Source organism: Narcine bancroftii, chromosome 12 (genome assembly GCF_036971445.1).
Source record: "Narcine bancroftii isolate sNarBan1 chromosome 12, sNarBan1.hap1, whole genome shotgun sequence".
Classification (NCBI taxonomy): domain Eukaryota; kingdom Metazoa; phylum Chordata; class Chondrichthyes; order Torpediniformes; family Narcinidae; genus Narcine; species Narcine bancroftii.
Genome location: NC_091480.1, coordinates 7035402 through 7107490, shown reverse-complemented (window position 1 = coordinate 7107490; position 72089 = coordinate 7035402). Strand labels below are relative to the sequence as shown.

General features: G+C 44.2%; 3 protein-coding genes across 4 annotated transcripts in view; all 3 read left to right on the top strand.

Moving 5' to 3' along the window:
• Positions 1–9741, top strand: part of LOC138746429 (parvalbumin, thymic-like) — a 12613-nt gene extending 2872 nt beyond the window's left edge. For both annotated transcript variants that reach the window (XM_069904606.1, XM_069904607.1), the window contains exons 4-5: positions 6870–6979; positions 9480–9741. In XM_069904606.1, the coding sequence (XP_069760707.1) occupies positions 6870–6979; positions 9480–9505 (136 nt within the window). In that variant the 3' untranslated portion in view covers positions 9506–9741. The remainder of the gene's footprint in view (positions 1–6869; positions 6980–9479) is intronic.
• A 25732-nt stretch (positions 9742–35473) lies between these two features.
• On the top strand, positions 35474–43770 carry LOC138746482 (parvalbumin, thymic-like). Its single transcript, XM_069904679.1, has 5 exons — positions 35474–35575; positions 38878–38971; positions 40007–40133; positions 42931–43040; positions 43566–43770. The coding sequence occupies exons 2-5, from the start codon at positions 38911–38913 to the stop codon at positions 43619–43621; spliced, it is 354 nt and encodes a 117-aa protein (XP_069760780.1). The 5' UTR covers positions 35474–35575; positions 38878–38910; the 3' UTR covers positions 43622–43770.
• Positions 43771–53116: 9346 nt separating this feature from the next.
• LOC138746438 (parvalbumin, thymic CPV3-like) lies at positions 53117–60977 on the top strand. Its single transcript, XM_069904616.1, has 5 exons — positions 53117–53301; positions 55066–55133; positions 55215–55347; positions 59178–59287; positions 60715–60977. Exons 2-5 carry the CDS (start codon positions 55073–55075, stop codon positions 60738–60740), a joined length of 330 nt encoding a protein of 109 aa, XP_069760717.1. The 5' UTR covers positions 53117–53301; positions 55066–55072; the 3' UTR covers positions 60741–60977.
• Positions 60978–72089: the final 11112 nt, after the last annotated feature.

Sequence of the window (72089 nt, the reverse complement as noted above, 5' to 3'; positions counted from 1 at the left end):
CAACCACATATTTATGTTATGTGAGGTGAAAAGAAAACAAGACTTTTACTTAGATGTGCTTTGGCCACTCCCCTGTTGAGAATGGCTGCTTTAGAACAAAAAAGCCCAAGGGTACATATACAGGGTTCCATGGAAGCGGTGACACAGGGAGACAGGGAGATTAAGAAGGCATTTTGAAAACCCATCTTCATTGGTCAGGGTGTTGAGCAGGGGTGCAATGCTAATTTTTTAGGTGCCAGAGCTCACCAAAAATGGCGACAAGGAGGTCTCGGGAGACCTGGCCTTGGTGGCCACCATGTTGTATTTCGTGTTGTATAATTGCAAGTGAATGGTAGGACGAGGAAGGAGGGTGAATGTACCAGTCATGGAAGAAACAGTTTCCTTCTATGTCCAGAATAGTGCTCAGCACCGGGGGTGGTGAGAGGGTAGCCAGAACGGCCCCATGAGGTACTGGAGCGGAGCTCCCCTAATGTTGAGTCCTGGTTCAAGGACATCAGGTTGTAGCTGTACAGATTGCATTTGGAGTATTGTGTGCAGTCTTGGTTATCCAGCTGGAGTAAATACATTCATGAAACTGGAAAGGGTGCAAGAAAAATTCAAAAGAATGTTTCTGGGACTGGAGGGCTTGAATTATAAGGAGAGATGGATAGGGTGAATTTTGCTCCATGGAGCTTAGGTCCTTATAGAGGAGTTTTATAAAATTGTGAGAGGCACAGATAAATAGTTGCAGACTCTTTCCCAGGGTAGGGGTGTCTAAAATTAGATTTACAGTTGAGAGGGGAAGATTTAAACACTGGACTTGAGAGTTTCCTTCTTCACACAGACGGTGGTGTGCATGTAAAATGAGTTAAGTGGTTCTCGCAGTGGACTTGAAATGTTGGTAGTACTGTATATCTTTGCCTGCTATGGATTCTGCCAGACCTGCTGACTTCCTTCAGCATTCCACGTGGAATGAGGTTCTCTTAAAAAAAGATAAAGGTTAAAAATTCCATTATTGTCACAGAAACTTGCAGCACCTGGTGTTCCTAGGCAGTCTCCCCTCCAAGTACTGACCAGGTCTGAGCCTGCTTAGGTTCCGAGATTAGACAATCCCAGATGTATTTAGACTACCAGGAGCTGGTGTGCCAGAGGAATTGGTAGAAGTGGGGACTTAAAATCATATATAGAAATTAAAAACAGACTATTCGAACCTTTGAATGCCTCTGTTATTCAGTATGGTTATGGTTGATACTTTATCCATGTTTACACTCTCTCCCTATTCCTTTTGAAGGAAATAAGTAATTCAAGATTTAAGATTCCTTTATTGTCTTGAAATAGTTCAGAGCATGTAATATTACACAAAATTGCCTTCTGCCTGCTGTAAGGCAAGCAAAGAGTCTGCATTAGCATTGCCCAGTGCCCCTTATAGGAAGAGAAACAAAAGAGAGTCCCATCAGAGTCACTGAGTGTCTGTAGATTCGCCTCCAATGCTCACACAGCCTCTGCAGCTGTTCAGTCCATAGGGATCCTGAGCTCCAAATCCAAACCTCTAACACAATCAGGAGGCGTTCAGTGCATGATGTCTTTTGGGAGCCCCTCTTGCCCTCAGCAACCTCTTGAATCCCAGATTCAATACCTGGTTGCTATGAGCCAGTCTCCAGCAGGCCACAGCCTGCGCAGGTCCCCGAATGCGTTGCCCACAACCTAAGTGGGTCCTTTGGCCGCTGAGCCTCTGATTGGTTCACTGCTGTGTTCACCGTCCTGAAGGGTCATCTCTTCTGCTTTACCTTCTCAACAGGGGGTGTTCTTCCTGTTTCTGGTTCTCTGCACCCCAGAGTATTCAATCCCTTCTGGCCGCTGCCGAACTTGGGTCCCATCTTGGGCAAAGGCCTCTGCAGTTGCAGGATTTTAAAATAAAACAGCATCAGCTCCTTTAACCATAGAACGATACAACACAGAAAACAGGCCATTTTGTCATTCTAGTCTGTGCCAAACATTATTCTGCTAGCCCCATTGACCTGCTCCCATTCCATAACCCTCCAGACCTCTCCCATCCATGTATCTATTCAATTTATTCTTAAAACACAAGATCGAGCCTGCATTCACCACATTAGATGGCAGCTCATTCCACATTCTCACCACTCTCTGAGTGAAGGACTTTTCCCTTTCATCTTAAAACTATGACCCCTTGTATTTATCTCACCTAGTCTAAATGGGGAAAAAAGACAACTCGCAACCACTCTGTCTATACCTCTCATAATTTTGTAAACCTCTGTCAAATCTCCCCTCATTCTTCTTCGCTCCAAGGAATAAAGTCCTAACTTGTTTAATCTTTCCCTGTAACTCAACTCCTGAAGACCCGGAAACATCCTAGTAAATCTTCTCTGCACTCTTTCAATCTTATTGATATCCTTCCTGTAGTTAGGTGACCAGAAACGCACATGATATTCCAAATTTGTCCACACCAATGTCTTAACCAACTTCAACATAACATCCCAACTCCTATTCTTAATACTTTGATTTGTAAAAGCTAAGATGCCAAAATCTTTCTTTACAACCCTATCCACCTATGACACCACCTTCAGGGAACAATTTATCTGTATTCCCAGATCTCTTTGCTTCTCTGCACTCCTCAGTGCCCTACCATTTACTGTGTATGTCCTACCTTGGTTTGCCCTTCCAAAATGCATCACCTCACACTTGTCTGCATTAAACTCCATCTGCTATTTTTTGGTCCATTGTCTCAGTTGGTCCAGATCCCTCTGCAAACTTGCTGTCCACAATGCTTCCTATCTTTGTGTCATCAGTGAACTTGCTGATCCAATTTACCACATTATCATCCAGATCACTGATGGAGACAAAAAAACAACAATGGTCCCAACACGGATCCCTGAGGCACACCAGTAGTCACAGGCCTCCAGTCTGAGAAGCAACCATCCACTACCACTCTGTTTTCTACCACACAGCCAATTTCAAATCCAGTTTACTTCACCATGGATACCTTGTGTCTTAACCTTTTTAACTAACTTCCCATGTGGGACCCTGTCAAAGGCTTTACTAAAGTCCAAGTAGACAACATCCACAGCCTTTCTTTCATTTACCTTCTTGCTAACCTCCTTGAAAAACTCTGCAAGATATGTAAAACATGACAAGTTATGCCGACTGTCCTTAATCAGTACATGTCTGTCCAAATACCTATATAACCTATCTCTCAGAACTCCCTCCAATAATTTACCTACCACTAACATCAAGTTCACTGGCCTATAATTACCTGGTTTATTTTTGGAGCCTTTTTTAAACAACAGGACAACATGAGCTATCCTCCAATCCTCAGGCACCTCGCCCATGACTAAGGATAGTTTGAATATATCAGCCAGGAACCAGCTTTCTGCACTAGTCTCCCTCAAGGTCCAAGGGAATATCAAATCCACCCCAGGGGATTTATCTATCATTATTCACTGTAAGGTAACAAGCACCTCCTCCTCCTTAATCTCCATGACCCTTCTGTTTGTTTCCCTTCCTTCCTTATACCCTATGCCAGTTTCCTGAGTAAATACTGATGCAAACAAAACCGTTTAAGATCTTCCCCATTGCTTGAGGCTCCACACATAGTTGACCACTCTGATCCTCTAGGGGACCAATTTTGTCCCTTACTATCCTTTTATTATTTATATACTTGTATAAACCCTTCGGGTTTACCTTCACATTATCTCGTCTCTTTTTGCCTTCCTGATTTCTTTCTTGAGTAATTTCTTGCATTTTCTGTACTCTTCAAGTACCTCATTAGCTCCATGTTGTGTTGCCAATACTTGCTATACATCTCCCTTTTTTTCTTAACCAGATCGCTAATATTCCTTGAAAACCACGGTTCCCTATGCCTGATAACTTTGCCTTTAAACCAGGTAATTATAGGCCAGTGAACTTGATGTTAGTGGTAGGAACATGCAAACTGCACTCTCAAGATTTCACCTTTGAAGGCCATCCACTTACTTAACACACCCTTACCAGAAAATGACATATCCCAATCCTCTATTCGTAGATCTTTTCTCATTCTACAAAATTTGCCTTCCTCCAATTTAGAATCCCAGCATGAGGACCAGAGCTATCCTTTTTCATAATTAACGAAGCTAATGTCATTATGGTCACTGGACTCAAAATGTTCATCTGAACATACATCTGTCACCTGATCTGTCTTGTTTCCTAATTGGAGATCAAATTCTGCATCCTCTCTCATTGGTACCTCTATATATTGATTTAGAAAACTTTCTTGAACACATTTCACAAATTCTAAACCATCCAGCCTTTCACAGTATGGGAGTCCCAGTCAAAGTTAAAATCTCCTACTATCACAACTTTTTGCTTGTTACTTCAGTCTGCTATCTCTACAGATTTTCTCCTCCAATTCTCTCTTGAGCATTCTATAATACAACCCTATCAATGTGGTCACACCTTTTCCGTTCCTCAACTCCACCCATATGGCCTCTGTAGACAAATCCTGGTGGCTGTCCTGACTTCGTATAGCTGAGATATTTTCCCTGACTAGCAATGCCACTCCTCCCCCTTTCATTCCTCCCCCTCTATCACATCTGAAGCAACGGAACTCTGGCCAGGTGATGACACAAAGATAGGAAGCATTGTGGCCTGTACAGGCCATTTAAAGCCTCGACATTAGCATTAAGACTGGATGGTCATACCCTTCAGAACAGCGCTTTGTCTCCAATCTTCCTCTTCCAGGTCCGCACTAGTGGCAGTGCTGTCTTTACAGCAGCTCCAACGGAGATTATTATCATATACACGAGTACGATGTACAGTCGCACTGAAATTCTTACTTGCTTCAGCCACACAAGTACATAAGATTCACCAACTACAATGGTGTACGTTAAATTACTGCAATATTCTAGGACAGAAAAAGAAGTAATAAATATTAAAGGAAAGATAAATAAATATTCATTGTTCCAGTTGGTGCAAGGAAAAAAATATTTTAGTAATGCAAGTCGATCTTTTGATGGTCTTAGAGTAGTTTATGGTTAGGGTTAGAAGAGTACAGGGAGATTCAAGAGCCTAAAAGTTGTTGGATTAAAAACTGTTCTTGAATCTAAAGTGGCTGAACTTCAGGCTTCTGTACCTTTTGCCTGAAATGAGCAGAGAGAAGAGGTTGTGACCGTGGACTATGATATTGGCTGCCTTCTTGAGCCAGCACCTCACTCAGATGTCTTCAGTGGGTGGGTGGTTGGTGTCCGTGATGAACTTTTCTTCATTTGCTAAATTCTGCAGACTTCTGTGTTCCTGGGTACTTGAGTTTCCAAACCAGGCCTGTGTTGCAACCAGTCAGTGTACTTTCCGCAGTGCACCTGTAGAAGTTTTTGAGGGCATGTCAAATCTTAATTGAAATTAATAATTACTATGTACATAATAATGAGCAGAATCTGCAACATGGCCCCAGAGCCTGATCCACCTTCCCGTAAGATATTGCACCTCACCCATTTTCCGACCCGGTCTTCATTTCCCTTTCATCCTTTTCCCCCTTTGGTGGGCAGCTACTGAAGCCACGGAAACCTGACTCACCAGGATGGTGACCGACGACACAGAGCGGCTGCTTGTTCCGGATTCCCACCCGTCCATGAGGACTGAGCAGCTGCTGCGGCGGCGGGAAACTGCCGCGAATGAGCCTGGTTGGCCTGCTGCGCTGAAATGCTACAGACCCAGTTTGACCTTCGTCGCGATTGACCTTGCCACGTTTTTGAATCCAAAATGGCACTAGAGAGTGGCGACTATTTTGGAATGCCTGGATACCACGCAAAACTAAGCTTTCCTGGTGCTTGAGAGGCATAGATAAAGTGAACGACCAGAACCTTTTTCTGAGGGTGGCGATGACCAATACTAGAGGACATCTGTTTAAGGCAAGGGGTGGAAAGTTCTTGGGGAGATGTCAAAGGTAAGTTTTTCACACAGAGAATAGCAATACTGGGGGTGATGGTGGAGGCTGGTACAATGGGGACATTTAAAAGACTCTTAGACAGGCACATAGATGTAAGAAAAATACAGTAAAAGACCAAAAATCTGAATGCCAGGAAACCGGACTACCTGAGAATCCGAACTCTCAAACTTTTTCTATTTAGTGGGCTTTTGTGTGCATGCGTGTGTAAGAGCCACAGATGCAGAGTGGCAACAACCGACCATTCATAACACAGGTCATTTTTATCACAAAGAATTCATTTCTATTCTTTTACTATATTCATTTTTACACACAATTTCAAGCATCTTGTGCTCTTTTTTACATGAAAAAAATGCTGTTTATATTTTTGTCAAGTGTTGACTTACTTTATTTTTCTTTAAAACTGCACGTCTTGATAAATGAAGTGCGCTGTATTTGCTAATGAATAAACTGTCAACATTTACCTGTTCACCTCTTCTTTATTCCTCCTTAAATTTGTATTTTAAAAGTGCTGCCCGAGAATCTGGAAAATGTGAAAATCCGGACCAACCCAATCCCTGAGCAGTCCAGATTTGAGGATTTTTACTGTGGAAGATTCTGGGTGTGAGGGAGGGAAAAATTAGATTGTTATGCAGGAGGTTTCCATTTGAAGGATTCGTACTGTGCTGTAATGTTTAAGGTTCTATATCGGGCAATAAACAAAACTGGGAACTGGCAACAACTGCCCTTCATTGACTCCAGTCAGAGTCTTCATCTCTATCTTAAATAGTCTATGGCTCTACTGCTTCTATCAACTCCGGGTTCCCCAGCCTTGGTCCTGGTGTCTGAATTTTGGTAGCCTGCGCACGATCATCTCTTTTTCTTCCAGCTGCTCCCATGACCCCACTCAGTTCTCCAGTGTTTTTGTGTGCGCGTTGATGCCCACAACTGATTTATTGGCTTTCCTTGGTTTCAGGCGGTTCCTACAGAACTTCTCACCCAATGCCCGGGTACTGAGCGATCAGGAGACAACCGCTCTCCTTCAAGCAGGAGACACAGATCATGATGGCAAGATTGGGGTTGATGGTGCGTTAAATACTTGTTTATCTGCATTGTGGTCAGTATTGCATGGCATGTGGAGGACTAATTACATACAATCATAGAAATAGGGCGCATGAGAAGGCACGTCAGACCTTAGTGCCTGCTGCACCATCCAGTACGGTCATGGCTCATCATATGATTTCAATACACTATTCCTGCTTTCTCTCTATCTCTCTTGATTCCTTCAGCCATAAAGACCACATCTAACACCCTTCTGAATACAGCAAACCCCCTGATCCCTGGCACCTATGGGGATCGGTAGATGCCTGCTAAGTTAATTTTCTGTTTGCTTGAGATTGCACGTGGTGCGGATTGGTGAATTAATGGCAAGATGCACCAATTTTAAATGTCCCTATTTCTTTTCTGCGATTTTTTTTCTCCCCTGGTTGCTTGAGGCTGCTGGTTGCTTAAATTTCAGATAACAGGGGTTTTACTGTATATCCAACAAGTGAGTAAAAATCTATATACTCTTTTTTTCATACATTTCAGTCCACTTTAGGTGAGCTGTGATGAATCTTTACTCCTTTCAGTTATGTTACAATTGTAATACCCTCCTTGTTCCTGCCTGGACCAGTTGCCAAACTTGAAATGAGCCAGTTTTTCTAGAATACTGGAGTAGATCAGGGAGTGAGTGAATCCCTCCAGATTGACAAGACCATAAGATCTAGGAGCAGAAGTAGACCATTCGGCCTGTTGAGTCCATCACGAGCTGATCCATTCTCCCATTTAGCCCCACTCCCCTGCCTTCTCCCCATAACCTTTGATACCTTGACTATCCAGATACCTATCAATCTCTGTCTTAAATACACCTAATGACCTGGACTCCACAGCTGCCTATGGCAGCAAATTCCAAAGGTTTACCACCCTCCGCATAAGTGGGCGCCCTTCAATCCCGAAGTTGTGCCCCCTTGTCCTAGACTCTCCTACCACGGGAAACAACTTTGCCACATCCACTCAGTCCAGGTTTTTCAACATTTTAAATACTTCTATGAGATCCTTCTCATTCTGCTGACCTCCAAGGAGTACAGTCCAAGAGCCTCAAACATTCCTCATATGCTAATCCCTACATTTCAGGAATCATTTCTGAACCCTCTCCAATGTCAGCCCATCCTTTCTTAAATAAGGAGCCCAAAACTGTATCCTAAATGAAACTTCACTCAGTCTCAACATCACAACCCTGCTCTTATATTCTATTCCTCTAGATCTGAATGCCAACATTGCATTTGCCTTCTTCACCACCGACTCAACCTGGAGGTTAATCTTTCAGATATCCTGCACGAAGACTTCCGTTTCTGAATGTTCTCCCTCTCCAAATAATAGTCTGCCCTTCTATTCCTTCTACTAAAGTTCATGGCTGTACATTTCTCAGTCCATTCTCCTCATCTATCCAAATCTCTCTGCAGCCTCTCCATTTCTTCATCACTACCTGCCCCTCCACCTATCTCTGTATCATCTATCCAGACAAGGACTGGTCCCAATTCAGCTAGCAAGGATACGATGGGCCAAATAATCTCCTTCAGTGCCATAAAGTTCCAGAATCAGAACTAGGTCTCTGATCATGAACATATGTCAATATATTTATTGTTTTGTACCGTGCAGGACAAGGTGCAAAAATGATTATAAATTACAATTCCGTAAGTACAACATTTTATAAAAAAAACTAGTGCAAAAAAAGAGAAAAATTAAGTAGTGTCCATAGGTTCATTGCACTTTCAGAAATCTGGTGATGGAAGGGAAGAGGCTGTTTTAGTAATGTCGTACCTGCCGCACCTCCTTCCAGATGATAGCAGTGGGAAAAGGGCATGGCCTGGGTGGTCAGGGTCCTTGATGGTAGAAGGTGAGACACCTTCTCGAGACACCGCCTCATGTAGATCTCCTTAATGGTGAAGACTGGTGCCTGTGATGACTCTGGCCGAGTTTACAACCCTCTGTAGCCTGTTCCTGTCCTGTGCATTGGCACCTCCATACCAGACAGTGATGCAACCAGTTAGAATGCTCTCCACCTGTAGAAATTTGCAAGTTTCCATGGATCTGATGGAAAGACATTCACAGTCATGGAATAGTTGTAGCAAACGGCAGAGGAAGTATATACAATGTGAAGGGAGGGAAGTTTTGGGGAGACATTAGGGGTGGTTTTTTTATGCAGAGAGTCATGGGGGCCTGGAATACCTTACCAGGGATGGTGGTGGAGGCTGGAACATTGGGGTATTTAAGAGACTTAGACAGGCACATAGATGGAAGGAAAATAGAGGGTTACGAGGTATGAAGAAAGGTTTCATTTTCTTTGGTAGGAATATACGGGTCAGCACAACATCGTGGGCTGAAGGGCCTGTACTGTGCTGTAGTCTTCTATGTTCTCATATAACTTATGGCAATCTAGTGTCAGCTTGAACCAATACAAAGGCAGGCATTTTAAGTGTACTTTCTTTTGACAATAGCGCTCGTTTTCACTCGTGTTCATATGTACCCCTTTCTTGCATTGCAGAGTTCAGGACAATGGTCAAAGCATAAACAGACTGAAAAAGGACACTCTCCCACTTCTGAGCAGTTCCATCACTTTTACTAACATCTCATAAAGCAAACACATTTTTATTTATACATTTTGTTACAGTGAATGGCATTAATAAATGTCAAAGTGTCGCTTCCTTTATTGAAACTTTTTAAATGGACATTTTCCGTGCACATAAATTAATATTTATTGTTTGATGTCTTCACAAAATAATAAAGAACACCACTGTTGAAAATAATTTCCTTGGCTGGATTCCTTTCTCGACTATTTTATTTCTCCTCGATTGTTTTTGAAAATAAATAAATATAACTTAAAGAGAAATAGTCAAGGAAATTAAAAATGCAAGGAAATATTAATGGAGTAAAACTCGAAACTCGACAGATACACAAAATCCAGTCAAAGACAACATTTGTATTGAAACCAAACAAGTTAAGAACATCAAGTTTATTATCATCTGATTTTAGAGACACAAGCCGATGAAACAGCCTCTCTCCAGACCATGGTGCATGCTCGAAAACACACAATACTCAGTATATCAAAATCACATAAATAATTAAAATAAATACATCTAAATATTTGGGATGTTTGACTACAGGTCAATTCTGATTCTGATATGTTTCTAACACATCAAGATCTATAGTCCTTTGATGTAGAGAATTATAAAGATTCACAACTCTTTCAAAAAATAGAAAAATAGGATGATGTAGTTGGAGCTCCAGGTTAAAAATTGGCCATTCCTCCCTCTTTGCTGATTTAAAGCCATGAGACTGGACTTGCAGTGACGCTGGACCAGATGAATCACTGCATTATCATCTTCTCAAGGCTTCAAAGCCTCCACAGTTAAAACTGGGCTGCTCTAGTTGGCAGTTTTAAATTTAGACATAGAGCACAGTAACAGGCCATTTCGGCCCACAAGTCTGTGCTGCCCAATTTACACCCCATTAACTACACCCCCAGTACGTTTTGAACAGTGGAAGGAAAATAAAGCCCCTGGGGAAAACTCACGCAGACATGGGGAGAACGTAAAGTTCTTACGGACAGCGAGGGATTTGAACCTCAGTCCCGATCGCTGGTGCTGTGAAGAACGGTCAGATTTAGGGTTTAGGATTTAGTCACCTGCGCTGGCAGTTCAGAGAATGTGCTGGATCAACTCTGCCAGTCAAGTGAACGGTGGCCTACTTTCTTATTTCTGGACACCAAGATCTCTCACTGCCGTTGATGTCTGCTGAAGAATGTCACAGAACACTTCCACCCTAACGTTGATGTTTAAAAACACCAATGATTGCCTGAACCCCAGAAATGAAAAGGAAGGCAATTACTGTACCAACATTTCTTATTTGGAAATGTACAGCACGATATCAGGCCCTTCCGGCCTATGAAACTCATGCCCCCTAATTACATCCAATTAAACTACAGAACCCCATATGTTTTTGGAGGGTGGGAGAAAACCAGAGCACCCAGAGGAAACTCACACAGACACAGGGAGAATGTACAAACTCCTTACAGTCAGCACTGGATTTGAACCCATGTCGCTGGTGCTGTAAGATGTGAAATTTCTGACAAATGTAGTGACCCATGTGTTCTCTGCACCCCTTTTTTAAATCAGATCTCTTGTCATATTACTCACAAGTAATCTGGGGGCTTCAGTGCAAATAGTAACATTGTAACCAACACTATGTCTCACCTCTTAACTTGACTACAAAGAGGACTGTATATTGTCTGGGTCACAAAGGAAGTGCAGAACGCTGTGGGCCAAGAGAGTAAGTCCCACCCAGTACATTCTAACAAAGCCAACTCTCTCTCCAACCCTTCTGATGTACAATCTAACAACATCAACGATACAACAATGAACAGGCCCTTCAGCCCAACTCATCAATGCTGACCAATTTGGCATTCTGGGCTCATCTCATTTGCCTACATTTGGTCCATATCCTTCTGAATCCTTCTTCTCCGTACAACTATCCAACATTGTTAGTGCACCCGCTTCTACGATTTTCTCTGGGACTTGTTCTAGTATGGACCATCCTCGGAATGAAAAAAGATTGCCCCTCAGATCCTTCTTAAATCTTTCCAATATTACCTTAAACCCTTGGCCTCTAATTCTAGAATCATCTTCCTTGGGAAATAGACTATGAGAATTCACTCATGATCTTATAAGGTCCCCCCTCAATCTCCTCTGCTCTGGGGAATAAGGGTCCACCCACTCCAACCTCTCCCAATAACTCAGCCTTCTTGTCCTGACAACACCCTGATGAATCTCTTCTTACTTCCAACTTTTTGATATCCTTCCTCTAGCTGGGGACTGAGTGAGTCCTCACCAATGCCTTATACAGAACAGCCCTATCATGATGTCCCAACGTTTATACTCATGAGACAATTCTTTTTTGCAGTTCCAATTTCTGGGCCCATAATGTTCATTCTGATGATTCCGCTTGAAGCACTAATTCACTCAACTTCAATGTAACACCTGCTTAGAAATTCATGGGATACATTAACGAAACTCATTACTAAAGGGCGTTCTTCAAATGTGATCATCAGCTGCTAAACCTTGTACTAGTGATTCCAAACAAGGTAATGATTTGGAATTGACAATCCATCCATCTAGAGTATCAGTGTTGACCTGACAAGTGCTCATTGATAATTAAGCTTGTTGCACGTTATATTGTCCTGTACTACACCAGCCCAATCAACACTCATTTTCTGACTCTTTCTCCAATTTCTCATTAATCGAGACCTTCCTTGTCTGTGATTAACCCTGCCTTGCCTAGAGATTCTCTCCATTGAGTCAATCAACCTGCTACCTGTCAGGTGACCTCAAGGGGCCGAGGAGGGAGTTTCGGGCTCCTTGAAGCTTGGGATCACCACTGGACCAGACAGGAGGTGGAGGTGATGGGGAGGGCTGGAGGCGGGTGCATGGGAGGAGGTGGCGGGACGCTCCTTGCTCACATTCTTTAGCAGACATCAAGGGAGTGCACTGCTTGAGTCTTCGTACTGTTCCCCCGAGTCTCCAAAGAGATTCTCTTTTGCTTCTCTTTTTCATCTTGACGAGGACACTGGATTAGTGGTGCCCCTTTGCGTGTCTCTACGGGGCAAACAGAGAAGAAAGACTTTTGTACATCTTGTGCACATGACAATGAATAGAAGCTTGATTTTATCCACAAAATTAAAAATCTTGCACTCCATTTAAAAAAAACCACAAAGGATGAAAAACATTATAAATTGAAATAGAGAATACCATTATTATTTCTTAATGTAACTTTCACCAATTAAATATGGCTGCTTTATTACAATCCTGACCATTTAGTCAAAGTTCAGATTTATTGTCAGAGAATATACATGACATCACATACAACCCTGAGATTCTTTTTATCCTGCGGGTCAGGCAGAATTTCTACTTATTGGTCGAGAAAAACACTGTATTCAAGAAAAGAGAGAAATTTAAAGGAAGAAAGAAAGGTTAACAAAATGACTGTCCAATACAGAAAAATATTCAATAATAAATAATGTGCAAAATAAGAGTCCTTAAATGAGTCCCTGATTGAGTTTGTTGTTGATGAGTTTGTTGGTGGTGGGGGAGCAGCTGTTCCCTGAACCTGGTGGTGCGAGTCTTGTGGCACTGAAACCTCTTTCCTGATGGCAGCAGTGAGAATAGAGCCAAGTGCTGGGTGGTAGGGATCCTTGAGGATTGCTGGTGCTCTCTGATGGCAGCGTTCCCTGTAGATGTTCTTGATGGTGGGGAGGGATTTGCCTGTGATGACCTGAGCTGTGTCCATTACCTTTTGCAGGACTTTCCCCCCAGAGGTATTGGTGTCCCCATACCAGGCCATGATGCAGCAGGCCACTGCTCGTCTGTTGAAGTTTGTCAAGGTTTTTGATGTCATACCAAAATTCGGAAAGCTCCTAAGGAAGTAGGGATGCTGATGTGTTTTCTTCACAAAGGAAAGGTTCTCCGATGTAGTGACCCCCAAGAACTTAAAATTTCTCACTCTCTCCACCTTTGATCCCTTAATGATCTCTGGATCATATACCTCTCACTTTCCCCTCCTAAAGTCCACAATCATCTCCTTTAAAAACGGTCATAGCGTCATACTGTTACATAAATTAGCCTTCACACCATCACGTGTAGGTCAGCAGATCTCATTTGCCCTACATTACAGCACATGTTGCGATATCACGGTCTAGTTTGGGGACACCAATAGCCCTGAGCATAAAGCCCTGCAAAAGGTAGTGGACATAGCCCAGGACATCACAGGCAAAACCCTCCCCACCATCAAGAGCATCTACAGGGAAAGCTGCCGTCGGACTTAATCAAAGAACAGTTAAAATCCCTGGTATTGGGATTGGTAGATGTCGGATGAGTGAACTTTCTGGTTGCTTGAGACAGCGTGTGGTGTGATTGTCGAACTGACCGCAAAGGGGTGGCAATTTTAAACATTCGTATTTTTTACCTGTTTATTTTCCATGCTTTTGTTGCCAAATGCTTGAGGCTCCGGTTAATTGAATTCCGGATAATGGGGGATTTGACTAAACATTGTGCTAGAAATGGTGCAGAAATGATTCACGAATATGTTGCTGGGTGTGCAGGGAATGAGTGATAAGGAGAGGCTTGGACTATTTTTCCAGAGGCTGACAGGTGCCCTGAGAGGTTTATCAAATCTTGAGGAGAGATGGGCATAAATCTTTCCCAAGGGTTCTTTTCCAATAGGAGGAGGGAGAAGAGAATGTGTCCGAGGTGTGATGAGCCCTTCAGTATATGCTGGCTGTCTTTCCGGGGCAGTGGTGGAGTCCATGGTGTGATGTCCAGAACAATATTCTCCACCTCTGCACAGTTTCAGAACTCCAAAGGAAATGGGTCAATGACAATTTTTCTCAAGCAAAATATTTCAGTAACAATTGGGTCCAGAGCAGTGATTCTCAACCTTCCCTTCCCACTCACATCCCACTTTAAGCAATCCCTTACTAATCACAGAGCACCGATGGTAGAGGGATTAGTAAAAGTGAGATATGCGTGGAAAGAAAAAGGTTGAGAACCACTGCTTTATCCACAAGACACCCCCCCCCCCCACCACCTAGGCCATGCACCCTTCTCTCTCTGCTACCATCGGGAAGGAGGTGCAGGAGCCTGAAGACGAACACCCAACATTACAAAATCAGCTTCTTCCCCTCGGCCATCAGATTTCTGAACAGACAATGAACCACAGACACCACCTCACTTTTTATTCCCTTTTGCACTCCTTCTTTAATTTTTAAAAAATCTTCTAATTACGGAAATGTGATTTCTGGTAGTTTTGCCCCTTGTTCTCCACAACACTGCCGCCACAAAACAACAAATTTCATGACACATGTTCATGACAATAAACCTGATTTGGATTCTATTGTAAGTTGCCTTGGTAGAGACACTACACAGGGCACTAAATGTCAGATGTAGGCACCTGTGGCTGGCGGGTGGCTTTGGTAAGAGCAGAGGTTTTCCTTTGAATAGGAAAAACAACTGCCTTTATGATCATCACCCCCCCACTGCCCACTCCTCAGAAAGCTGTCAGCAAGTCAGCATTTGCAACTTGCCTGAAACCCCTTGGTTTCCTGGCTAACAACACTGTATGTAAATCACTGAACCATAGAACATTACACACAGAAAACAGGCCCTTCTAGTCTGTGCAAAGCTATAATTCATCCTAGTCCCACTGACCTGCACCCAGTCCATATCCCATCCATGTACCTGTCCAAATTTTTCTTAAATGCTAAAATTGAGCCTGCACTCATTACTTCAGCGAGCAGCTCGTTCCACACTCCCACCACACTCTGCATGAAGAAACTACCCCCAAACTTCTCTTCTCAATACTCTTCATGGCGAATGACCCAGAGCTAATGTTTCAGGTTAATGTCCTTTCAGCAGAACTGTAACAACTCAGCGATAACAAAGGCTGAATACCGTAGTCTTCCTCCAAGCAAGCAGGCCATTTGGCCCAACTCTCCATGATGGACCAGTGATTAATATGGTAAAACCCCGTAATCTGGAATTCAAGAAACCAACAAAAATATTGCAGAAAATACAGTAAAAAGGTAAAAAATGCAAATTTTAAATTGGCGCTCTTCACTATTAGTTCGCCAATCACACAACACAATCTCAAGCAACTGGAAAATTCATTTATCTGGGATCTTCCAGTCCCCAGGGTGGTGGATACCAGTGTTTTTTTTTAACTTTACCAGCACTTGGATTATGGCCCTTTATACCTTAGCTGTTAAACTGCACAAATAGTTTGGGTCAGTGACCTGGCTTCAACCGGCCTCTGCCTGATGAAACCCTTCCCCTCCACGTCCCGTTCTCAATCTCAGCGATAAGGAGTGGAGAAGTCAGATGATGGGCTGGAGGGTAAGAGAGGCAGCTAAGCTCAAGGTACAAATAAACCTTGGTGAGGGAGGATCCCAAGGGGCAACCTTTTCCCTCAGAGGGTGGTCTGACCTGGCAGAGGAAACGGTAGAAACAGGAGCCATGATGACATTCACAAGACATTTCAAAGTTCAAAGAAGTTCAAAGTTCAGATTTGTTGTCAGAGAACATACATGACATCACATACAATCCTGAGATTCTTTTTCCTGTGGGCCTAATTGGTAGTGCGAAATACTGTACTCAAAAAGATGCGTATACATGTAAACCAATAAAGAAATGTAAACTGACTGTGCAATATAGAGAGATAAAAGATAAATGAAGGGCAAAAAGTACGAGTCCTTAAATGAGTCCCTGATGGAGTTTGTCGTTGAGGAGTCTGAAGGTGGAGGGGGAGCAGCTGTTCCCAAACCTAGTGGTGCGAGTCTTGTGACCTCTTTCCTGATGGCAGCAGCGAAAACAGAGCGTGTGCTGGGTAGTGTGGATCCTTGACGATTCCTGCTGCTCTCTGACAGCAATGTTCTCTGCAGATGTGGGGAGGGTTTTACCTGTGATGTCCTAAGCTGTGTCCATAACCTTTTACTGGGCTTTATGCTCAGGGATATTGGTATCCCCATTTGGGCAGCTCTATGAATAGACTGCAGACACTGTGACTGTAGTAAAAACACAGAAATGCTGGAGGGAACTCAGCAGATCTTTCAGCGTTCACAGAATGTAAAGATAGAAAATCGATGATTTGGGCCTGAGCCCTTCTTCAAGGTAGGAAAAGGGCTTGTCTGAAATGTTAGTTATATATCTTAACCACCAGTGGACACTGTCAGATCTGCTGAGTTCCCCCAGTTTTTAGATGTAGGAAGGGTTTAGAACACACATGTCAAACTCTGGCCCGCTTTTGGCCCGCGATATAATTATATTTGGCCCACAAGATCATATCAAAAATGTATTAGAGGTGGCCCGCTGGCCGCTGTGCCAGTATAGTGCATACACAGTAACCGCTGTGTCCCAGGGTGAGAGAGAGAGAGAGAAAAATCCTGGTCCTTGAAAAGTAGTGGTGGGTGGTTTTATAAACACGCTGTCATGTCCCCCTGCCCACCCCCCCACCGCAGCGCGGCCTGGCCGGTGTCAGGGGAAGCCAAGGCCGCTTCCCAGCGCCCGGAACCCCAGTGGCACAGCGTTTCTTGGAGCTGCAGATGGAGTCGGGACGCGAGAGGGAAGATTGGGGCTCCCCGCCGGGCGATGGGGGTGCCAGCCGCCGGCCGCCCTGCGCCTTCCCACCGGACCAGCGGCGGGTGCCCGGAGTACACGTGGAGAGCGAGGCTGGTCGGGCAGGTAGGGTGGAACCCCCCCGCCAATCTCGGGAGTGGCGTGGGCTGGATCGGGATTAGCCGCGCTCACCTGCTCCTCCACCGCTGACCGGGATCCCAGTGCGGTCCTGAGCGCGGAGACTGCCCTGGAAAGGTCCTGGGACACCGGCACGGAAAGAAGAGCAGGGTCCGTAGAACATTACAGATCAGAAACAGGCCCTTCGGCCCTTTGACTCTACCTCGTGAAAACCCAACACTGGAGAAACTCAGCGGGTTAAACCGTATCCTTTATCCAGCAGCGGCCTTGGCTTCCCCTGACACCGGCCAGGCCGCGCTGCGGTGGGGGGGTGGGCAGGGGGACATGACAGCGTGTTTATAAAACCACCCACCTGACAATGTTTGGCCCTTGATCCCCCTCATCAATGTATGAACGAAAGTCTGTGGTTCTCGTAAAAACACCAGAAGGGAGAAACTCAGCAGGTCAAAGGGGGTCCGACAGAAACTCAGGGGGGGCCTGACCTCGCCAGGACCATTGCCCACTCCCCCTCCCTGCCACAGGCCGACCCGCGACTCACGGTGACGGGGCCGCTGATCCGCCAAGATGCCGCCCTGCAGCGAGAGCCGATGCCCCCGCACTGTCGTTGTCCAACCCGATCGCCCGCAAACCCCGCCCTCCCGCACACAGGCCTGAGTAAGGATTATGAACTTTAATCTCAGGATAAAACGATCTTCCAATAGTTTCATGTCACAGTGATAAATATATTCCTGGTTAAAAATGGTCCTGCACCTGGATACAAGCTCATTAGGCATAAAACTTGAAAAGTGTGTCAATCAAAGGATATCTGTACCAATGGAAAAAGGGCATGGCAAATAACCCTGCAAGAGTTCATGCCCACAATCAGTCACCCATTTGATTGTTTCAGGAATCATGTTATTCTCCCACATCTCAATAGCCCTCAGATTTTACTATTCGACAGCACACTAGCAACATTTGACAAATCCTCTATAGAGAAATATTATTTATTGAATATTTTATTTCTCATTTGTTAATGCTTCTGGAAAGAGTTTATCCAAAACTATTATTAAACCTTTATTTTAATAAGAAAAAGTTTAACATTACATATGTTGAAAGAAGAGAAAACATGCAGATGTTGTTGAAAATTTTCAATAAATATTTAGTTCGGCCCTCGACTTAGTCCAAGTTTTTAATTTTGGCCCTCGGTGAATTTGAGTTTGACACCCCTGGTTCAGAGGGGATATGGGTCGAACACAGGCAAATAGGTAGATATGGACTAGTCGGGTGAAGGTCGGTACTGTAGAATCCGATGACCTCTTGCTCCACCTGTTGGTGGGCAGTGAAATGGCCTCTCAGATGCCTCAGAACCCATAGAACTGGAGTGGGTTCAGGTCACTGCTACTGATATCTGTTCCAGTGCTGCCATCTGGTGGCATTTACCTTCCACTCACCTCTGTGGCGGTGTTCAGACTGTATTCAGATCAGATCAGATCAGATACTATTTATTGTCATGTAATAAAATGTAATATTAAACAAAACTGTCTTTACTCTGCCATAAAACAGACAAAAATTTGCAATTAGCATTAGTATTGCCTGGTGACCTTTACAGTCAGAAAAAGAGAAACAAAAGAGTCACTGAGTGTCTGTGGATTCGCCCTCAATGTTCCCGCAGACTCTGCAGCCACACAAGTCTCCTGTTCAGTTCAAGCCATCGGCAACCTGAGCCTAGGTCCAAACCCCCAATGCGATGAGGAAGCCTTCAGCGCCCAGGGCCCTTCAGGAGCCCTCCTTGCCCTCAGCACCCTCTCGAACCTTGGTTCCGATATCTGGTTCTCATGAACCGATTACCCCGCAGCCCCAGTGGGAGCCCTTCGAACTCAAGTTGCCAGCAGCCTACAGCCTGTGTGAGTTCCTTATCCGCAAGATGCCAGCAGGTCGCCACCTGTGCATGTCCTTTAGCCACAGAGCCCCTTGCTGGTCCACCACCGTGGTCACTGTCCTTGGGATCATCTCCTCCGATTCTCCTTCTCAACAGGGTGGGGGGGGGGTATTCTCCCCATTACTGGTGCTCCCCCAGAGTCTGCAACCCCACAATGCTGCTGGTGAACACAGACAATGCCATCTTTTCCATTGCTACATACAGTACAACAAACCACCAGATGGGAGGGTGGGGGAGGTTCTGATGAGCTCAAACCCCCTTCTAGATCCACCAATGCAAGTTTTTTGAAAATGTTTTTGAAGGTTTTTTTGTAGTCCAACTTAAAACTTTATTTTACATTACTTGTTGATTATTTCAGCAATATTTGTCTCTGTCACGGACCACCAATAACAAACCCATTGAGCACCAGTGGTGCACGGACCCCAGGTTGAGAAATCATGACCTGGAACATTAAGACTCCTTGCGAAATCAGCAACATTGTTATAGAGGAGTAATTCGTATAAAAATATAAGTAAATTAAAAAAATTTTTAAATTTAAATTTAAAATTTTATTTTATTTTTAAAATTCAGACATACAGTACAGTAACATGCCATTTCGGCCCATGAGTCCGTGCCACCCAATTTACACCCCATTAACCTACATCCCCGATATGTTTTCAAGGGTGGGAGGAAACTGGAGCCCCTGGGAAAATCCCACGCAGACATGGGTAGAACGTACAAACTCCTTACAGACAGTCTGATCCTGATCAATGGCGCTGTAAAGACGTTGCACTAACTGCTACACCAACCACGCCATCCTAAAATGTAGATAGTTTCATAACCATTGTCTCTGTGAATTTGTAATGTTTTAAATGCTAAAAATCGAGCTGCTGGAGGGTCAGGGAATAAATTAGCAGGACATGGGAAATAACTTCATTAAGCCTTCTCTGAAATAATGTTTGCATCTATCCTACTTCAGAGAACATTTCAAAGTTCAAAATTCAGATTTATTGTCAGAGCACATATGTGACATCACATACAACCCTGAGATTCTTTTTCCTGTGGGCCAGGCAGAACTTCTACTTATTGGCAGTGCAAAAAAACGATACTCAAGAAAAAAAGATATGTACTAAGATGAAAAATTACAATCGGAAAACAGAGCAGTTGGAAAGGGAGATAGTAAGTACAGAAAAGGAATTAGTAAAAAGGGATGATATAATGAAAAGGAGAGAATTGGTGGGCAACAAAAATAAAATACAAAACATTACAAACATATAAGGTGGAGAAGAACATAATGAAAACAAAGCAAAAGTATTACGAACTGGGAGAAAAAAAACATAAAATATTAGCCTGGCAACTTAAAACAGAACAAGCTAAAAGAACGATACTGGCATCAAGGAAAAAGGACAAACAAATTACATATAATCCAACAGAGATTAATGAAAATTTTAAGGAATTTTATGAACAATTGTACCAAACTAAGAACGAGGGGAAAGATGATAAAATAGAGGAATTTTTAGCAAAAATTGAACTGCTGGAATTGCTCGAAGAAGAACAAAACAAATTAATAAAACCATTTGAAATAAAGGAAGTACAAGATATATTAAAAAAGCTGCCCAACAATAAAACACCAGGAAAGGATGGATTCGCAATAGAATTCTATAAAACATTTAAAGAGTTATTAATTCCTCCTCTCCTGGAAGTAATGAACCAGGTAGAAGAAAGACAAAACTTGCCAGATTCATGTAAGACAGCAATAATTACAGTAATACCAAAGATGGGGAAGGATCCATTAACACCAGCATCATATAGAACAGTATCTCTACTTAACTCAGATTATAAGATAATGGCAAAATTATTAGTGAACAGATTGGCCGTCTGTGTACCAAAAGTAGTAAAACAAGATCAAACTGGATTTATTAAGAAAAGAAGAACAGCGGATAATGTCTGTAAATTTATTAATCTAATTCATGTAGTTCAGGAAATAAAAAACCGACAGTGGCTGTTGCTTTAGACACAGAAAAAGCTTTTGACAGAGTACTTATTTAAAGTATTACAGAAGTTCAATCTACCAGAAAAAATATATGAATTGGATTATAGCATTGATTAATGCACCATTGGCAAAAGTAGCAGTAAATGGATATGTATCGAACTAATTTAAATTAAGTCGGTCAACTAGACAGGGATGTCCACTATCCCCCTCATTGTTCGCCTTAGCAATAGAACCTTTGGCAGAACTGATAAGAATAGAAAATAAAATAAAAGGGATAAAAATAAAGGAGGAGGAGTAAAATCAGCTTATTTGCAGACGACATCATAGTATACTTAACAGAACCAGAGGTATCAGTAAAAGGATTACATAAGAAATTGAAAGAATGTGGAGAAATATCAGGGTACAAGATCAATGCAAATAAAAGTGAAGTGATGCCAATGAGTAACGCAGACTATACAGAATTTAAAAAAGAATCACCATTTAAATGGCAAACACAAGCAATCCGATACCTAGGGATCAGGTTAGATAATAACTTATGCTACTTGTACAAACTAAATTATCAGTCACTAATAAAGATATTGCAGGAAGACTTAGAACATTGGAAAGAATTACCGCTAACGTTGATAGGGAGGGTAAACTGCATTAAAATGAACATGTTCCCAAGGATACAATACTTATTTCAAATGTTACCAATACCTTTAACAGAAAAATTATTTAATGAACTAAAGAGAATAATAAGGAAATTCCTGTGGAAAGGGAGGAAACCAAAGGTAGTGTTAGATAAATTAACAGAGAGGTATAATCAAGGTGGTTTACAGTTACCAAATTTTAGAAATTGTTATAGAGCTGCACAATTAAGGTATTTATCATATTTTTACCAGGCAAGGGATTAACCAGACTGGACTAAGATAGAACTAGATAAAATAGGGGAAAAGGTACCGGAATATATACTTTATAAGTGGGATGAAAAGCTGGTGCAATATAAAAGTTCACCAGTACTGCATAATTTACTTAATACATGGAAGAAGATCCACTTAGAAAGGAAAACAAATAAATTATCAAATACCAAAATTACTATTAATGCAAAATCCGCTAATCCCTTTTACAATAGACAACCTTTCCTTTAGAGAATGGGAGATAAAAGGAATCAAAAGAATAGAAAATTGTTTTTTGGGAAATAATTTATTAACATTTGAAAGGTTGAAGTACAAATATGGAATAACTCACGGTACAATGTTTGCATATTGAAAGCGTGTTTAAAAGATAAATTGGGAAACAGCTTGAGGTTACCTGAAGGAAGCAGCTTTGAATATGTGATTACAGACACAATGATAATTAAAAGATTTATAATGAACATGGTACATCAAGCAGCAAGATAAGGAAAATGAAATAAACTATAAACCTAAGCAGAAGTGGGAAAAGGATCTAAACATAAAGATATAAAATGAAGTATGGGAAAAGTTATGTTCTGGAACTATGAAGAATAAACACAAGGTTACGCATGATACAGTATAATTGGTTACATATATCACTCCTCAAAAATTTTAAAAATTGGGACTCTACATTATCAGATATACATTTTCACTTTTAAGAAGGAAATGGGAACAACATTACATGCAACTTGGGCATGTACGAAAGTAAATACGTTTTGGGAAGAATTAAATCAGATACTAAATAAAATTACAAAAAATAACTTACCAAAAAAACCAGGGATATTTCTTTTAAGTAACATAAGAAGTAGAGAATTAGGCCTCAAATTGGATAAAGTGCAAAAAAGATTCATTATGATAGCCTTAGCGATAGGAAAAAAATGTATAATGTCAACTTGGAAAATGGAAGAGAGCCTGAGAGTACAGCAATGGTCCATGGAAATGAATAAATGTATTCCATTGGAAAAAATAACATATAATTTAAAAAATAAAGTCACAATGTTTGAACAAATTTGGGAACCGTACATGGAATATATCAGAGAGAACTTGCCTACGACCTCCATCCCCTAAAATGAGAATGAAAATGAAGACAAAACGACTAGATTCAGTGTGTAATAAATAGATGGCGCATTTTTCTTGTTTATTTTCTTTTGTGTGAAGATATTGTTTTATGGTTTTATTGTATTATAAATGTTGAATATTGATGGGTTTTGGAGGGAGGGAAGTTGGGGGAAAAAAGGGGAGAAAAGACCATTGTGTAAATTTAGTGAGGTACGTTTGTACATATTTTGGTTGACATGATTCACAGTGTGAAAAATAAAAATAATTTTTTAAAAAAGATACGTGTACAAAAGAGAGAAATATAAACAAAGAAAGAAACAGAATTTGCAAGTGAAGAAAAATAAATATTCAGTTATAAATAATGTGGAGTCCTTAAATGAGTCTCTGATTGAGTTTGTTGTTTAGGAGGGGTAGCAACCATTCCTGAAGCGCGACTTGTGGCCTTCTGGATGTCAGCAGCGAGAACAGACCATTTGATATCTTCCCTGAAAGATGGGAGATCATGACCTGAAACGGTGACTGACCTCTCGCCACAGATGCTCCCTGACCTGCTGAGCCCCTCCAGCTTCTCTCTGTTCATTCAGGATCCCAGTGCCTGCAGTTCCTGTGTTTCTCCGCTGCAAATTCTCACGGTTTGCCTCCTTTGAAGATTTCCTCCTCCCTCCACAGGAGTTCCGTGAATCTCTCTCTCTCGCTGCTCCTCCTGCATGGCCAGCTGCTCTCTGACATTGACCATGTTCTCACTCAAGTCTCGCCATCTCTCCTCAACCCACTCCCCTCTTTTCTCCAACCCTTCCCAGTGATCTCCACCTCAAGGAGGCAGCCAACATTATAAAGGACTCCCATCCCCCTGGTCGCCACCTCTCCTCACTGCTACTTTCAGGAAGAAGGTACAGAATCCTGAAGACCAGCACCTCCAGGTTCAAGATGTGGTGCACACAATAATCACAGCGACATGAGGGAGTGATTAAATGGCTTTAATTACCAAAAACCTGAGCATTACTGATACACGACTTGGCCAGGTTCCAGGTACAGGAGCAAGAGGGGACTAGTCCGGCACACCAGCCTTTACTGGGAAATCCAGGAGGAGCCAAGGGAGGGGTCAAGGAAGGTCAGGTATGTTTGGACTGGCCAGTCCATACATCTATACAAATGCCTTTCACCACATCCCATTTTCCAACCACCACCAGGTTCTTGAACCTCCCCATGCTACCCTAACTCCACACTACTGACCTATTGAAACATAATTTTGTTTTTGCACTAACAGAAACTATGAATATTTATTTATTGACCCTTTTATATTTATGGTCTCTTTTTCTATCTCATGGCACATTGTGATTCTTTAAATTTTTAATTTAAACATACAGCATAGTAACAGGCCCTTCAGCCCACAAGCCTGTACTGCCCAATTACACCCATTGACCTGGAACTCCCAGCAAGGAAGTTGGAGCCCCGTGGAAATCCATGTAGACACGGGGAGAACATACCAACTCTTTACAGACAGCACGGGATTCCAATCTGCCTCTCTGGTGCCAACCTCTGTTTAATTTATACTATTGTAGATGTTGCATTTCTGTGGCTGCAGCAAGTAGGAATGCCAATGCATCTGTCCATTGTACTTTTGTATATGTCAATAAACTCTCATACTCAAACATTTTCATTTCTCCACTATTCTAACACCTCTTGGCTCCTCCCCATTCCCCCTCCTCCTTTATGTTTCAAAGGTTCAGGGTTCCTTTTAATGTCACGCAATAATACATATAAATGTAATACACATGATACACTTCAACTTTTATCTGCTGTAAGGCAAACAAAGAGTCACTGTGAGGATTCCCCAGTGCCCCTAACAATACGAGAAAGAGAAGCAAAAGAGAGGTCCTTCAGAATCACTGGATGTCTGTGGATTCGCCTCCAGTGCTCCCGCAACCTCTACAGTCACACAGTCTCCTGATCAAACCATCAGCCGCCCAAGCTCCAGATCCAAACCTCCAACACGATGAGGAAGCCTTCCGCGCCCGAGGCCCCTCCAGGACCCCTCCGTGCCCTCAGCCCCTTCTCCAACCATGGCTCCAACACCTGGTTCACGTGCGCCAGCAGCTCACAGCCTGTGTGGGTTCCTCAGCCTCAGAGCCCCTCGCAGGTCTGCTTCCGCAGTCACCACACTGTAGTGTCATCTCCCCGCTTCTTCTTCTCCATGGGGATTGTCCTCCCCATTTCTGGTACCCTTCACTGGTCTGCTGCTCCCCAGAGTCTGTATGGGAGCCACCATCTTGGGTACAGACTCTGTGTTCGCAGGGTTTAAGGAAAATGTTCTCTCCCCTTTGTAATTTAATCCCCCTCTGAAACATCTCTCTCCATGGATGCTGACTGGCCCACTGAGACCCTCCCACTTCTGCTTGTTCACCCACCAACCAAGAGGGCTGGGATAAGGAACATGGTTAAACAGTGAGTGGTGTTCCTGGGTTCAGTGGCGGTGAGAGCAATTAAAGAGATGTAATGGGCACATTCCTAAGGAACTGGCTAAGCTGTTGGAAGGGGACTAAAGCTGGCCAGGGTGTGAGAGAGGAGATGGGGCAAGGAAGCACAGGCTCCTCGGACCCTTGCTGTGCTGTGATAGTCACTGAGGTGACATGAGGGTGGGAATGAGGGCGACTTGTACAGAATCCCACGCTTTATCAAGGCTCATCTTCAAAACAATGGAAGACAAAAGCTCAGTGTTTCCACTCGAGCTGCCTGCAACCTCCCAGGAATAATCCATCACTGTCAAAGCACACTGAGCAAACGTGACCAAGACTGACCTGTGGTACCTCATTCACCGTGCTGGGTGTGGGTCAGTGGGTAAGAGGGAGCAGAAGTAGGTTGACGATACACAGGTCAGTTCTGCACAGGAACAGACCCTTTAGTTGGAGTTGACTATAACGATAATCTAATTAATCCCTCGAGCCTCAGGAGGAACTTATGAGGGTAGAAAAATCTTGTAGGTCTGATCAAGGTTGTGGGATTCACACCAGGCTGCAGACTGCTGGAGACTGGCTTTCTGCTCAGGGGTATTGGTGTCCGCATACCAGACCATGATGCAGCCAGTCAGCACACTTTCCACCACACCTCTATAGAAATTTCCCAAGATTTCTGATGTCATCCCAAACTTTCACAAACTCCTGAGAAAGTAGAGGCACTGATGTGTTTTCTTCACGATGCCATTAGAGTGTTGGATCCAGATAAGATCCTCTGAGATAGTGACTCCCAAGAATTAGCTCGCCCTCTCCACCTCTGATCCCTGAGGAACACTCCCGATTCTGCTGTTGTCTGGGTGCTTCACAGACTGGTATGGGGACACCAATACCCCCGAGTGTAAAGCCCAGAAAAAGGTAGTGGACACAGCCCAGGACATGACAGGCAAAGCCATCCCCACCATTGAGAGCATCTACAGGGAACACTGCCATCGGAGAGCATGAAGGATCCACACCACCCAGCACATGCTCTGTTCTCACTGCTGCCATCAGGAAAGAGGTGTCGGTGCCACAAGACTCGCACCCACCAGGTTCAAGAACAGCTGCTCCCCCTTCACCATCAGACGCCTCAACAACAAACTCCATCAGGGACTTATTTAAGGACTCTTACTTTGCACTTTTTTTTCCTCCTCTTTGTATTGCACAGTCAGTTGTTTATATTTGTTTATTTGTTTACACGTGCACATTGTGTACAGTTTTCTTCTAATAAGTGATAATTCTGCCTCGCCCGCAGGGAAAAGAATCTCAGGGTTGTAGGTGATGTGTGTCCTCTGGTAATAAACCTGAAATCTGAATCTAACAGCTTGTTAAAGGGGTTCAGCCTAATGATGAAGAACATCGGCCATCTTTTGCCTTCTATGGATGCTGCATGGCCCACTGAGTTCTTTGTGTGTGTGTCTCTCCATGGCCGTGTGTCCCCATTGCAGGTCAGCCAGCAGGAGGCATATGGCTCCCACTCAAGGAGATGAAGGACCACAAAGACTAGACTAGAACCTTCAGCAGGAGAAGAATTCCTGGGGGAACACAGCAGGTCAGGCAGCATCTATGGGGAGAAATAGTTGGTCAACGTTTTAGGCCAGGCCCTGTATCAAGACCAGAGGAAAGAGGGTGATAGGTACAGGGGGGTATAAGCTGGGGGAGAGCCCAGAGGAGATAGGACAGAGGTGGAGAGACAGGTGAGGGAGAGACCATCAAGTGGGGGAGAAAATAGCTGAGAGGAAGAACAACTAGGTACAGGAGTAGGTAGAAGTGGAAGTAGTGGGATCAGATAGGGATGGGTACCTAATAGGGGTGGGGGGTACCTAAAATTCAAAAATCAGTGTTCATTGTGTTAGATTTATGTCCTTGTGGAATATGATGTGTTTTATATGGCCTTTCCTTGACAACAGACGAGGGCAAGAACAGACATGTCTATGTAGGAGACTTGTAATGGTTATGTACAGGAAGCCCAGAGCATTGGTGTTCGACTTGGTTACAGTCAAGGTTCAAGGTTCAAAGCTCCTAATGTAATAATAATGTAACAAATGGGATACACATGATACACTCCCTTTGGTCGGCCGTAAGGCAGACAAAGAGTCACCATGAGTACTGCCCGGTGCCCCTAACAATAGGAGAAAGAGAAGAAAAAAGGAGACCCTTCAGAACTAGCTCCAGCCCTCCTGCAGCCACTGCAGCCACACAGACAGTAGTCAACCTTGGAGTCCAGGCCCCCAAATCCAGATGACCATAAGAGCAGATGGTCATGCTCCAGAGTGAGGCCCTTTTGGGTAGAGCTAGGACAAGTCCTAGAGAACATTAAAAGTAAAGAGTTTCCACAGGACCCAGCGTAATTCCTGTTGGGAAACATCATGAACAAGAGGCTACCGATGAAGCCATCTAAGTTCCAAATCCAATCTGTGTTGATCACTCTGGCGGTGGCCAGAAGGTGCATAGCGGTTACCTGGAAGTCTGACTCCCATCTGGGCATTGCGCGTTGGAACATAGAAATGCAGAGCTCTGTTCCCCTGGAGAAAGTTACTTATAATCAAAGGAAAAATTATGAAACTTTCCTTCATATCTGGCAATCCTACCTGCGTTACAGAGGTGCAAGGATATAATGTGGTCCCCTGTGCTTCGCTGCCTGCCCCCCACCTTGTCCTTCCTCTCCTGGGGGGTGGTCGGAGGGGATCTATTCCAATCGAGATGAATGTAAGTGACCCGGAGGATAGGTGTTGAGCTCTCCGAATTTTATTCACCTGCTTCATTCCTTTGGGTGGCGCGGTTAGCACCGCACTGTTACAGCACCAGCGACCTTGGTTCGAATCCCGCGCTGTCTGTAAGGAGTTTGTACATTCTCCCTGTGTTTATGTGGGTTTCCTCTAGGTGCTCTGGTTTCCTCCCACTGTTCAAAATGTACTGGGGGTTGTAGATCAATTGGGTGTAATCGAGCTCGTGGGCCAAAAGGGCCTGTAACAGTGCTGCATGTCTAAAATTAGAATTGAATCTAAGGTCGAGGCTTCAAAAATTTGCAACACTGAGTGCTAGCCCATGTCCTGTATCTGAGTCATGGTTTGTCAGGATAGAGTCACTCAACATTTCCCTGTCATTCCCTCTCAGAATCTTCCAAAAACATCTTCTTCCCCTCCGCCATGAGAATGGACAATGAACCACAGACACTGCCTCACTTTCTCTTATTATGAACTAACAATTTTTTTTAATGGTGTAATTACAGCAGGGCTGGGAAGCCTATGGCCCGCAACCCAATGCCAAAGCCACACCCAATGCCACATGCACCTGGCCTGCCGATACAAGTAGTGCAAAAAAATCAAATTCGCGGCTCATAGAGTCACGTTAAATTTGCATCACGTCGAGTCGGAGTCAAATTCGCGTCGTGCCAAGTTCGAGTCTGTTTGGCAGAACATACACGTGTGAGAAACTGTTCTCAAAAATGAAATACACCAAGAACTACTTGACAACAAATCTGACTAATGCCCATTTAGATGAGGTCTTGCTTTTGGCATCATCAACTATGTCACCCAACATCAAAATGCTTTTAAACAACAAACAAAACCAAGTTGCCCACTGATGGAGCTGCTGTCTGTATTAATCCAAATGTAATTTGTAGCAGTTTTGCATCTGTAACGCACAATAACGTTGCTGCCAAATAACACATTTCGTGACACATGTTCATGACAATAAATTCTGAATTCTCGGTGAGATCAACTCTAAGCCTCCACACTCCAGCCTGCATTAGTGCAAGAGGGAAGAGCAGGGGTAGATTAACCAGCCTGCTTTATGACTCAGTAAATTGCCAGGTGATCCTCGATCAGAATTCTACTCCCCTGCCTGATCCCAAGATCCCTCAATTTCCTCCTGCTCAGATTATCTTCTTAGAACACACTCCTTATCCCAGGAATCAATCCGGGATATCTAAATTCAAGTTTATTTTCACATGAATTGAAAATGCGGGGATCAAATGTAATTTCGAGGCACACCAAAGTAACAGGCCCATCCGGCCATGAACCTGTGCCACCCAATTACACCCATGTGGCCAATCAATCTACTGACCCCATACATCATTAGAACATGTGAGGAAGACCACATGGTCACGGGGAGAACATACAAACTCCTTACAGACATCCCATACATAGTACAAAACAGAACAAAAGTGCAGAGTTACAGAAAAGAACTAACGAGTTGGATCTGGAGCAAAGGCAGCGTCATTTTACTATTTGGGGATTCATTCACAGCGGGAATGGAATTGCCCTCAGATCTGAACCAGGATTTCAACCTGAAACGTCGACTTCCCACTTCCCTCCACGATGCTGCCTGACCCACTGAGTTCCAATGTCAGTTTGATTTTTTTACTCAAGATTCCAGCATTTAGTGTGTGAGTCCAAGGTTCCAGGAAAAGCCTCATCAACGTCCTGTGAATTTCTTCCAATTCAAATGTCCTTGTTCCTCCCTAATTGCTCACAGTGCCAGCATGTTTACTCTCTGCATACCACAGACCAGCACACCCAGATCTCCCCACACAAAAACACTGCTGGTTTCCCACCACTTAAATCGGGTTCTGCATTTGTATTGTTCCCATCAAACATTCTCACCTTCTCCCACCTCATCGTGTTACCCTCTCACCCACTCTCTGTCCTTCCATAGACATACTCTCCCCCTCCTCACTTCTGCACTGTACTCTTGGCAAAAGCAGTGTGGCACGATTAGCGTAGCAGTAGCGCAACGCTGATACAGTGACAGTGACCGGCGTTCAAATCCCACGCTGTCTATAAGGAGTTTGTACCTCCTCCTCGTGTCAGTGTGGGTTTTCCCTGGGGGCTCTGGTTTCTTCCCACTGTTCAAAACGTACCAGGTGGTAGGTAATTGGGTGTTAGTGGGCGGAACGTGCTCGAGGGCCGAAAGGGGCTGTTGTTAAAGTTGACCCGTGCTGTAATAGAACAAACAGCAGAGTTGAAAACACCATATCTCTTGCTTCATTCTTCCATCCCATTCTAGCCATGCTATTTTCTGCAGCTGCTTAAGTTACTAAAGCGTTAACTCTTTGTTGGCCTGCCCACCCCATCAGATATCCCTTCCCATAATTCTTCACAATGTTACCATTTTTTAAAAATGAAACTGTCATAGAGTCAACGAGCTTGCCAAGTTGTCCACCTGAGCCCCTCCGCCTTGGCCCATATCTGTCTAAACCTTTCCTATCCATGTACTTATCCCACTGTCGAGCGTCCCCACCTCGACCACTTCCTCTTGCAGCTCGTTCCACGCACCCACCACCCTCTGTGTGAAAAACTACCTTCTAACTCTTTCCCCCTCTCACCTTAAACCTATTCCCATCAGTTTGAGACTCTCATTCCTTGGTGAATAGATCGTGACAATTCACATTACCTATGGCCCCTCCATAAAGTCACCCACAGCCTCCTACGCTTCAGGGGAAAAAGTACATAAGGTTCCCTCTATTGTCACATAATAATATGTTAAAAATGTAACATACATGATATACTTTAACTTTGCCTGCCCTGAGGATTGCCATTAGTATTAGTCCTGGGGACCGTATAACCACATAACAATCACAGTACAGAAACAGGTCATATCAGCCCTTCTAGTCGGCTCCGATTTAAGTGAACTCCCCTCGTTCCACCTACCTGCTCCCTGCCCATAACCCTCCTACCCCCTCACATCCATGTACTCATCCAACCTCCTCTTAAATGACAAAACTGACCCAGCTGCAACCATCCCTTCCAGAAGGTTGTTCCACTCGGCCACCACTCTCTGAGTGAAGAAGCGAAACTGACTGGGATCCTCCAGTATTTCTGTTTTGATCGCCCTTTGTATCACCTGGTGCTCCTTACCGTACGAGAGAAAGAGAAGCAAAAGAGTCCCTTCAGAGTCACCGAGTGTCCTAGGTAATCCAGCCCCTCTTTACAACTCAAGCCCTCTATTCCCTGTAACATTCTTATGAATCGATATTGCATCCTTTCTAGTTTAATGATATCCTTCCCACAGCTGGGCGACCAGGACGTACGCAGAACTCTAAGTGCGGTCTCACCAACACCTTGATTAATAGTTACATGACATTCCAACTCCTGCTCACCTTACCCAGACCCGAGAGGGAATGTGTGCCAAATCCCTTTTTCACTGCCTGTGGTCGCCTTGTTGCCCCTAGTCCCAACATAGGCAGTGAGTAGCTGGGGTTGAGGACCAATCCCTGTGACACTACTAGCTACACTCCGTCAATCTGAAAGAGATCCATTTAATTCTACTTTCTGTTTTCTGGACGGAGCATATTTTCCACCATGTTAATCTCAGTGAACCTGCAGAGGCTGTGGGAGAACTGGAGGCAAATCCATGGACACAGTGTCTCTAAAAGGATTCTCTTTTGCTTCCCTTTCTCATAATGTAAGGCGGGCCAGGCAAAGCTAATTTTTTTAAAATTTAGACATACAGCATGGTAATAAACCCTTTTGCCCCACGGAAACCATGCCACCATCTACACCCAATTGACCTACAACCCCCCCGGTACATTTTTGAAGGGTGGGAAGAAACCAGAGCACCTGGAGGAAACCCACGCAGACACAGGGAGAATGTACAAACTCCTTACAGCGCAGGATTCGAACCCTGGTCCCGATCGCTGGAGCTGTAACAGCATTGCTCTAACCACTTAACCAATTATGGCTGATATTATAGTCATCCAATCAAAGGCCTTGTTAATGTTGAGACCACACTATGATCCCCATTCTCCTCTCTGCTGTACATAACACAGCCAGGTCCATCCATTGCGGACATCTGGGTGAGACGCTGCCTCAAAACGGCAGCCAGCATCATAAAGTACCCCCATCACCCTGGTCACAGTCTTTTCTCACTGCTCCCTTCAGGCAGAAGGTACAGACGCCTGTAGACCAGCACCTCAGTCTCCAGAACAGATTTTGCCCGACCTCTCAGTATCTTGAACCTCCCTGTACTCCCCTAACCTTAACCATACAATACACCACCACAACCAAACGACCTGTCTGCACACTTGAAATGTCACCTTGTCTTATTGTACTAACTGCATCTATGAATATTTATTTATCTCCTGGTGTTTGTAAGTAACAACTTTTTTTCTGATGTAGCTGTAGCAAGTAGGAATTTCAGTGCATCTGTACATTAAATGACAATAAACTCATGTCAAATGTTAAGATCAGTCCATGAATCAAGCTGGTGCAAGTACAGAGTTCCCAATATTTAACAGTATCAGTGATTATCACTGGCCTACCCCTGTCCAAAGCTATCACTTGATCATCACCTGGTTATCTCTGAGCTACTACTGTTCTAAGACTCATTTCGTTAAAGGGTCAAAGGTTCCTTTTCTTGCCACGTAATAATACATATAAATGTAGTACACGTGATATACTTCAACTTTTATCTGCTGTAAGGGACTCTTTGAGCATTGCCCAGTGCCCCTAACAATAGGAGAAAGAGAAGCAACAGAGAGTCCCCCCAGAGTCATTGAGTGTCCGTGGATTCGCCGCCAGCACTCCTGCTGTCTCTGCAGCCGCACAAACCCCTGTTCAATCCATCGGCCACTCGAACTTCAGATCCGAACCTCTCACACGATCAGGAAACCTCCAGTGCCTGAGGCCCTTCAGGAACCTTGCACTCAGCACCCCCTGGAATCCTGGTTCTAATACCTGGTTTCCATGAACCAGTCTCCAGCAGTCCTGCTGAGCCCATCACTGGTGGGGTGGTCTCCCAGGTTTCTTCTTCTCATCGGGGGGGTGGGGGGAGGGGGTATTCTCCCCATTTCTGGGGCCCTGCTCCGCTCCACTGCTTCCCTCATGGTACGCTGCGTGCCATCTGGGCACAGATGCTGTACTGCAAATTTTTTAAAAACTACCTCTTCGGAGCCATTGGCCTCAGGTCCAGGCAGTAAGACCTTGCAAAGCAGCAGGAACTCTAGGGTTGCTGTCACCCAGTGTAGTTATTCATGGCATCACCCCCACCCCCTCCCCCCCCCCCCCCATTGGGCCTCCTCCTGTTCCTGACCATCAAGAATCTTTAGTAATGCTGTTTATACTAATGTTACTTGTAAATAGGTTCACAAATACTAACGACCACAATATTGTAGCTAAAACACCAGAAAATTTGACAAAAGCAATGACTATAAAAACACCAGCAGCAACGAAAACAACAGCGCTTGCTGATGGCGCAGGCAGACGGAACCACGTGATTCAAAGCGTCGTTGTAATTGGGTAATAATGATGACTGTGACCAGAGCACATTAGAAGGTTCAAAAAGCATCGAGTTTTAGCCTTGTAGGTAGGGACTGGATCTTAGATGTCATGTTCTTTGGGAGGTAAGAAACTCGGATCTTTCCATCGTGCCTTACTAGGTTGGCAGTTGGTGGGTGGGCGGGACAGTTGTCACTTCTTCTTCGATGTAGCCACCTTTTTCTAAGAGAGTTTTTAGTTCTGCCAGGTATTCACCGTTGACTGAGTGAATTTCTCCAGACACTAACACTTGAGAAATCCCGTGATGGTGTTTAAACCGGTCTAGCCATCTATTGCTAGCTCTGAACTGTGAGCTTTCTCCAATGATCAGCGTCTCGGCTTGAGCTTTGAGAATAGGCCCGGAAATTGGAAGGCCTCTGAGTGCACTTGAACGAACCACTCGTATAGGGAGTCATCGAGGCTGGCGTTTTTGGCTGTCTTCGTGTGTTTGGCCTTCAGTCCCGCCTCTTGACTTTCCAAAGCAACACGTGTAACTTATCTTCCTAAGATTTCCAACCACGAAGTGTTGATTCAGGAACACCGAGGTCTCGTGCAACCTGGGTTTTGACTTTTATTCTTGATCGCATCAAGTGCGTGAAGCTTACCTTTCATGGAAAAAGATTACTGTCTTCTAACAGTGCGTTCCACTTTGATCTGATAACAATTTCAATTCCGGAAAAAGGAAAAAAAAGGGTCCACTGGCTGATCACATTATGTCCGGTTCACGTTAAATGGGCTTGCATTAACTTGGGGTTCCACTGAGTTACAGCTGTTCAAAAACATTATTGGATTATCACTGTGTTACTGAAGTCCCCCTCGGGTTGTGGCTGGATTATCTAAGTGAGTCTCCAAACTGTGCTTGATACCAAATGTTGGGATAACTCCTGTTGGTTCCTGCTGAACATCAAACTTGCTACAAATTCTCAGCATCACTTATGCTTGTGGAGAATCCCACAAACAATACCTGCATTTCTATAGCTACGTCCCTAATGCCCAAAACTCGGAGCCAATGGAAAACGCAACATCCCATTCACACGCAGCAAGATCCCACCAAGAGCAATCGCTAGATCACGTGCTTCAGCAGCACAGATTGAAGAGTCAGTCCTGGCCACAGGAGATCTGGACAATTTCCCCCACCCACACAACCCCATTCTTCTTCACAATACAGCCTTCTATTCAGCTGAGGAGACGGACAGGACCTCCGTTTCAGAATCTGAACTGCCAGTAGTGCAGCCTCCTGCACTGAGACGTCAGCTGAGATTACCGGGACTAGATTTGAACGTATTGATTCAGTAGAAGGACTGTAAAGGTCACTGCACCTGCAAAGTGGGTCAAGGTGAATGGCTGGGAACCCATCACTTGGCGTTGTTCCATATCTATTGGAACACTGATTGCTTACACAATCTCTCTCTCTCTCTCTCACACACACACACACAAATGCTCACACACAGGCTCACTAAGATACACACACACAAAACCCCAATGGAGTGTTCTTAGGTACCATGATGGGAACACAGCCCTGCTGTGACCCATCTCCACGTCATGTGACCCTGCACCTCCCTTACTGAGACTCCACCTTGGTAAATGAGCCGTGACCCACAGCTCAGCCAATGGCATGCAGGTGGAGGGTATTTAAAGGCACAGACACCCATTGGAAAACGTCCACCTCCACACTTTGCACCTGCTCTTATTCGGATAAGGAAGAAGACCACGAGGTGAGTGACACTGGGATCCATGCTCTAGCTCTGGAGTGTGCAGGATGACATCATCGCTCTGGGGGACCAGGTTCCAGCCTTGGACTCAATGGTCAGAACATCCCACTGCCCCTGACAGACCTGGTAACTGAGCAGCAGCTCCAAAACCTGGCACTTCATGGTTTCCGGGTGAGCAACACAACATCCCCGGGCCCACTCAAACCATTGGCTTGTGGGACCCCTTGGGCTCCCACCAAAAACACCCCACTCACTACTGCCACTCCCCCCGCCCTCAACCACTGCTCCTAATTGTGGACTGGCACAGTCCAAAAGGGAGGGTTCAAGTCCGGACCCAGTCCCCAGTCTTTATTCAGGTGTCTTCCTGCTTGTGGCTCATACCCTGTTGCTCAGGCCCAAAATAGTTCCCCTCATGGTCTCTGCAAGACCTGACGAGTTCCTCCAGCATTTCTGTGTGTCCTCCCTGGCTGCTTGTTCCCCACCCTTCCCTACCCATCCCACTCCTGAGGACCACAGGTGGAGATCGTGGGGATTTGCTCTCTTCCCTGGACCCTCTTTGTTCCGTCAGTCAATTTTATCTCTAGCATGTCTGACTGTAAGGGGTATGCATGGGTTTTCTCTGGGTGCTCCGGTTTCCTCCCACGTTGCAAAGACGTGCAAGGTTAGTCGGTTAACTGGGCTATTTGGGCAGTACAGGGATCATGGGCCAATAGATCTGGTTCCTGTACTGCATCTATTAATTAAATTAAATGTCATTCTGTGAGGCGATTTGAAATCTGCATGTGATTCAAATGTGGAAGGATATCTTAAGGGATGTTTTATAGAACTCACAGGGATTCCGCTTGGGAATTCCTCTCTCTCCCAGGTGTGTGCCCCCTTATGCTGGATGGTGCTGGTGTGGTCTTCCAGTTACCTGATTGATAATCCAAAGCCCCGCATGGACACATCACAGACACAAGTTCAAATCCCATCACGGGTGCTGCAGGAAATTGAAATCCAACCAATGACCACCTGGAGTCAGGCAGCTAATAAGCAGGACCTTCAGCCCATCTTGTCCTACGCTGACCCAGCTAGTCCCATAACCCTCTATCCCAGCCATTCACAATATGACTATGACACCCCACTCACCCCCCCCCCCCCCCAACCAGGACTCTGCTCAAAGTTTATGGGTCCCCTTCCCTGTGAAACAGTCGTTTAGTTGTTTTTCTCCATACTTTCTCTCCTACCGACTGCATAAAACACATAAAAATAGTTTATGATTTCATAACATGACCCCCCCCCCTTGAATGTGCTGGGGCCCCCAGTGGGGGGGGGGGGGTTGATATGGCCTCTGTTAAGAATAGCTGTTCTATCCTATTCATGGACCAGTCTAAATGCATCTTGTTACAATTGTATCCATCTTGACCATTTTCTCTGGCAGCTTGGTCCACACACCCACCACCCCACACCCTCTGTATGAAGAAAGTGCCCCTCAGGTCTCTTTTACATCTTTCCCTTCTCACCTTAATTATGATAGCAAAAAAAATGTATAATGTCAACTTGGAAAATGGAAGAGAGCCTGAGAGTACAGCAACAGTCCATGGAAATAAATAAATGTATTCCATTGGAAAAAATAACATATAATTAAAAAAATAAAGTCACAATGTTTGAACAAATTTGGGAACCGTACATGGAACACAACAGAGAGAACTTTCCTATGACCTCCATCCCCTAAAATGAGAATGAAAATGATAAGAAGACAAAAGGACTAGATTCAGAGTGTAATAAATAGATGACGCATTTTTCTTGTTTATTTTCCTTTGTGTGAAGATATTGTTTTATGGTTTTATTGTATTGTATATGTTGAATATTTATGGGTTTTGGAGGGGGGTGGGTAGAGAGGAGGGAAGGAAAGGAGAAAAAAAAGGGAGAAAAGACCACTGTGTAAATTTAATGAGAAACTGGTGCCCAGTGGGGTGCCACAGGGATCTGTACTGGGACCCCAGCTGTTCAAAATTTACATTAATGATCTGGATGAGGGGATTAGATGTAATATCTCCAAATTTGCAGATGACACTAAGCGAGGAGGGGTTGTGTGCACGGAAGAGGGGGTCAGGAAGCTCCAGTGTGATTTGGATAAATTGAGGGACTGGGCAGATACATGGCAAATGCACTACAATGTGGATCAATGTGAGGTTATCCACTTTGGTAATACAAACCGGAGGGCAGATTACTATTTGAATGGCAATAGATTAAGAGATGGGGAAGTGCAGAGAGACCTAGGGGTACTTGTACACCAGTCTCTGAAGGCGAGCATGCAGGTACAGCAGGCGGTTAAAAAGGCAAATGGGATGTTGGCCTTCATATCAAGAGGGTTGGAGTCTAGGAACAAGGATACCTTACTGCAGCTGTACAGGGCCTTGGTGAGACCCCACCTGGAGTATTGTGTGCAGTTTTGGTCACCTTATCGAAGGAAGGATGTTCTTGCAATGGAGGGAGTGCAGAGGCGATTCACCAGGCTGATACCTGCAATGGCAGGAATGACTTAGGAGGAAAGATTGCGCAAATTGGAATTGTACTCGCTGGAGTTTAGAAGATTGAGAGGGGATCTCATAGAGACCTATAAAATTCTGGCAGGACTGGACAGAATGGGTGCAGATGGGATGTTCCCAAGGATGGGAAAATCCAGAACCCGGGGCCATGGTTTGAGGATAATAGGCAAACCATTTAGGACTGAGATGAGGAGGAATTTCTTGACCCAAAGGGTGGTGAATGTGTGGAATTCATTGCCACAGAGGGCAGTAGAGGCAGGTTCATTAAATATATTTAAGAGGGAATTAGATCTATTTCTTCAGTATAAGGGTATTAAAGGTTACGGAGAGAAGGCGGGGACGGGGTACTGAACTTTAAGATCAGCCATGATCTCGTTGAATGGCGGAGCAGGCTCGAAGGGTCGAATGACCTACTCCTGCTCCTAACTTCTATGTTTCTATATTTTGGTTGATATGGTTCACAGTGTGAAAAATAAAAAAAATATTTAAAAAAATAAATGACCAAGCGCTTGTAGTAAAAGTTCATCTGGGTTACAAATGTCCTCCAGAGCAGGCACCCATCCCCAGAATGGCCTGCCCATAACCCCGGACCCACCAATGCCTCACAAGATGTGGTCAAAGGGGTAATTAGAGAAGGGCAATAAAATCTAACCAAAAGGTGTTAGTTCACTGAAATGTCCAGACACTGGTGTTCTTGGTCAAATCAAGTTTCATGAAGCCAACATGTCTGAAAAATAATGTAAAAGTACAATTTCCACAAATGTCTATTTACAGGTTTAACTTTTTTTTTTGTTGGATATATTTACCATGAAAATAACGGAAATTCTGGGAGCTGAGGACATTGCCAAGGCAATTGAACAATGCAAAGGTAAAATATGTATTCTCTTTGATTTAACCTGTAAAAATATTGAGCACAAAACATTTGGAAGTAAACATGTGACAAATAATTCTTGTCTGGAACCAGTAATGAATGAAATTTCACAGAAGGGGAGGAAGGAAACGTGGGCAGGAGTAGTGAGGAAAACATAGGAACGCTGAAGGAACTCAGCTGGGTCGCAGCATCCACAGGAGGTAAAGGTACACATGTAACCAACGTTTTAGGCCTGAGCCCTACTTCAAGGTATCAATATCTCTACCTCCTTTGGACACTGCATGACCGGCTGAGATCCACCAGTATTTTTGCGTTTTAATTACAATTGCAGCTCCTGCAGGCTCTCGTGTTTCATTCCCCTCGATGTAGTGATGACATTCATCTGGAGGAGAGGACTAAGTACGTCCAGGTGCAGAGGGTAATGCTGTAAAAACAACGCTGGAGAAACTCAGCGTATACTTTATGTAACAGACATAAAGATACAGAACCAACATTTCAGGCTTGAGCCCTTCATCAAGGTATATGAGCTCCCTGCATCTTTCTTTTTCTTTGGAGTGCGGGATTACAATGAAAAGGAAGATCCGTTAGCACCAAGCAAGGGCAGCACGAGAGCATTGTTGTGGGGGTTCACTCAGGAGCCTGATGGCTGTGGGGAAGAACCTGTCTTTAAGTCTGATGGTGCATGACTTCACACTCTCGAGCCTTCTCCCCAGTGGGAGGAAGAAGAGAGTATGTCCTTCAGTGTAGCAGCTACCTTTCCCGGCCAGTGGGAGATGTAGATGGAGTGCGTGGAGGGGAGGAACGTTTTGAGCTGTATCCACCGCCTTCTTTAGCTCCTTCCAAAATATGAATGAACTGATAAATAATCACAGATGCCACATGTACAAGAAAAGTGTTGTTTCATAATGCGGACGGAATGGGTTGTCAACAGCAAAGGGACAGATTGTTTTGAAGCTGTGTGAATTCGGGGCTTGGGAGCAATTTACCACTCCTTTTATTGTTTTCATAATTATCTTTCCATTCCACCCTCAGAGTCATTCAGCTTCAAAAGTTTCTTTGAAACAAGTGGTCTCTCTAGTAAATCTGCTGACAAGGTGAAGGAAATCTTTGCAATTATGGACCAGGATGGCAACGGCTTCATTGAAAAAAACGAGCTCAAGTAAGAAAGGGTTCAGCTACCAAACTTTAAGAATTATTATAGAGCAGCACAATTAAGATACCTATCAGTTTTTTATCAAACAAGGGAAAAACCAGATTGGACCAAGATAGAGCTAGATAAAATAGGGGAGAAGGTACCAGAACATATACTTTATAAGTGGGATGAAAAACTGGTGCAATATATTCGTTCACCAGAACTGCACCATTTACTCAACATTTGGAAGAAGATTCACGTTGAAAGGAAAAAAACAAATGACCAACTACCAAATTATTATTGACGTAAAATCAACTAATCCCTTTCACAATAGATAACCTTTCCTTTAGAGAATGGGAGAGAAAAGGGATCAAAAGAATAGAAAATTGTTTTTTGGGAAATAATTTATTAACATTTGAACAAATGAAGTACAAATATGGAATAACTCACGGTACAATGTTTGCATATCATCAACTGAAAACCTACTTAAAGGACAAATTGGGAAGCAGGCTGAGGTTACCAGAAGGAAGCAGCTTTGAATATGTGATTACAGACACAATGATAATTAAAAGATTTATAACAAACATGTACATCAAGCTGCAAGAGAAGGAAAATGATGAAATAAGCTATAAACCCAAACAAAAGTGGGAAAAAGATTTAAACATAAAGATAAAAAATGAAATATGGGAAAAGTTATGCTCCGGGACTATGAGAAATACAATAAGCACGAGGTTACGCATGATACAATATAATTGGTTACACAGGCTATATATCACGCCCCAAAAGTTAAATAAATGGGACCCAACAGTATCAGATAGATGTTTTCGATGTAAGAAGGAAACGGGAACAACAGTACATGCAATTTGGGCATGTGAGAAAGTGGAAAAGTTTTGGGAAGATCTCAATCAGGTATTAAGTAAAATCACAAAAAGCAACATACCAAAAAATCCAGAGATCTTTCTTCTAAGTAATACAAGAAGTAAAGAATGAGGCCTCAAACTGGATGAAGCGCAAAAAAGATTTATTATGATAGCCTTAGCTGTAGCAAAAAAATGTATAATGTCAACTTGAAAAATGGAAGAGAGCCTGAGAATACAGCAATGGTACATGGAAATGAATAAATGTATTCCATTGGAAAAAATAACATATAATTTAAAAAATAAAGTCACAGTATTCGAACAAATTTGGGAGCCGTACATGGAACACAACAGAGAGGGCCGACCGCAGACCTCCACCCCCTAAAATGATAGAATGAGAAGACGACGAAATGAACTGACCCAGTGTGAAAAAGTAGATGACACAATTTTCTTGTTTATTTTCATTGTGTGATGACATTGTTTAATGGGTTTAATGCATTGTATATGTTGAATGTTTAATGGGTGGGGAGGGGGGTGGGAAGGTAGTGGGGGGGGGGGGAAAAGGAGAGAAAATGCCACTGTGTAGATTTAAGAGGGAAATGTCTGTATGTATTTTGATTGATATGGTTCATAGTGTGAAAAATAAAAAAACTTAATTTTTTTTTAAAGTAAGAAAGGGTTGAGATTTGGATCTTGGTACAAACCCAAAATACTGTGAATACAAACCATCTGAAACATAAAATCATAAGACATTGGAGCAGAAATAGGCTATTCAGCCCATTGAGTCTGCCCCGCCACTCAATCTTGAGCTGTTCCATTTTCCCAGTCAGCCCCATTGCCCAGCCTAATCAAGAACCTATCCATCTCTGCCTTAAATACCCACAATGACCTGGCCTCCACAACTGTCTGTGACAACAAATACCACAGATTTACCACCCTCTGGCTACAGAAATTCATCTACATCTCTATTTTAAGTTGTCACCCTTCAATCCTGAAGTTGTGCCCTCTTGTCTTAGACTCTCCCACCATGGGAAACAACATTTCTACATCTACTCTGTCCATGCCTTTCAATGTTTGAAATGTTTCAATGAGATCATTCCCCCCCCCCCACCTCCATTCTCCTAAATTCCAACAAATACAGGCCAAGAACAAAAACGTTCCTCATGTGATAACCCTTTCATTCCCGGAATCATCCTTGTGAACCTCCTTTGAACTGTCCCCAACATCAGCACATCCTTTCTTAAATGAGGTATCCAAAACTGCTCACATACTCCAAGTAGGGTAGAACTGTTGACAATAATCAGCAGGACAGGTAGCATCTGTGGAAAGAGAAATGATTTGACAGTTCCTCCCTGTGAATTGGTCAGTCCTGGTCTTCATCATCTGCCCACTGATCTGTAGTGACAGTGTCAAGAGTGTGAAGTAAAAGCCTTATTTTCTTTTCACCTCATGTAACCAAAACATGACCGCCTCACAAGGGAGTCCGTAAACTTTAAAGCAGAGTCATGGGGAGGGTGGTGGGGGGGTCCATGGCTGAATAAAGGCTGAGAATGGCTGCTCTATATCTTTCCTATCCCTGTCTCCACCACTTCCTCTGGCAGCTCGTTCCAGATACAGACTACCCTATGAGTGACAAAGTTGCCTCTCATGTCCCTTTTAAATCTCCCCACTCTCACCTTGAGCCTCTCGCACTAGAATCATCTACCCTGGGAAACAGACTGTGAGCATTTGTTTTACCTGTTCCCCTCATGATTTTATAAGATCCCCACTCAGCCTCCCCCACTGCGGGGGACATATCCTCTCTCCACAACTCAAGCCCACCTGTCCTGGTGAATCCCCGATTATGGATCCGATCCGAGATCTCTGCAAGGACCCCGGTCAAGTCAAGAGATGTCCTGCTGTATGAATATAAGTTCCTTATTGTTCATTGGGACCTGACTGTTCTGATAATCATGTTTCCTGCTCAGGTCTTTTCTCAAATACTTCTCCCCTGATGCCAGACTGCTGAGTGATAGCGAGACTCAGTCCATGGTCTCTGTGGTGGACAGCGATGGGGATGGAAAAATTGAATTTCAGGGTGAGTTTCATACTTGTTATTCTTGAAGTTGTTTCCCACCTCGATCCGTTTTTCTGCCTTCCTTTGTCTCTTCCGGCGTCGGACAGTTCTGTGCATTGCTGGGGGACTTCTACATCATTGTGGGTGGCAAAATTTCAATGGAATGTTCCCCACTTGCATCCATGGCCCTCACTTAACATAGATCTCCCCCTGATGAAGAACAAAATGTCATAATTCTCCTGGATAGTTTTAGCCTCATGGTTTGGACATCAATCTTTTAAATTTCAGAGTTCAGATTTATTGTCATTACATACAGCCCTGAGATTCTTTTTCCTTCGGGTGAGGTAGAATTAACACTTACTGGGGGGAAGATCCCAGTGATTCTCTCTGCCACTTTTATGTTCCTGTACCCCTGATCCAATGCCCCTGATCCAATGCTCCTCAGCAACTGCATCAAATGTTGGCGCTCTTGATAGAGCTCCTGTAGACAGTTGACAGAATGAGGACTCTACTCATAATTGATCCTGTTCTGTGTTTACATTCCAGAGTTCTTGCAACTAGTAATGTTGTCAAGAAAACCTGGTAACCAAGCCAAGAACTAACCAACAAAGAGCAGGGCTGTCAAATACTTCCTCCACAACCTCTGAAGCAAGCATTGATGTGGATGGCTTTGTAAACACTTTGAGCTGGATGGTTGATCTGATTTTGCTCAGTGTTTTTCAACTCTAAATAAAGTACATTTTGGAAGCAAGTTTGTGGTGTGGCTTAATATGTGCAACTGAAAGTGGACACAAAGCATGTGGGCAGAAGCAGCAGTGAGGGAGTACTGCACTGTTGGAGAACCAAATCTTTGGATGGCACCTTAATCCTCTTCACTCTGGCAGTTCTCAATAATCAAATTACAATGGCCCCAAAGCAAAACAAAATTATATAGCACCCAATTATTCTCAGTTAATGAAATATTTTTAATTTATCACAATAACTGGCCCTTTCGGCCCATGAGCCCATCCTGCCCAATTACACACAATTGACCCCAGTACATTTTGGAGGGTGGGAGGAAACCGGAGCTCCTAGGGGAAAACGCACGCAGACACAAGGAGAACGTACAAACTCCTTACAGACAGCAAGATATTCGAACTTCGGTTACTGGCGCTATAACAGAGTTGTGTTAACTACCACGCTTACCGTGCCGTTAACTGTATAACACCAGTGCAATGAAAAATGGAGTCACACAGCACAGAACAGGCCCTTCAGCCCAAATCTTCCCATTGTGAACTAGTTCCATTTTCCTGCATTTGCTCCATACCCTTCAAAGTCTTTCCCATCTATGTATCTATCCAAGTGTCTTTTGAATTTCAAAATTATGCCCTCTTCTATTTCTAATTCCAATTCCCTCCGGAAGCTCACTCCAGATACAGTCCACCCTCTGAGTGAACAAGTTTCCCCTTAGATCCTTCTTAAATACCTCCCCTGTTATCTTAAACCTTTGCCTTCAGTTCTACCCTGGGAAAATGTATGAGATATCTAGCTGGTCTCCCTACAAAACAACATCTATCAGTGTATCTTGGGACAATAAATTTGAACTTGAACCTGGGCAAAAAACTGAGCATTTACTCTAGCCCTGAAGATTTTGGGTAACCTCTTTCAGGGTCACCCCTCAACCTTCTACACATTAGGGAAGAAAGTCCCAGCCTTTCTGGTCTCTCCCAACAACTCAGACCTGGCAACATCCTGGTGAATTTCGTCTGTGGCCTTTACAAAAAAATATGGTGGTGCTGCCACTGGTCCAGACCCGTGGAGAACGAAGTCTCAGCGCTCACCCCGTGGGGTCCACCCGCCCACTACATCTGCAGCTGCACACAGAATATTTTGTGTGGCTGTCTCATGATGTCCCAACCTATGGACTCAGCGCCCCCCCCACCCCCCCACAAATAAAGGCGAGTGTGACAGGCTAAAGAACACACAGGCAGTGGCCTGTTGGCAACTCGAGGTGAGGAACTCACCCAGGGTGTGGGCTGCTGGAGACTGGCTGAAGGGGGTACCAGGTATCAGAACCAGGATGCAAGAGGAAGCCAAGGATGCTGAAGGCTTCCTGACCATTGGATTTGGAGCTCAGGCTGCCGATGGTTGGATTGAAGTCTGTGTGCCTGTGGGAGCACTGGAGGTGAATCCATGGACACAGAGACTCTTTTGGGGGGGGGGGGGTCTCTCTTTTATTTCTCTTCCTCTAAGGGACACCAGGCAATTTCTGCTGATGGTGAATACAGCAGAATAAAGTCAATTTCATGTAATATTGCATCTATTACATGACAATAAAGGAATCTTGAATTTTGAGTTAAGAAAGCAAAGCTGGTAAACTGCATTATGACAGTGACCAAGGGGCTTATCCCATTGCTAGTCTGTGTCTGAAGTAATTATGATTTAACTGTGGATCACTTCTGTCAACTGACAGTATCCTAGCCTTTCCATTGAGGAAATGGTTACTCAGGTGATTGATGCCGATACATTCAACTGAGCAGGGTCTTTACTATTTCAGAACTAAAGCCTCGTAGATCTACATCGCTTTGCCTTTTGTACGTCACTCCTTGCCTGATTATGCACTGTGTGCAGATTCATTATCCGGAGAGCTCCACTGGAAGATACATTACCTTCCAAGCAATGAATAATTCATTAGGGAAACAAGAGATTGAAATTTCACTTTGGGACATGAAGAATCGACAACTGCAGCCCAGGATGGGGAGGGGTTTGAGATGCTGAAAATGGTGCAGACCAAGTTTTCAAATTCCCAGCATTCACAGCTTTTTAAGTTTTCAGGCTAAAACTTAGGACAGGGTGTGGTGAGATGTGATGACGGTGAAAGATCGCACCTCCATGGAGAAAATCCTTGTGCGTCTGGTACGTGTTTAGAATGAACAGTGTTGGCAATGATTGATCCAACAGTTACAGTATATATCTTTATCTCCTATGGGTACTGCGAGAGCGGAGGAGTTCCACCGGCATGTCTGTGGGCTTTTATTGCAACCACAGCGCCTGCAGACTTTCTCATTTCTCTGCTGTCTCCAGTTGAACAATTGGCTACATTGGAGACTGGATGGAGAACAGGAGATCACTTCATTCAGTGCCTCAGCTCTGCCAGCTACAATAGCGTGGATCTCCAAGTAGCCATCCATTTTAATGCCCTGCCCCATTCCCTTGCTGACATGTCTGCCCACGGTCTCGTGTACAGCCAGACTGAGACCACCCACAAACTGGAGGAACAGCACCTTGTATTCCGTCTGGGCATCCTCCAACTAGTTGGTGTTAACATTGACTTCTCTGGTCTCCATTAGCCCTCTCCCCCATCTTTCCCCTTTTCCTATCCCTATTTCTCCTTCCCTCTAGCTCAGTCTCTCTCTCTCTCTTCCACATCTCCTTCCCTCGAGTTCTCCATTCACAGACCAACCCCCTCTCCCGATCAATTCTCATCTTTTCTCCTGCCCTCCTATCCATGTTGAATTATCACCTTTTGTCTGTCAGTCTGTGTTCCTCCCTCACCCCAACCCCCCCCTTCTTTCTTCCTTCCCAGCCTTTTTTATTCAGCCACCTGTCTGTTTTTTGCTTATACCTTCAGGAGGGGCTCTAGCCAGAAACATCGGCTAAGTATCTTTACCTCCTGTGGATGCTGCAAGACCTGCTTAGTTCCTCCAGCCTTTCTGTGTTTTCACCATCTAGTCATTTAGCACATTTTTAAGCCAATTGGCCACGGGTTTTACATGCATCATAGCAGTGAATGAACTTCAGAGTATTTTGTGGATTTAATGGCATTTTGGATGCTCTAAAAACAAAATACAAAGGAACAATACAAACATTAGTCTTTTGCTCACCTACACCAGGGGCACAAGTGTCAGTGAGATTCCAAAGAATCACAGAACTCTGTGCAGAGGCAGTATATTTGGCGGTTAGCTCAACAGCGCCAGCGATCGGGACAGAGATTCAAATCCTGCGCTGTCTGTAAGGAGTTCTCCCCGTGTCTGTGTGGGTTTTCTAGGGGGCTCTGGTTTCTTCCCACTGTTCAAAACATGCCGGGGGTGTAGGTTAATTGGGTGTAAATTTGGCACCATGGACTCATGGGCCGAAATGGCCTGTTACCATGCTCTGTCTAAATTTAAAACACTACAGCGCAGAAACAGGCCCTTCATCCCATCTAGTCTGTGCCAACCTACTATTCTGCCATGTCCTATTGACTTGCACTCAGACCATAACCTCCAGACCCCTCCCATCCATGTACCTATCCATTGTAGAAGGTATAGAAGAGAATTATTAAGATATTAACTGGAGAATTGTAGCTGTAAGAATAAAAATGATTTGATATCTTTGGGACAGGGCAGGTTGATGGCAGATTTAACTAATAAAATTATGGGAGGGTCTGGACAGATTAAATAGGAAGAGCAATTTCCCTCATATAGACCGAGGAAACAGGGACCTCTACAGAAACTGGTGGTAAGGGAAATGAGGAGACATGCTGTCAGAGGATGATTGGAGGTCTGAAAGGGCAGAGGCGGGGTGTGGCAGGAGCCGGCAAGGGATAGGTGGATGCAGGCTAAGAGGGGTTGATTGGCAGATAGGGTCAGATGGGGAAGGGGAGGGTGAAGAATGAATCAGAGGCGGGGAGGTGGTGAGTGAAGACAACAAAGGGATGCAGATCGTGCAGAAAGGAAATCGAAGAGTGGAAGCAGATAGTGAGGGAGAGTGGCTAATCGAGAACCCAGGAGAACCTGGCTACACGGTTAGCGCCATGCTATGACATCACCAGCAACTCGGGTTCGAATCCTGTGCTGTCTGCGAGGAGTTGGTACCTTCTCCCCATGTCTGCGTAGGTTTGATGATTATTATAAAAAAGGATTGTAAAATCTTCTATGGATAAATAAAAAGTGTTAGATTAGCAAAAGTTAATGTGGGGAAATTATTTTGTGGAATCTCCAGTAATTGTTTTGCCCCTGTTTTCAGAGAAAGAATGGAGAATATAATCAATGAAGAGGTGAAAGAAATTAACATTTGCTGGAACGTTGCTGTTCAAGGAACTAATGGGACCTGATGAGTTGTGTGTGAAAGGGGTCTGTAGGGAGCAGTGATGGACCCAGAGGATCCCATGGGCTGTGGAAAGTTTCCACAGATTGGAAGGTAGTCATTCTAACTCCATATTTAAGGAAGGAGATTTAGAGAAGTATGGATTATTAGTTAGCTTGAAATTAGTAGTGGGAAAAATATAAGAATTGACTAATGGATCGTTAACAGTGTACATTGAAAATTATTATTTTAAATTTAAATTTTAAATGTAAATTAAATTTCAATTTAGTCATACAGTATGGTAACAGGCCCCTTCGTCCCACGAGCATATGCCACTCAATTATGTTTCAAACCGTGGGAGGAAACTGGAGCTCCCGGGGAAAACCCTTGCAGATATAGGAACAGACAGCATGGGATTTGAACTCTAGTCCTGATCGTTGGCGCTGTAACGCCAACCGTGCAGATTATACTGGGGATACAATATAGATTAATGAAAATGCTGTCATATACATGAGACAATGTACATATAAAAAGAGGGGTCAGGTCACTCATCTGAGTGTTACAGGTACCATGTAACCTGTCGCATGGTCAGCGACTAAACTGGCTCTCCCATCAGGATTGGCTATGTGAAGGGTGGCTAGACAAGACCTGTCAAAAGGCAGATGAACCTTTCATGGGGTCAATGGCCATCCAGCAAACACATGCCGTGAAGCGCGGAAAGGGCATCCCTTGCATCAAAGCTTGGTCTGGCCATTCACTGCAACAGAACTTCCCCCAGCCGTCTTGGACCTCACCACGCTGCTGGATCCAGGAGGGGATGTCGAGAGGGTGGTCTGGACCTGTGCAAATCCCTACTCACCTAAATCAATTCACAGACACGCTGTTCCATTCTGAGGAGTGGGGTATCCTTGTATCAAACCCCAAAATCTGACTGAAAGGAACCAACGTCATCCTACGGGATGGATAGTCAGAAGAAGAAGAAAAAAGGAGGGGACAGTATAGCTGGTGAAAGGGAAAAATAATGATAATGTTGACTGTCATCCATATTGTGCTGTGTACATTAGCTCCAACATTCTTACTTGCTGCAGCTGAACAAGTATTTTGTAAATAAAATTCTGCACATGCCAAATGTCTTCAGATTCCTTGGAAAGAAAAGGTATTCGTGTGCCTTCTTCACAGTTGCCTTGATGTGCTGGTGCCAGTAAAGTCTTTTGAAATGTTGGCTCCCAGGAAGGTTCTGATCCCCTCCACCTCCATCCCATCAATGCACAAGTTCCCTCAGACTCTGCTTCCTAAAATCAGAATGAGATTGATGTTGAATAATCTGTCAGATTTGTTTGTTGAACAGACCGGAAAAGGGCGAACCAGATGCTATGGTGTATTTGGAGTCACAGAATCATAGTCATGGAATTCTATAGCATGGAAACAGGCCATTCAACTATCATGGAGTTCTACAGCATGGAAACAGGCCATTCAACTATCATGGAGTTCTACTGCATGGAAACAGGCCATTCAACCATCATGGAGTTCTACAGCATGGAAACAGGCCATTCAACCTTCATGGAGTTCTACAGCATGGAAACAGGCCATTCAACCATCTTGTCTCTGCCACTTTTACAATACCACTTTTTTCATGCAGCTCGGTCCATACACCCGCTGCCCTCTGTAAGAAGAAGCTTAATTTTTATTACAGTAGGGTAGAAGGCTATTCTGACCCTTGAATCCCCTATCACCCAATTTAATCCAGTTAACCTACCAAGCCCTACATTTTGAAGTGTGGGAGGAAACTGGAGCACCCTGAGAAAACCCATGCAGGTCACGGGGAGAATGTAGAACCTCTTCACAGACAACTCACCACCCCTTCGGAGAATGGAAAAATGAACAAGAAATAGGTCGGGTTATGTTATAAATGGCAGGAGTTTGAAAGGTGTTGGTGTCCTGAGGAACCAAAGTATTCTTGCACAGGAATAGCCAGCAATTAGAAAGGCAAATTCTATTTTACACCAACTGGTGACTGCAGTCAAGGGACTCACATCAGGCTGCTGGAGAATGGCTTCAGACTGGCTGAAGGGGAACCTGGTATCAGATCCGGGATGTAAGAGGGCACTGAAGGCTTCCTGATCACGTTGGAGGATTGGATCTGGAGCTCGAGTTGCTGATGGATCAAGCTAGAATCTGTGTGTGGGAATGCTGGAGGCAAATTCACGGACCGTGCTGCTCCAGAGTATTATATTGAGCTGCAGAGTATTGAGCACAAGTCTCGTCTCCTCACCTAAGGAAGGATATACAGTAAAAGACCAAAAATCTGGACTAGCCGAGAAACCGGACTTTTTGAAAGCTCTCAAACTTTTAAATTTAATGGGCTTTTGTGTGTGTGTGTGTGTGTGTGTGTGTGTGTGTGTGTGTGTGTGGAAGCGCCACAGATACACAGTGGTAGCAAGTGACGGAAATATAAATAAAAAATATTAATTTGGATTTTTGCATTTTTATATGGAAAAAATGTTTCATTAATAAAGTATCAAAATTTACCTGTTTATCTCTCCTTTATTCTCCTTAAATTTTAATTTTAAAGGTACTGCTCAAGAATTTGGAAAACCTAATCCCCGAGCAGTCCGGATTTAAGGTTTTGACTGTACCTGTGATGAGACTGAGCAGAATGGGCATATAACCTTTCATTTCAAACTGATAACCTTTCATCAAGAGTTCCAGGACCTGCAATGCTTTATAAAGTGGTTGAAAGTTTGAAAGTGTCTTCTTAATCCTGCTTAGTAAGAATCACCCCGGTCAGAAGCTTTATTTGTAAATTTGGGGGTGGTGGGGTTAATTATCCATAATGTTATTGTTCATCTTTTGGGCGGCTCCGTGGAGGGGGAGGAACCTGCAGATGCAGCGACGGTTAAATGTTTTAAAAGAAAATAAAGTGAAATGCTTTAAAGTTTATATATTCATGCAAGTGAAGTTTGTTCACAGTGTTGTAGTTTTGTCTTTTAAACTGTTTATTCTTCATGCAGGTATATTAGTTAGACATTGTAAGAGAAAGTCTCAGGCAACCAGAAAATACACTTATCTGGCATCTACCAATCCTCCATAGGTGCCAGACTCCAAGGGCTTTACTGAACCTTTATAAGGTCACCCCTCAGCTCCTACACTTTGGTAAGCCAAAGTTTTATGGTGCTAACTGACAAGTATTCCACACTCAAAATGGGACATGTCTTAAATTACTCCTACATGGATTCCAAAATATTCTCTTGAAAGAAATGCATATCTCTAGATGACCAAATCAATAGCAACTTCCAACATTTCCCTGGCGAAGCTGTATTAACAGTTAATCTCTTGTGGTTCGACTGTAATATATCTGGTCTATCCTTTTTTGCCCCGCTGTCACTTATTACTTTGGGACTGCATTTCTATTACATTATTACTTACACATCACAATCCCCATTTATGCTTACATCATCTTTGCCCTAAAAGGACGGAAAGTGCTTGGATCACACAGCAGATCAGGTAGCATCCACGGAGAGAGAAATAATGAAGGGCCCCTTCATCAGATGGAGACGGCAGATGCTGGAGTCTGAGGCACACAACAAACAGCTGGAGAAACTGAGAGGAACAAGCCGGATCTGGGCAGGCAAAGAAATGGCTGACATCTTCCTCCAAAAGTTCAGCATGCTTTTGCCTCCATGGATGCGCCTTGTCCCGCTGAGTTTCTCCAACAATTTATCTTTTGATCCTTCGACTGACTCCAAATTCAAGGATAATTTCCCCCCACCTTCATTAGTAAAATGATAATGTCCTTGCACTGTTTAATTGAACCTTTTCTTTGTAACACTAAACTCTGCACTTTTGCTTCATTCTTCAGATTTCAGAATTTGATTTCTGATTTATTGTCAAAGTCTATAAACATCACATACACCCCGAGATTCTTTTTCCTGTGGGCGAGGCAGAATTACCACTTATTGGCAATGTAAAAAAAAACCAAACATAATGTTCATATGCAAACAAATAAAAAATGTAAACAAACTGACTGTGCAATACAAAGAGAGAGAGAAAAACAATCAAGTGCAAGAGTCCTTAAACGAGTCCCTGATGGAGTTTGTTGTTTGATGGTGGAGGGGAAGCAGCTGTTCCTGAACCTGGTGGTGTGGGTCTTGTACAGTTTGAGATGACTTGCCTGGATATCGCGTAACACAAAGTTTTTCACTCCATCTCTCCTCTTTTTGAGGTGAAGAAGGATGAGAAGTGACTTAATAGATGTCTAGAAGATTCTGAGAGGCATAGGGTGGACAGCCAGCACCTTGTTCCCAGGGCAGGAATAGCAAACACCAGAGGACATCCATACAAAGTGCACAGTAAGAGTCCTTAAATGAGTCCCTGATGGAGTTTGTCATTGAGGAGTCTGATGGTGGAGGGGGAGCAGCTGTTCCTGAACCTGATGGTGCGAATCTTGTGGCACCGACACCTCTTTCCTGATGGCAGCAGCGAGAACAGAGCGTGTGCTGGGTGGTGTGGATCCTTGATGATTGCTGCCGCTCTCTGCTGGCAGCATTCTCTGTAGATGTTCTCAATGGTGGGAGGGTTTTGCCTGTGCCCATTACTTTCGCAGGGCTTTACACTCGGGAGTATTGGTGTCCCCAAACCAGACCATGATGCAGCCCATTTTCCACTACACATCTGTAGAGATTTGGGAGGGTTTCTGATGTGTACCAGACCTCCACAAACTCCTGAGGATGCAAAGGCACTGAACACTGGTAGATAAAGACACAACACTGGAGAACGCTGGTCAAACTGCGAACTTTATATAGCAAAGAGAAAGATACATAACCAATGTTTTGGGTTTGAGGCATCTTTACCTTGATGAAGGGCCCAAGCCTGAGAACTTGGTTATGTATCTTTATCTTATCTTTGTTACACTGTTTGACCTGCTGAGTTTTTCCAGCAGTGAGCTTTTTGCCTATAACCGATGCAATAACCCCACAGTGTAACAATTCTCTCAGGGTAGTAGCTTTTGTGGGGAGGGGAGAGGGTGGGGGCGGGTATCAGGTGTGCGGAGATATAAATAGCAGGGGAATTATTAGCTGTGTTGGAAATTTAAGAGCAGGTGAAACTCGTGCATTTGATCCATGCGACGCAATTCAAGTCCTGTAAAGAGTCACCTTAATGGACTGTATATAAACCAGGTGTGACACAGGCGCACACGCACAGCAGAGTCTTCGGTCTCATCGGGTGTCCAGCGAAGGTGAGGATCGCCAGGCTCGCACGATCAGAGAGGACAGGAGGGGTTCAGGGAACGGGGGGTTGTCGCAGTAGGAGACGGACCCGCAGGAACCGGCCAACCGGTCTCCTCCAGCGGCTCTGACCCCAGCGCTGGGGACGGACCCCTCGTCGGGCGCAATGGTTCACAAATTTGTCGCTCTCGGGGAGGTGTTGAGAGAAGAAATACTAGATCAACGCGCAAGGTTGTCAGTGGCCGCAGGGTGGAAGACGGGACAGGGTTTTATGGGGGTTCTGGTGGTCGGGGGCGAAGTGGGGTCGGGTGGTTCTCCGTGAGAGAGCGGTCTATGGAAGGGCAAGTGGGGGTCTGTGGGAGGAGGAGGTTCGCGGGGGCAGAGGGAGAGGGGGGGAGGATGGGAGAAGGGGGGGGGAGAGGATGGGAGAAGGGGGGGAGGGAGGAGGATGGGAGAAGGGGGGGGGGAGGAGGATGGGAGAGGGGGGGGAGGAGGATGGGAGAAGGGGGGGAGGAGGATGGGAGAAGGGGGGGAGGAGGATGGGAGAAGGGGGGGAGGAGGATGGGAGAAGGGGGGGAGGAGGATGGGAGAAGGGGGGGAGGAGGATGGGAGAAGGGGGGGAGGAGGATGGGAGAAGGGGGGAGGAGGATGGGAGAAGGGGGGGAGGAGGATGGAGAAGGGGGGGAGGAGGATGGGAGAAGGGGGGGAGGAGGGATGGGAGAAGGGGGGGGAGGAGGATGGGAGAAGGGGGGGAGGAGGATGGGAGAAGGGGGGGGAGGAGGATGGAGAAGGGGGGGGAGGAGGATGGGAGAAGGGGGGGAGGAGGATGGGAGAAGGGGGGGAGGAGGATGGGAGAAGGGGGGGAGGAGGATGGGAGAAGGGGGGGGAGGAGGATGGGAGAAGGGGGGGGGAGGAGGATGGGAGAAGGGGGGGGAGGAGGATGGAGAAGGGGGGGAGGAGGATGGGAGAAGGGGGGGAGGAGGATGGAGAAGGGGGGGAGGAGGATGGGAGAAGGGGGGGAGGAGGATGGGAGAAGGGGGGGGGAGGAGGATGGGAGAAGGGGGGGGGAGGAGGATGGGAGAAGGGGGGGGAGGAGGATGGGAGAAGGGGGGGAGGAGGATGGGAGAAGGGGGGGGGAGTGAGGAGGGGGGGAGGAGATGGGAGAGGGGGGGGGAGGATGGAGAAGGGGGGGGAGGAGGATGGGAGAAGGGGGGGGAGGAGGATGGGAGAAGGGGGGGGGAGGAGGATGGGAGAAGGGGGGGGGAGGAGGATGGGAGAAGGGGGGGGGGGGGGGATGGAGAAGGGGGGGGGAGGAGGATGGAGAAGGGGGGGGGGGAGGAGGATGGGAGAAGGGGGGGGGGAGGAGGATGGAGAAGGGGGGGGGAGGATGGGAGAAGGGGGGGGAGGAGGATGGGAGAAGGGGGGGGAGGATGGGAGAAGGGGGGGGAGGAGGATGGGAGAAGGGGGGGAGGAAAGGGTGGATAAAGAGTGAGCCCAGGGAGAGGGGAGAATCTTCTCACTCCCTCTGGTTAAAACTCAAATGCTGGAGAAAGTCAGCCGGTCCACCGGACACTTCACGTTGCAACGGTAAAGGTGCGGGAGGTTTCGAGCTTGAGCTGCTCGCCCAGGTCTGAGGGTGGGGGGGGGTGGGGGGGGGGTCCTGCTCGTGGATGTAACGTTGCAACATGGAGTGGGCCGTCTGAGCGGCTGAGTTGGTTTTCACTTCACCCACAGTGTGTGCAGCCTCTGGTGTTTGCCCCCCCCCCCCCCCCCAGTTGCAGGATGGAAATCACCGACGTGCTGTCTGTGGCCGACATCTCCAGCGCACTGAAGGAATGTCAAGGTAAGCCCGTGTTGGCCGCGTCGGCGTCGCTGTCCCGGCGGCGGCTCCCGGCTCGCACTCACCTCCTCTCTCGTCCTACAGCCCACGATTCCTTCAACTGCAAAAAGTTCTTTTCGACCTGTGGCCTGTCCAAAAAAAGCGCCGAGGAAATCCGGAATGTTTTCCGAGCCATCGATGATGATAACAGCGGGTTCATCGAAGAGGACGAATTAAAGTAAGGCAGCCCCTTCGCCTCGCGTTTGGGCTCGAACAGCGGGGGCGGGGCGGGGGCTGGCGCTCAAGGCCAGGCAACGACCCCCCCCTCATCCCCCCTCCCCTCTTATGGGCCACTTCGATCTTCAAAAACCGGTTTTGTGGGGAAGAAAATGAAAAGCTTGAAACTGCTAAAGTAACTTTTTATAATTGTTTGGTTTGAGCAAAAAGCTTGATTTGTAAATATCTTTATTTTAAAAAAAAAAAAATGCCTATTGGGAAGATTCAATTTAACTGTTAATTGTTCAGATGAACAAACTTGCCTTGAATATACAGATCCCTAAAACTTTTGATACCCATTCTGACCCACTCTCTAAAACCTACATCCAACATAGAAGGTTGAAAAAGATGATTCTTAATAATCGGGCTGGATAGGGATATGTTAAGAAAACCAAAGAATTTTCTAAATTTTGCCTACATCTCTGCCTTGAATGCACTTTGACCTCCACAACCATCACTTGGCCCATAGTGTCTGAACACCGCCTGATGCCAGAGTAAACTCAGCTCCTTGCACATAATCTGTTCCCTACAGGTCTCAGATGTCTATCCAGAAGCATCTTATCATATCTGCTTTCAACACGGGCCCCTACCACTGTGTAAAATATTTGCCCTGCACTTGTTGTCCTTTTAAAAAAAAGTGTCCTCTCCTATTTGACCATCACCCACCCATTTACACTAATCCTGCATAAATCACAATATTTTTACTCCCCCCATATTTCCATCACCTTCCTCTCCCCCCCCCCCCGCCCGCCTCTTCCCATCCCACCCCAAATTCTACCACTCACTTACACTTGAGCAACTTGCAGTGACCAGTTAGCCCTACCCACACATGCCTTATTGGGAACGTTGGGGGGAAACAGCAGCATCCAGGGAAAACTCCACACAGACAGTGACAGGGGTCAGGATTGAAGCCATATCATCGGCACCCTGAGATAGCAATTCTATCCGCTGTGCCGCTAAGCTGCATAAATGCTGCATTTTACAATCCCATTTAAAAGGTCTACATTGGCTATAAAGTGTTTTGGAATGTCCTGAACATTAGAAGAAAGTACTTTAGAAATGTAAATTCCTTCCTGTTTGTTTCACTGCCTGGTGGTGCAGTTCTTTTAATTCATTATTCCATTTCAATGACTCATTGAGCAAATGACTTCATGATATTGTTTCAATGGAAATATTATGCAGCTTTTACTCATTCCTTTTTTAAGATGTCTATGACTGGAAAATGATTCTGGAGGTCATAGCACGACCTCTCTCTGGGTCTGACCTACATTGGTTATTCATTTTACCTTGCCAAAACTTCAAGGGAAAGATGGGGACTCAAAACATATCAACAGCTAATGCTCCCTTCCTCACTTCACTTTCATGTCCTGAGCCAGCTAATTGGCAGCAGTCAGTGTTTCTTCATTTATTCAGTTCCTCACTTCCATTGATTGGAAACTACCCTGTAAGGGTGGCTACAATGGCAAAGGCCAATGAATCAGTGTTATCCCCTGGTCCAGGACAGGGAAAATAGTCTATTTCTGCTCCTATGTTATGGTCTTGTGGACCCTGAGAGCGGGACATCACTGTGTATGGGAACGCATTTGCAGTATTAAAGAAGGCATTTAACTCGACCTGTTCCGCGCGGAACGTCTATCACCTCCATCCTCCCAACTTTCTCTTCCCCAATTATACTATGGTACTCAACACAGGTATTATAGCTGTGGAGACCACAGTCACTCATTGATTCAGGGAAGGGTATAGGACTGAAAGTGGCCTGTTGTGTCCATAATAGTGAAAGCTGGAAGTTGGTGACTGCACTTTCCTGTTCTATGTTTTTATTACATTATAGGTCATAATTCTTCAAATGATCACTAGGAACTTTGAAATCCTGTGGTCATGAGCCCTGCCAGCCTCTTAGACATTGATAAAACAAAGGAAAATTGTATCTTTCTCCACTATTTGCCCCAAGGTGAAGAGATGACAATATTTTCTATTATGAATTTTAAACATACAGTACGGTAACAGGCCCTTTCGGCCCATGACCCCGTGCCACTCAAATACACCCAATTAACCTACAACCCCCCCCCCCATGATTTGAATGGTGGGAGGAGGAAACCCATGCAGACATGGGGAAAAGCTCCTGACAGATACTGCGGGATTCGAACCAGTGTCGCATTCTCTGTAACAGCGTTGCCCAAACTGTTGATGCTAACTCTGCCGCCCATACAAACCACAGTTCTTTTAATTAATTTTATTTTTTATTATAAAATTATTTCTGAAAATTTAGAATAATTTGTGGAAAAATCAAAATAATTTTGAAACAATTCTGCCCATAACACTACCCGGACTTCCAATTCCTGTTGAATAAAATTATTTTTGTCTTAATTCCCTTCAATTTGTTTAAATTTGGGCCTTCAGTTACTGAGCCCACTGCCAAGAGGAATAGATTTATTCTTGCTTTTCCCTTTTTTTGACTGCTCATAAGTTTATCTTCTTCAATGAAATAATTTAAAGACTCCTTTCAGGACACTTATTTATTGTTGAATTTTAATTTACACAGTTTGTTTGCTCTTCCTTCTTGTATACGTTTAGTTTCTCGAGTACAGCTTTTTTGCAATACTGATAAGTGGTCATTCGGCCTGGTCTGCAGGATAAAGAATCTCAAGGTTGTACGTGATTTTGTGTCTGTACTCTGACAGTAAATCTGAACTTAAATCTCCCCTCAGTCTCCTTTGATTGCAAAGAAAACAATCCAATCAGACAACCTCTCCTCACAGTTATACCCTGATCTTATTCAGTTCCAGCATGACCTCAATGGTCTGACTTTGGCTAATGAAGGCAAGAACGGAGCTTGCCTCCTTATCTAAGCCACCTCCTACCACTTGTGTGGTAAGAAAGTGCATGTGGAAGTGCAATAGGCAGAAATGTTACTTTTTAAAAAAAATTATTAATATTTTACAATAGAAAAGTTGAACAATAGAATTATGAAATGTGCTACAAGACCAAGAAGATAAAAGAGATACAAAAGTGATCATGTAAGAGTTCCAAAGCACATTCATAATAACAAAATAGAATAAGAACATAACAAAGCAAATTAAATTTCAAAACCCCATCCCCCTAAACAAGGTTGACAATTATATATGGCCACCGTGACAGAGGTGCACCAAAGAAGAGGTACAAGGACTGCCTAAAGAAATCTCTTGGTACCTGCCACATTGACCACCGCCAGTGGGCTGATCTCGCCTCAAACCGTGCATCTTGGCGCCTCACAGTTCGGCAGGCAGCAACCTCCTTTGAAGAAGACCGCAGAGCCCACCTCAGACAAAAGACAAAGGAGGAAAAACCCAACCCCAACCAACTAATTTTCCCTTGCAACCGCTGCAAACGTGTCTGCCTGTCCCGCATCGGACTTGTCAGCCACAAACGAGCCTGCAGCTGACGTGGACATTACCCCTCCATAAATCTTCGTCTGCGAAGCCAAGCCAAAGAGAACCAAGTAATAGTCACTTTGATCTTTCTGTGAATTATTGCAGAATTTTGGAAAATAGAAACAAATAGGAAAAAATCAAATTAATTAAAAGAAACACATTCTCCTCTCCACTTCTGTCATTTCAGTACAAACAGTGGGGTAAACAATTATTTTACTTTAACTTCTCATTAAGATATTATTGTCAGCTGAGTTCTTTCTAAGGCATTGGTAGATGCTGGATGGGGTTGGCTGTATTGGTGGGATAGGATGGGAAAGGTGGAAGTTATTTTAGTGAAAAACAAAATGTGCTCATTTGACAAATCGATGTTTTATTGCTGCAGATATTTCCTGCAAAGATTCTCTGCTGGGGCCCGAGTCCTAAGTGACAATGAGACCAAAATATTCATGGCTGGGGGTGATAAAGACAATGATGGAAAACTTGGTGCTGAGGGTATGTTGACGAATCCTTGTGGAACTGTTTCTCTGACATCATTTCTGAGGGACGGTTAAGGGTGCTGTATTGATGGGAATTTAATTGGAGTCCGTGCTGACCACCTGCACAAATTGTAGAATAATCCCATTTTATCCCCTGGTACTGCCATCAGTAACCCCAGGTTCTCCCACCACCTGCACACAGAGCCCAATTAACCTCCCAACCTGGGAAGATGCAGCAGTATAGACTTTCACGACCTATGCACATTATAGGGCAATAAACTTTTCATTCATTCAATTCGCGCATCTTTGGGATGTCGGAGGAAATCACAGACCCTCCAGGAAACCCACGCGGTCACAGTGAGACAGTGAAAACTCCACATAGGCAGCACCAGAAGTCACGATTGAAGCTGGGTTGCTGGAACTCTGCACTGATATGTTTTCCTCCATTGTATAGCCCCTGCCAGTTACTGTATATATGAGGCTGGCCTGCCCACTAATGACTCATCCCTCAAGTCTCCTCCCCTTTTGCCCTGGCCATACAGGTCACGTTACCTTTCCAGCAATCCTGTACCTGGATCCAGGCCAGCCAAAGTCTTGGGTGCATTAAAGCCTATTGTTCCTGCAGCCTATGTCTCTGTGGTTATTGATAGACCCTATCAAACTCGGGTAGTAACTCTACTGGCTATTGAGTCAAAAATCATGGGATTATCTTAGAACTTGGAACAGTCCAGCGGAGAAACAGGTCCTTTGGCCAATATGCTGAACATGATGTAGAAATCAAATTTAAACGCTGCTGCTTGCACCTGATCCCTATCCCTCCTTCCCCTTCATCTTCATATCTAGAAGCCTCTTGAACACTACTGTTCAAGATTCCTTTATTGTCATGCAATAGTACAGAACATATAATATTACACAAAATTACCTTCTGCCTGCTGTAAGGCAGACAAAGAGTCTCCTCTAAGTGTCACCCAGTGCACCTTATTATAAGGGAGAAAGAGAAGCAAAAGAAAGTACCTTCACAGTCACTGAGTGTTCGTGGATTCCTACCATTCCAAGCACCCACCGCTCTCTGTAAAATGGGCGGCTTGGTTGGTGTAGCAGTTACCGACCAGTGACCTGGATTTGAATCTGGCGGTGTCTGTAAGGAGTTTGTACATTCTCCCCATGGGTTTCCTCTGGACGCTCCGGTTTCCTCCCACCCTCCAAAACGCACGTGGTTTGTAGGTTAATTTGGGTGTAATGGGAGGGCATGGGTTTAAATGGCCAGAATCAGCTTCTACTGTGAATAAAATTTAAGCTTAAAATATTTGCCTCCATCTCCAGCTCTCGAAACCGAAATGATTTTATTTGTATTTATTTATTGAGTTGTGCTATGGAAGTGCATGCACTGTAATATTTTAATGAAATGATGAAAAGCCTAAATAGCAAAATCTTATTTTACAGAATTTGTTGACCTCGTACTATCATAGATTCCCCCAGGACGCCACTGCTTCAAGTGTTTGGTTGCAAGGGTATATTAAATGCAAAGCTCTTATTTTTGTGAAGGCAGCATGAACAACATCTGTCTGTTGTGATGAAGGGATTGTAGATGTGCTCAGAGATTCAGATGCAGCCCACTTATTTGAGTATTATAATGCTATAAGCCTGCTCTGTAAAGAAAGATTGTCTCTGGAAGATTGTAAACAATAATTAAAAAAAAAAAACTTGCCTTGTATCCAAATGTCTTTTCTGCATCTGTCTGTTCAGCTAGGATGATTCGGGCCCTTGTGAGGTCACTTGGGTAAAGCTGTTATGATGTTTCAAAGGCTTCGAGTTCCAAAATTCACTTTTGGTCACTTTTGTCTCTTACTGGCAAGATGAGCATTTATTGCTAATCCCTGATTTCCTTTGGAGTTGCAACCAAATGGTGTAGTGGAGTGACTCGATAGGCCATTGAGGAGTTAACGACGTGGACTCTACCCAGAGTGACATACAGGCTGGGCCAATCTTGATCAGGGTGGCAGATTTCTTCCCCTGAAGCACATCCATGGCAGGTTTCATTTTACAACAATCTAACATTTTACTTTTATCCCATGATATGGGAACAGAAATAGGCTATTTAGCCTATTTAATAATTTTCCACTCAGCCCCACTGCCTGCCCTTCTCCCCATAACTTTTGATGCCCTGGCTAATTAAGAACCTATCAATCTCTGCTTTAAATACACCCAATGACCTGGCTTCCACGTTGCATGTGGCAACAAATTCCACAGATTCACCAAGTGTAATTTCCTCCGCATCTCAATTCTAAGTGGACACCCTTCAATCCTGAAGTTGTGCCCTCTTGGCCTAGATTCTCCCATTGTGCCTTTCAACATTCGGTGTTTCAATGAAATCCCCCCCTCATTCTCCTAAATTCTAATGAACACAGGCCAAGAACCATCAATCGCTCCTCATGAGATGACTCTTTCATTCTCAGAATCATCCTAGTGAACCTCCTTTGAACCTTCTCCAATGTCAGCACATCATATTGATGAACTGTGGTTCCAAATTCTGGGTTATCTACAGAATTTAAGTCTTACAATTACTGAGGTGGGATTTGAAGTCAGGTCCCTGAATTGCCAAACCAAATTTTGGATTACTAGTCTTTAGCCACTGTACTACCACCTTTACCTAGTCAAAGGTCAAAGTTCAGATTTATTGCCAGAGTACAAACATGACATCACATGTGATTCCTGAGATTCTTTTTCCTGCGGGCCAGACAGAATTTCTACTTATCGGTCGTGCAAACAACTGTAGTCAAGAAAAGAAAGGTATACAAAAGAGAGAAATGTAAACAAACAATGTAAACAAACTGTGCAATACAGAAAAAATATTCAGTAATAAATAACGTGCAAAGTAAGAGTTGTTAAATGAGTCTCTGATTGTCTTTGTTGTCGAGGAGTCCGATGGTAGCAGCCCTGCTCTTGTATTAATTAATACTTCACCAGTTTTAACTGAAATAACCCTTCAGGAGAGAAGTTTTGTGTAATTAGAATTTAATTTTAACTCTTTCACAAAGTACCTGAGAAATTGAGACTGCTAATGTTTCCACATTTCTAGCCCTAATTATACAATCTAAATCCTAATATGCAAAAAACGAACTGTTCTTCTCATTTCAATCTTTGAAATCCTTTATTTTTGGCTGCATTTTATTGAGATTTCTATTGTGCTTCTCAACAACTTTTTTTTAAGGATTTTTTTAAAAATGTCATTGACGTAGCGACAATTGGTGCTCACACTATTTCCTCATCTCACATTTGGCCTCACAACTTCCCAACCCCATTTGGACCTTATCACCTTTAAAATCACCTTCACAGAACACGTTGATCTCTGTGCAGGCAGACGCAACATTTCCGATCAACATTGTGTCATTCAGTGAGCTCAGACTGAGGCAATGGAAAGTCTTTTGCAAAGCTAATTTACTCATGAAATAGCCTACTTAAAAAGAAGGGAAACCAACATCTCTCAATTAATTATTCCTCCAGTAAATGCAACAACTCGGGGATAGATACCTATAAATAAGTGCACAACATCAACCTTAGTCGCCAAAGAAAGAGAGATTGATAGAGAAGTTACCCACTCATTTCCATCCTGGCTTGCAGAAGTGTTTAGTGAACGTAGCCTTGTATCTTTCAGCCCTCCTGAACCTCAATACATCCTAGCCCTTAAATATGCTCTCGTTTTAAAGAAACACAGGACAGATGTTGAAACCCTCAAAGATTGTGGATTCCGCTCCCACTGTCGACCATTCTTATTTTCCCTGCTCAACCTGGTGAGATCCTCCAGCAGATTGTGTTTCGCTCATTTTGATGATGTTCTTTAAATTGATTAATTAGGCACAACTCTAATAACCACAGTCATGAGCAAGTTCATCCCCAGATGTAAGCCTCAGTCTTCCCCTGGCAACTGGATCCTTCACTTCCCATCTAACAGTGAAGGTTGTAACTAACACCTCTTCCCTGACTGCACTCAACCCTGATGCCCCTCAAAACCGTGGACCCGCCACACCCATGACTGTACAGCCAAATACCATCTTCAAATTCGCTGACAACACTATCAAGTGAGATGGAATAGAGGAAGGAGATGGAAAGACCAGGGGCATGGTGCCAACATATCAACCTCAATAAGGCAAAGAAGATGATCACTGTCTTCAAGAGAGGGAGCAGAGATTACTCCCCAACCACATTAATGCTGCTGAAGTGGGAAAAGTAGATAGCTTCAAACTCTCAAGAATAAACATCTCCAATGGCCTGACTCAAGACAAGCATGTTGATGTGACGGTCAAGTGCACCTTCTTTAAAGGCTAAGGAAGTTCAGGTGTCTCCCTTGTCCCTCAACAACTGCACCATTGAAAGCAGACTTTCTGAATGCATTGCAGTGTGGGAGGGGAGCAGCTCTGCCCAAGATCAGAAGAAGCTGCAGAAGGCAGGGAACACAGCTCAGAACATCACGCAAGCTTCCCTCTCCTCCATGGTCTCTGTCTTCATCTCCCACTGCCTAGGAAAAGCAGCCAAAGCACTGAAGAACCCATCAGACCTCCCTCCTCCCATCAGGGAGAAGGCTCAAGAGGGTGAAAGATATTTCTTCCCTGCAGCCATCAGGCTCCTGATTGAACCCCACAACAGTGCTATCATACAACCTTTGTTTTGTGCTAACTGGTCATTTTAAATTCCAACTCTGTACCCTGTTATTCAACTTCGAATGTATATATTAGAGTTAACCTGTTAGACTGCTTACAGAAGAACCCTTCTCACTGTACCAGGTATAAGGTGACAAACAAATGTAATATTAAAGACAGACATTAAAAGAAATAAATGATCAGATGATCTACATTTGGTGAGGAAATAAAAATTAGCCAGGATATTATGAGAACTTTCCACATTTTATTTGATTTTTGCTTTCACATTGACAGGGAATGTTGACACGATGGATCATTTTACTTATATTTTTTAATTCATTGTCATGTGCACTGGGAAAAGCATGAAAAGTTTTCTCTTGAATGCCATCCAGGCAGCTCAATCCATAGTTCATCAGTTAATGCAGAGTGTATTACTACAGAGAACGATTCTTGTAATGTGTGGTATAATCTCCCGAGTTCATCCAGGATATTATTTGGGATGTTGGTAAATTGTTGCTTAAAACTGTATCATGTGCTAAAATTAAAATGCTACTAGATAATAGTCCATCTTAACTTAAGAGTTTTATCACCAATCACTGGGCAAGTTGTAAGCACAAAATAAAATTTGATTTTAACGATGAGCTCAAAGACTGCGGCTTTGAAATCATGATTAATTTACAGTTTATTCCACCCAAGCTGCATTGTAAATTTTTAATCCCTTTGTTCATCGGCTAATGTTCCAGGGTCAGATCCTGTTTGATGAATAATTATTGGATTTGGGTCATCGAGCTTCTTCGAGGGGAACGGTGGTTCATACATGTTTTGTTTTACCAATAAGTGTTCCCAGCCACACTATTTTCCTGGTCCAATTTGGAACAATGCACCTGATGCCTGACACAGGCTCTCTCGCGATGTTATTGATTCTTGAGGGCTTGAGTTATAGGGGAGAGGATGGACAGGCTGTGTCTTTCCTCCCTGGAGCGTAGAAGTGACCTAGAGGGGCACAGAGGGGCAGAATCTTTTATTCCCAGGGTAGATGACTCTAGAACTAGAGGGCATGGGTTTGAAAGGGGGGAGATTTAAAAGGGACATGAGGGACAATGTCTTCACTCAGAGGGGTAGTATCTATCGAATCCAGTTTATTGTCATTCTAATTGTACAGGTACAACCCAACAAAGCAGCGTTCTCTGGTCCTCGGAGCAAAACACGCGGATACACAACCAGGCATAACACATAAACACAAGTACTTCATCTACCCAAATAAATAAATAGGTTTTGTTTTGTGAATATGAAAGTCTTGGAAGGTCAGTGTGAGCAGTTTCTTTGGTCGTTCAGCGTTCTCACTGCCCGTGGGAAGCAGCTGTTCCTCAGCCTGGTGGTGCTGGCTCTGATCCTCCTAGATCTCGTCTCTTCAGCGATTTTGTGCGCTCTCTTCAGGCAATGATCCTGGTAGATCACATCGATGGAGGGGAGAGAGACTCCAGTGGTCCTCTCTGCTGCTCTTATGGTCCCGCGGATTGACCTCCGATCCATTTCGCTGCGGCAACCATTTGTGATGCAGCCGGCCAGGACACTCGATGGAACTCATGTGCCCGTTTCAGTCTTCTCAGGAAGTGCAGTCGCTGTTGTGCCTTCCTGACAAGTGAGGAGATGTTGAGTGTCCATGATAGGTGGAAGGAGCTGTCAGAGAAAGCTGTAGAATGGGTACAATTACAATGTTCAAATGTTATTTGGGCAGATCAATGGATATGAATGTTTTAGATGGTTGTGGACCAAATCCAGGCCCAATAAGGCAGACTTTGAGCTGTTGGGCCTGCTCCATGCTACATGACCCTCTGACTAAACTTGACCATCTGAATCCAATGCATGTTCCCTCTTCAGCTGCTCTCACTTTGCAATCTCCCCTAACCCCATCCATGACCCGAACACTGCCCTCATCTTCCAACACCACTCATATTCCAGGCCAGGATACGAGAGGGAGGGGGAAAAAAGAAATGAACCTTGTCTAATCTCTCCCTTCTGCCCAATGCTCAGAATCATTAATAATTCATTGACTTTCCACTGTCCGTGTGTGAGAAAAAAGAAGAGCCTCAAGTGAACACAGCTTCCTTTTAAGGTCTTCTAATGAACTACCAATGTAGAGAAAAGGGTTAGAATTTGTCAAGGCAGAGAGAAGGTAGGGTTCTAGGGGAGTGAGGAGGAGGGAGCTAACATCACTGCAACACTCTGAGCTCACAGAGTGAGAGGATAGGACTTGTTGAAGCTGAGAGAAGGTAGGGTACTGGGGGAGTGAGGAGGGTGCAGTTAACATCACTGTGACACTCTGAGTTAACAGAGTTGAGCTTCATACCAGGTGGGGGATTATATACCAACAGGGCCAATACTTCAAATGGTAAAATGGACATTAAACATAAAACCTGACAGGCTCTTCAGCCCGTGATGTTGTGATGACCTACATAAACCTACTCAACAATCTAAACCAGGGGTGGGCAAAATTGTCATTGGCCCATTTCCTTCGGAGTTCTGAAACTGTGCACATAACGAGTCAATGAGGTACAATTAAAACAGTGGTTTTCAAATGTTTTCTTCTCACTCACATATCACCTTAAGCAATCCCTTACTAATCACAGAGCACCGATTACGTAGGGATTGTTTATGGTGGGCTGTGAGTCTTAAAAGAAAAGTTGCTCACTCTTGGTCTCAACCATCTCAACCTCACCCTATAACCCTCTATTTTTCGTACATTGATGTGCCTATAATAGCAAATACCAGAGGACAACTGCTTAAGGAGAGAGAAAAAAAATTTAGGCCAGAGGTCAGAGGTATGATTTTTTACACAGGGGTGAGTGCCTGGATTGCATTGCCAGGGGTGGCGGCAGAGGTTGGTACAATAGGAACATTCAAAAGACTCTTAGACGAGGCACATGGATGTGACATAAATAGAGTTAGGGAAGGGTTAGATTGTTGTGGAGTAGGTTTAGGTAGGACAGCACAGCATTATGGGTTGAAGGACCTGTACTGTGCTGTCATATTCTAAATTGGACTTAGTATAAATAGGTAGAGCCAAATGGCCTTTTGCTGTGCTGTGTATTTGAAGTATGATTACAGAAGATGCTGATTGGGATAAGAGGGTGGGGGAGGTGTGTTTTGTTGGGCAAGGAAGGAGATAACCAAGGTGAACAAGTTTTAGAGTTATTGCTTTAATATTTAGCAAAATCATTGAAAGCTCCCATTGACAAGAGGTCAGAGTCGAACAGCTGCAAGTCAGGGGTTTTTTACATAATTGATTAGATTTCCATTCATATTTGCTGAACTGTCAAGGAATATCTCCTCTGAATGCTTGATTTTCACAGCAGGTCTATTGAAGGACGTGTGAAAAGTAGCAAGGGTCTTTGTGTCTCTGTGTCCAAGTGTACTCTGCAGTATGTCTTTCATTATCATTGAACCATTTCTCTTCAGGGAGTCTGTCTTGCCCATGAGTAAACCTTACCCCATTGCAACTCCCATGTATGTGTGTTGATGGAGCAAGGTTAGCTGTTAATACCACAATCACAGGTAAGGCCACTGCTGGGGTGTTAGTGGGGCAAATGGCGGCACGTTTAGTGTAGTGTTTAGCGCCACGTTATTACAGCATTCTGGATTCAAATCTGCCACTGTCTGTAAGGAGTTTATATGAGTTACCTACCTCTGGGTGGTCCAGTTTCCTCCCACGTTCCAAAGACATATGGGGTTAGTACTTAATTGGTTACGGGTGTAATTAGGCGATAGGGTCCCATGAGCCAGAAGGGATTATTGCCTTGTTGTATCTCTACATTAAAATGTCAACGTAAAAATATTCCATCTGGTCAGTCTCCAATTTCCAATCCACACCCTCCCCGGTTTCTCTTTAGATCTCCTCACCTGTCACTTTCTCTCATCTTTTCCTTTCCCCTGCTGTCACCCTCACCCTTCGATCTCCAGCCCCCACCCCCTTCCCTTCCATCCCCCATATTTCTCTGCCCTCTGATCCTTCCCCCCCCCCCCAGTCACCTCTCAGCTCCTTTTCTTTCTCCCTCCTCCCACCAGTATTCAACGCTGAGCTCATTCCCTTCTTCCCCATCCCCCCTTCTCATTCAAGGATCTGCCCAGTTTTTGGCATCCGTGAAGAAGGGCTCAGGCCCGAAACACTGTCTTTCCATGGATGCTGCATGATCTGGTGAGTTTTCCCCGTACTTTCACAAGCTTCACAAGGATGATTCCGGAAATGAAAGGGTTGTCATATGAGGAGCTTTTGACAGCTCCTGGCCTGTATTGATTGGAATTTAGGAGAATGAGGAGGGAGCTCATTGAAATATTTAGAATATTGAAGGGCATGGACAGAGGAGATGTACAAAGGTTGTTCCCCATGGTGGGAGAGTAATCAAGACGATACGTACACATGTAAGCAAAGAAGGAAGTGTTAACAAACAGGCTGTGCAAGACAGAGAGAAAAAAAATCATTTGTGCTGAAGTAAGAGTCCTTAAACCAGTCTCTGATTGAAGAACGTGCATAACTCTATGAATGCGTGGATTGGACCAGTCAAAGATTGAATGCCTCAAAACAAAAAAAATCTCACTGGCTAAATAAATTGACTCATAGCTGTGACTTGCACTTTCACTCTTCTCATTTCTTCTCTGCTCTTGTCTTGTCTTGTTTCAGGAGTATCTTACAGATGTCACTATTTGATGTCATTCATCAGTAGTTACCATATTGGACGTGATTTATTGGTTAAGGATATGGGTTATGGAGAAGACGCCATGAATATTTAATTGCCAGAAATAGTTTAGGCTTGTTCTAACATCGACCTAGTGAAAACTGCTCACTGTTGTAGCTCCCCTTCTCTGTGGACTTGTTAGATTTTCTCATCAAAGGCACCCAGAAGGGGAGGGGGGTGGGGTGGGTCTGTGAATGTGGATCTGGAAGAAAGGAGACAGAGGAAAGGGAAAGAGAGAAAGAGAGAGAGAGAGAGAGACGGAATGTGAGGAAAGGAGAAAGAGGGATCGAGGGAAAGAGATAACGGAAATCAGAGAAGTTGATGTTAACGCCACCTGGTTGAAGGGTACCCAGACAGATTATGAGATGTTGTTCTTGCAATTTGCAAGTGGCCTCAGTCTGAGTTTCTCCGGCACGTTTGTGTACTGCGTTATGACTTTGGATGTCATTTTTTAGACTTAGAATACAACCACAGCCAATGAATTACTGCAGTCATAATGTTGCAAATATTGCATTAATAACACTGAGCAACGTTGCACAAAGAGGACTGAAAAATTACTGAGTTGTTCTGTATTAGGTAGAGTCAAATTTTAAATTTAGACATATTGCACAGTAATCGGCCCTTTCGGTCCACAAGTCCATGCTGCCCATTTACATCCAATTACACCCCCGGTACATTTTGAAGGGTGGGAGGAAACCAGAGCCCCTGGGAAAACCCACACAGAGACAGGGAGAACATGCAAACTCCTTCTAGACAGCATGGGATTTGAATCCCGGTCCTGTTCGCTGATGCTGTAACACCATTGCACTAACCGCTATGTTAACCATGCTGCCATAGTTGTTCTAGAAATAAATATTGACCATAGAAAAGAAGTCCTTTGGTCATTCCAGGAATCATTTACTTTGAACCCGACAGAACAAATAATGTCTCCCATTTGCAAGGCAACATTTCCAGCAGTAAAGTTCTCCCACAGCGAAGGAGAGTCTTCTCAGGAGATATGAGCTGGTCAAAGAGGCGAGATTTCAAAGTGAGATGTAAAGTGGCAAAGAGGAAAAATTCCAAGGAGCAACAGAAGGAAAAGTCCTGATTTGGAGTTGTGCGGAGACCTTGGAGGGTCTAGAGGAGGTTACAGAGAGAGAATAAATTTAATATTCCGATAACTATTTTCCAGCTCTCTGTCATTATTCTTTCACACTTCTCATCCCTGCCATCCCTTGGTGAACTCCTAGATCCATAGAACCATAGAAACATTACAGTACAGAAAACAGGCCCTTTGGCCCTTCTAGTCTGTGCCAAACTATTTTTCTGCCTAGTCCCACTGACTTGCACCCAGTCCATAGCCCTCCATACCTCTCCCATCCATGTACCAGTATTAATATTTTTTAAATGTGAAAATTTAACCTGTGTTCACCACTTTAGCTGGCAGCTCATTCCACACTCCCACCACTCTCTGTGTGATTAAATTCCCCCTAATGATCCCCCTTTTATCTTTAACCCATGTCCTCTGATTTGTATCTCACCTACCCTCAGTGGAAAAAGCCTCCATTCATTTACTCTGTCTATACCCCTCATAATTTTGTATACCTCTATCGAATCTCCCCTCATTCTTCTACGCTCCAGGGAATAAATTTAAAATTTAGACATGCAGCACGGCCCTTTTGGCCACAAGCCTGTGCCATCCAATTACTCTCAATTGACCTACAACCCCCATAATTTTTGCAGACAGGATGAGAATGTACTAACTCCTCGTAGACAGCACCAGATCTGAACCTGGATCCTTGGCACTGTAACAGCATTGCACTAAATGTGCTGCCTAACGTCCTAACCTGTTTCATCTTGCCCTGTAACTCGGTTCCTCAAGTCCCAGTAACATGACAAATGTTACCAGAAAATGTGCCACTTGACTGACAGTTGGGCCAAAGGGTTTATTTTTGAGACTCATGACTCTGCAGAAAGTATCCAGCATCATTTCTTGTATTTACTTTGCTTAAAACTTAACCAGTGACCTAAGGTGGACACTCAACATCTCCTCACTTGTCAGGGAGGCACAACAGCGACTGCACTTCCTGAGAAGGCTGACGCAGGCAAGGCTACCGGCCACCATGATGTCAACTTTCTATCAACACTCTATCGAGAGTATCTTGGCCGGCTGCATCACAATGTGGTACCATTGCTGCAGAGAAATGGATTAGAAGTCAATCCACTGCACCATAAGAGCAGCAGAGAGGATCACTGAAGTCTCCCTTCACCCACCCCCCCCCCCACCCACACCATGAGTTTTGTCTGAAGAGGGCATGCAAAATCATTGAGGACCCCTTCCACCCACACACAGCATCTTTCAGGAATGAGATGCTCCCATCAGGAAAGAGATCCAGGAGGATCAGAGCCAGCTCCACCAGGCTGAGGAATAGCTTCTTCCCACAGGGAGTGAGAATGCGGAATGACCAAAGGAACAGCTGATACTCACCCTCATTTGTACAAAACAATATATATATATATATATATATATAAATAAAATACTTGTCCTGCATGTGTACTGTTTGTCTATATGTGTGTTTATGTCTGATTGTGTGTTTATGTGTTTTGCACCGAGGACTGAAGAAACCTGAAGAAACCTGTTTCATCAGGTTATACCTGTGCAATCAGATGACAATAAATTTGACTTGATTTGACTACTCAGGGCAAAGAAAATGTCTGTAGTTTTAAAAAACTATAGAGGGCACTCATACCAGAAGTACAGCATTAAAACTGTGAAGAGAGAATGAAGATTGTAGCTGCCTGCAAGGGCTACACTTTTAAAGAAACACGGAATCATTGGATCTAGCAGACCCTCTTGAATTTGGCATTGGGTCATTTTCGCCACTGGTAATAAATCTTTAAAGAGAGCGAAATTGACAGATCAGCAACCTGTGCAGTGAAACAAGATCGTCTGCATGCACGTTTCAGTCCAGCAAGGGAGGTGCAAAACTGGTATTGTGGTTACAGATCCTCCCATGGACCTAATTGCTTGCAAGGCTACACCAAGGCTTGATGTTATTGGAGATTGGCATCAAATGTACCTCTGCCTGAAACCTAATTCAAGGGAATATTGTTCCATGTAAAGGGCTTTATCCTGCAGTTCTTTTCTTATCAAATATGGGGTGAAAGTCTGCAGACGCTGAGCTTGTAGTGAATACACATAAATTCTGGAAGAACTCAGCAGGTCTCGTAGCATCCGTAGGAAGTAAAAATAGATAAATGATGTTTCAGATTTGGAAGGGTTCAAACTCAAAACATTGGTTAAACATTTTTATCTCTTATGGATGCTGCAGGACTTGCTGAGTTCCTCCAAAATCCCAATTAAAAAAAAATTAATTTAATTTCTAATTTAGATATAGAACTAAAAGGGCCCTTTTGGCCCATTACCCCAATTACACCCAATTAACCTACAACTCCCAATATCTTTTGA

Bases quoted from the DNA above. Each gene is read 5' to 3' on its own strand.
- LOC138746482 (XM_069904679.1), top strand. From the start codon at position 38,911: ATGAAAATAACGGAAATTCTGGGAGCTGAGGACATTGCCAAGGCAATT. The intron at 38,972-40,006 runs GTAAAATATGTA...TTCCACCCTCAG, and splicing joins GGCAATTGAACAATGCAAAG to AGTCATTCAGCTTCAAAAGT. The intron at 43,041-43,565 runs GTGAGTTTCATA...TTTACATTCCAG, and splicing joins TGGAAAAATTGAATTTCAGG to AGTTCTTGCAACTAGTAATG.
- LOC138746438 (XM_069904616.1), top strand. From the start codon at position 55,073: ATGGAAATCACCGACGTGCTGTCTGTGGCCGACATCTCCAGCGCACTG. The intron at 55,134-55,214 runs GTAAGCCCGTGT...CTCGTCCTACAG, and splicing joins CGCACTGAAGGAATGTCAAG to CCCACGATTCCTTCAACTGC. The intron at 59,288-60,714 runs GTATGTTGACGA...CTTATTTTACAG, and splicing joins TGGAAAACTTGGTGCTGAGG to AATTTGTTGACCTCGTACTA.